The 70346-nt window shown below is 41.6% G+C and overlaps 4 protein-coding genes, 1 long non-coding RNA gene and 1 pseudogene across 11 annotated transcripts; 2 read left to right on the top strand and 4 right to left on the bottom strand.

Moving 5' to 3' along the window:
* Positions 1-24378: 24378 nt before the first annotated feature.
* Positions 24379-25663, bottom strand: Rnf113a (ring finger protein 113A). Its single transcript, XM_004872171.3, has one exon. The coding sequence runs from the start codon at positions 25474-25476 to the stop codon at positions 24433-24435; it is 1044 nt and encodes a 347-aa protein (XP_004872228.1). The 5' UTR covers positions 25477-25663; the 3' UTR covers positions 24379-24432.
* Positions 25664-25678: 15 nt separating this feature from the next.
* On the top strand, positions 25679-29966 carry Ndufa1 (NADH:ubiquinone oxidoreductase subunit A1). Its single transcript, XM_087199892.1, has 3 exons — positions 25679-25883; positions 26939-27028; positions 29812-29966. The coding sequence occupies exons 1-3, from the start codon at positions 25782-25784 to the stop codon at positions 29830-29832; spliced, it is 213 nt and encodes a 70-aa protein (XP_087056018.1). The 5' UTR covers positions 25679-25781; the 3' UTR covers positions 29833-29966.
* Positions 29967-30149: 183 nt separating this feature from the next.
* Positions 30150-67701, top strand: Akap14 (A-kinase anchoring protein 14). 6 transcript variants are annotated; one of them, XM_087199891.1, is made up of 7 exons: positions 30150-34040; positions 38883-39087; positions 45954-46153; positions 46243-46334; positions 48795-48974; positions 51848-51900; positions 52701-52903. In XM_087199891.1, exons 3-7 carry the CDS (start codon positions 45979-45981, stop codon positions 52795-52797), a joined length of 597 nt encoding a protein of 198 aa, XP_087056017.1. In that variant the 5' UTR covers positions 30150-34040; positions 38883-39087; positions 45954-45978; the 3' UTR covers positions 52798-52903. The 6 variants fall into 6 exon arrangements, with proteins under 6 accessions (XP_087056017.1, XP_087056015.1, XP_087056013.1 ...); XM_087199889.1 differs by lacking the exon at positions 30150-34040 and having other exon boundaries at positions 35115-39087; XM_087199887.1 differs by lacking the exons at positions 30150-34040; positions 38883-39087; positions 52701-52903 and adding exons at positions 40981-41835; positions 67336-67701.
* LOC147821554 (dehydrodolichyl diphosphate synthase complex subunit NUS1 pseudogene) lies at positions 34035-34921 on the bottom strand (annotated as a pseudogene).
* Positions 34958-40920, bottom strand: LOC110347144 (uncharacterized). Its single transcript, XR_002391572.2, has 3 exons — positions 40521-40920; positions 36576-36654; positions 34958-35121 (listed from the first exon to the last, which is right to left on the bottom strand). It is a non-coding gene; the product is annotated as an uncharacterized LOC110347144 (long non-coding RNA).
* Positions 52862-68953, bottom strand: Nkap (NFKB activating protein). Of its 2 annotated transcripts, XM_087199884.1 has the most exons (9): positions 68371-68952; positions 65840-65920; positions 64045-64115; positions 63580-63714; positions 61331-61394; positions 60381-60490; positions 60200-60275; positions 59073-59222; positions 52862-56087 (listed from the first exon to the last, which is right to left on the bottom strand). In XM_087199884.1, the coding sequence occupies exons 1-9, from the start codon at positions 68751-68753 to the stop codon at positions 55913-55915; spliced, it is 1245 nt and encodes a 414-aa protein (XP_087056010.1). In that variant the 5' UTR covers positions 68754-68952; the 3' UTR covers positions 52862-55912. The 2 variants fall into 2 exon arrangements, with proteins under 2 accessions (XP_087056010.1, XP_087056011.1); XM_087199885.1 differs by lacking the exon at positions 65840-65920 and having other exon boundaries at positions 68371-68953.
* Positions 68954-70346: the final 1393 nt, after the last annotated feature.

Raw genomic sequence — 70346 nt, 5'->3', positions numbered from 1 at the left:
TGTTTATAGCAGCACAGTTTGTAATAACTAAATCTTGGAAACAGTCCAAATGCCCATCAACCGATGAGTGGATAAAAAAGATGTGGTTTCAGAGGCCAGGGGTTCTGCTACTTGCTGTGAAAGTGCAAGGTCCCAAGTTTGAACCCCGGTACCAAAAAAAGATGTTTTTTTTTTTTAAAACAATGGGGTACTACTCTGCCATAAAGAAGCATGAGCTTCAGACATTTATAGCTAAATGGATGGACCTTGAGACCATACTCCTAAGTGAAATAAATTGGAAACATATGTTTAAATACCGCATTGTTTCTCTGGTGTGAGAAACCAAAAGTGAAAATAAGGACTGAAACGTATAATGGATGTTGGGAAATGGGAAGAAAGTGTTTAAATGGGAAGGGGAACAAGGGAGGAGGGAGGGAGAAAGGAAGGAAGGGACAAGAAAAAAAATGAAAATAGAAGGAAAAAATGGAAACAAAGCTTCTGTACATAGGGAGGGGAGGGGGCTTGAGGGGGGAATGGGATAAAATAAAATAAAATTTATTGAAAAAAATAAGGGCCAGGGATTTAGCTCAGCGGTTCCGCTGCCTGCTTTTCAAGTGCAAGGTCCTGAGTTCAATCGCCGGTACCAAAAAATAAAAAAAAATTAAAAAGTCCTCTAGCTTCATTTGTTCCTAGTTAAACTTTTTTTTCAGAGGGGAGGAGGTTCAAGGCCTCATGATGTAGTCCAGGCTGGCCTTGAACTTGCAATCCTCCTGCCTTAGCTTCCAAAGTGCTGGCATTACAGGTGTGCATCATCACACTTGACTGGCTCTTAGTTAGGGTGCAATCACTACTGTTTAAGGCCATACAGCCAAGCAACACATTATTGGTTTCCTACTAGCTTTGCTATAGACAATGCCTCTGACATGTGGGTTGTGACAGCAGCTGCCTATGTTACTTCCGGGGAACATGGAGGCTGCATTTGCTGAAAACACAAACCCTTCACTTGAGCCGACAGAAATCTCATCAGTGACTAAAATGGGATAAAAGGCTTGGCATCTCTTTTCCTATTGTGTCTGTCCCCTTTGCTTTGTTTGTTTGTTTGTTTTTGGTACCAGGGATCGAACTCAGGTCCTTGCACTTTCGAGGCAGGTGGCGGAAACTCTGAGCTAAATCCCCGGCCCCCGCCCTTTGCATTCTTAGCCCTTGGGTCAGACTCTACTCAGCTCTGCACATAGACATATTGATCATTTAAAAAAAATTTTTTTTTTGTCCAAGACCCATAGCACAGGACTAACTTGACCTATCGCTCACTGGGGCTGGTGTTTTCTTTTTCTTTCTCTCTCCCCTCTTTTCTGCCCTCACCCTTGTGCTTCAGAAGCCACTAAAGCCCAAGCCCCCAAAGTCCTCTGCTGCTGTCATAGGGCCCAGACCCAAAGGCCAGGGTGTTTTGCACGGGTTATGGTGCGAGAGGCATGGAGACGCAACAACCTCCATGACAAGTTGACCATAATCACCTGCTGGTCCAAGTCCATCACAAGGGGAAATATATTTTGGAACCGTGCCACTGGCTACTGGGAATTTCCAGAGTCCCCCCCTACCTGTGACAGCAAATTAATAAAAACTGCCACTGTCTTCATTCAGGAAGCAGCAGCTTGGTCACTCTCTCCATCAAGTTCTCAATAATTCACCTCACCCCCACCCTCACTCCAATAAAGCTTTGCCCTGTGAAAATATGAACTTGCGATCTCACCCAGCCTACTCTCTGCTGTCTCTGGGTCAAGAGAACCTGTTGTCCAGTAGCATTACCACAAATTTAGTGGGTTTAAATGATACAAATTTAGGTTAAAAGTCCACCATGAGTCTCACTGGGCTAAAGTCGAGGTGAGGGCAGGAATGAGTTTCTTCCTGGAGGATTTAGGGGAGAATCTACTTCCTTGTCTTTTTTAGATTCTTGCTGTTGCTGGTACTCTCTGTTTCATGGTCCTTCGTCAGTCTTCAAAGCCTGCAGCATAGCATCTCTCTCTGACCCCGTTTCTGTCGTTTTCACCTTCTTTGCCTCTCCCTGTGCTTTTAAGGCCCTCTGTGATTACTTTGGATACATCTGTATAATCCGAGAGAATCTTCCTAAAGCTGGCTGATTAGCAACTTTTTTGCCGTATTAACCTAACCTAGCCACAGATTCTGGAGATTAGGATATGGACAAAATTGGTAGGACCATTATTCTGCCTACGGCACACTGGTACCGGGGATCAAATGCAGGACCTTGGGCTTTTGAGGCAGGCACTGTGCCACTGAGCTAAATCCCTGGCCCAACTTCCTTTGTTTTTTGAAAAACCCTTAATCCTCCTGCCTCAGCCTCTTGAGTAGCTGGGATTACAGGCAGGGACCACCCTGCTGGGCATAAACTTTCTTTTTAGTATTTTAAACTTTCTTTTTAATTCAAGTATAACACACATACAGATGAGATCACAGATGGCAAGCAAATAGCTTGCTAAATTTTCACAAAGCAAACACACTCATGTAACCAGCATGGAGATTAAGAAACAAAACATTGGACCAGGGATTTAGCTCAGTGGCACTGCACCTGCCTCACCAGGGCAAGGTCCTGAATTTGATCCCCAGTACCAAAAAACAAAAAAGAAAGAAAGAAAAAAGAAGGAGAAGATGTGGCCCCGTGGCAGAGCATTCGCTGAGAGTGTGAGGCCCTGGATTCTGTCCCCACAACACTGCCAGTGCTCCCTATGCTCCCTGCACCACCTTCCTAGTCTCCTTCCCCAGCAAGAGCATCCCCATCCTGAACTCGAGCAGCACCCTTAGTTAGTTTTGTCTGTTTGAAACTATAAGGGTATGCAATCGTATGTTATATATTCTTTTCATGTTTTACTCTGCATTCCTCTGGTGACTAATGAAGATGAGCATTCTTTCACCATATGCCTTTTAAGTCTTTTAGTTATTACACCATGTTATATTATTCATTTCAAAACTAAAGAAAAAAACAGGTAGGAGTAGTGTTATGGCTCCTTTTCACCAAGTAAGGAAAAGAGCAAATGTGTGTGTCTGTGTTTCAGAGCAGAGGGAGGGAAGTGTTTTCTTTTACCCAAATTTCATCTCACTGTTAGTACAGAGGGCTTGTTTTTCTTTTTGCAGTTACTGGGCATTGAACCCAGGGCCTTCAGACTGAGCTATATCCTCAGCCCTTTATTTGTTTATTTATTTATTTTGAGACAGGGTCTCACTAAGTCTCTAAATTTCCCAGGCTGGGCTTGAACTTGCCATCCTCCTGCCTCAGCCTCGCAGGGTACTGGGATAACAGGTGTGTGCCACCACGCCTGGCTGTCCAAAAGTTCTTCCCATCACTGATTTCACTGTTTCACCCTACACCACACTTTGAGGTCCTTCTTTCTCACTTGCTGAGATGACGGATATCATATTTGGGACTCCACCTTAGAAAAGCAGAAGGAAATACATATATATGTGCAGAGAACTTTTCAACTCTTTTCCCAGACTTTATTGAACAGGCTTTTCAAATAAAGTATATCGCTCATTTCATATTAACTCTTTTCACAAATAAAACTTCTTATAGGAATCATGTGGGACTCCCTGGTATTTAGTGTCATTTAGCTTATTGGGAAGTATAGAACTCAAATCCAATTTCAAGAAAAATTGATTTTCACTTAACTATTGTGTTCATTGTTGCCTTTAATTAATTGTTGATGCAGAACAGCTCTAAATTCACCCAAATTCTAAACAGGAAATTAGGAAGAGTTGGATAATTTGTACAGTACAAAACTTTTTTTCCAAGCTGGGCTTGGTGACACACGCCTGTAATCCCAACACTCAGGAGGCTGAGGCAGGAGGATCTCCATGAGTTTGAGGCCAGCCTGGGCTACATAGTGAGTTCAAGGCCAGCCTGAAGTAATAGCAAGACCCTGTCTCCAAACAAAAACATTTTTTTTCACATAAGTACCTGCTAATGCTATCTGTGAAAACATAATATGTTAGGGCTGGGGATTTAGCTCAGTGGTTCCGGTGCCTGCCTCGCAAGTTCAAGGACCCGAGTTCGATCCCCAGTACCAAAAAAAAAATAATAATAATAATAATATGTTATTTTATGGATTAAGCAACTTAAAGTTACACTTAAGAATTTTGGACTCTAATGTAAAAAAGAGATTTACATAGTATAATCATTTGATGTGCCTTCCCATTAATTAAAAATTATAGTAAATGCTATTAACCAACAATTTCCCATGCCTACTGATGACACAAAACAGAAGGGAATGGAAGATATGACAAAGAAATTCACTTACATGGGAACAAAGGTGAAATTCTCAATTGAAATAATTTTTTAGTTTACAGGCAGGGGTGGTGGCATGGGCCTGTAATCCCAGCATTTAGGAGGCTGAGTCAAGAGGATTGCTGTGAGTTTGAGACTAGCTACAGAGTAAGTTGAAGGCCAGCCAGTTAGATTCCATGTGAGGATGCCACAATTATGTAAATTTGTAAGTAAATACAATAATTTTTTTGAGACAGGGTCTCACTTTGCAGTTCAGGCTTGTCTTGAACTCACTACGTAGCCCAGGCTGGCCTCAAATTCACAGTGATCCTCCTGCCTCAGCCTCCCGAGTGCTTGGATTACAGGCATGCGTCACTACACCCACCCCCACATTTTTAAACAATCATTTATGTGATTTCATTTCTGCCTTTACTTATGCTTGATGCTGTCATGGACATCTGGGCCTCCCTAACCCACCATTTCATCTTGTGCTTCCTTATATAAATGACATTTTGTTTCTCCTGGCGTTAATTGCTTTGATTATTTTATGCTATAGTTTGGATTTTTTGGGGGGGAGGGTTTTACTAGGGATTGAGCCCAGGTCCTTCTCAGTGAGCTCCTTCCTCAGCCATTTTTTTTGAGACAGTGTCTTACTAAGTCTCTATGTGGCCCAGGATGGGCTCAAACTTGTGATCCGCCTGCCTCAGCCTCCTGGCATTCCAGGTATATGCCATCATACCCAGCCCTACAGTGTGCATATTTAATGTCCCGTAAAAGCCTATGTGTCCAAGGTTGGTTTCCACCCTGAGGTAATGATATAGGGCACCAAGTAATCCAAATAAACAAAAATGATCAAAATAAGGGAAATATAACTCCCAACCTGCTAGATATCTGAAATGTGAGTTCGTGTTCTTAAAATTGAAGAACAAATTCTAGGAACAATGGAGGTTAAGAGTAAGGAGTATTTATTGAGGGAGAGAAAGCTCCTGCCTGAGAGGGACAGGAGGGGACACCCCACTTCTCAAAGGTGTTTTATGGAACAAAACCATGTGGTGAGGGGAGTACAAAGTGGGACAAAACTATAAAATCCAATGGAAAATCACAAAGTGGGTAATGAGGTGGGACAAAACCATGATCAACCAATAAGATTACAAGTACAGTCACCCAGGTAATATTGATTAAATGGAGGTTAAATGGGGAAGCTAGTCATGAAGCAAGGTACAAGGATTTTCTGAAAGGAATGGACTAGCTAAGGATGGTTTGGTCCCCAATTAAGGTGAATGAGGTCAAATTTAGATTATCAATCACTGCTATTCATCCCTAAGGGAAGTATGTAGGTGTAGTAGTTGCTCTCTTTTTAATGTTAACCTTCAGTGAAAGTGTCTCAATTGTTTTCTATGCTGATAGCCCAGGCTTGTCTAACTGCCTTATAATTTCTAACTGCAATAGTACTACAAGAGGTGGTGGGAACTTTAGGAGGTGGAGTCTTGTGGGAGGAAGTTGGGTCCTTGCTGGGACATGCTCTTGAAGGGAATAATGGAACCTTAGCCCTTTTATGTTTGTCTTTTTCTATTTCCAGCCTCAATAAGGAAACCAACTTTACTCCAGCTTGGCTCCACCATGTACTTCCGACCATGCTGTGCTGCCTCACCACAGGCCCAGATGCAATGGACCCAAGGACCACGGACTGCAATTTCTGAAACCATGAACCAAAATGAACCTTTCCTTCTTATAAACTATTTATCTCAGGCATTTTGTCACAGTAACAGAAAGCTAACAGTTTATTCCTTTGATTGATATTTTTCCTTGTACCATTACTATTTTTTCCATCAAACTCCCTCACAGCTGTAAAACCATACTCTATAAAATAAAATATCAGATAATCTATTAATGTGTCTGTATGTGATACTGTGGACTGAACTCAGGATAGGCACCCTACCACTGAGCATCCCTAACCCTTTTTAATTTTTTTTTGAGACAAAGTCTTGCTATGTCCGCCAGGCTAGCCTTGAACTCACTATGTAGCCCAGACTGGCCTTGAACTCACAGAAATCCTCCTGCCTCAGCCTCCCAAGTGCTGGGATTATAGGTGTGTGCCACCATGCCTAATCAAAATTATTTTTGAGACAAGGTCTTACTAGGTTACCCAGGCTGGCCTCATTTTAGGGATCCTCCTGCCTTAGTAGCTGGGAGTATAGGCTTGACCTTCAGGTAACCTATTAATTTTCTATTTTGAGACATCCTTCCTGTTGTGATCTCTCCTCCTACTCTTATATGAGTTGTTTGAACTTTAGGCCTACTGTACAGATGTTACCCTGATATTTCACTTTGCTTTTCTTGGATTCCCCTGTTTACTGGGTGTCATTGTACTGTTTTTGGCTGTTTTGGTTGTTTCCAATTTGGGGTTATTGCATAATATTGCTATATACATTCTTACACATGTTTCTTAGCACATGCAGTACCAGGGATAGAACTCAGGACCTTGCACTTGCAAGGCAGGCGCAGTGACACTGAGCTAAATCCCCGGCTCTAGCACATGCAATTCTGTTGGGTATATACCTAAAGGTGGAATTGCTGGATCACAGGTTGTGAATATATCAAACCTGTGAGCTTGGATGGAAAAATTTACATCTCTATTTTTACTAACAATTAACTGAAATTTAGCATTACCTGCAATTATGAATGTAGGCAACAAACTACAGCAGAATTAACAGTACTTGTGTCTTGGTTACTTTTCTCTCATTGCTGACACAAAATACCTGACACCCAAAATTAAAGGAGGAAAGATTTATTTAGCTCACAGTTTGTAGAGGTTTCAGTCAGTAATTAGCTGGCTCCAAGGCAGAGTGGCAGATGGCAGAGGGTTTTCACAGAGGAGAAGCAGTTCATGGTGCCCACATGGTAGCAAAAGCAACAAGGGACCTAACAGTGTTTTTCTGCCCTTTTTATCTTATCCAGACTACCAGGATTAGGGGGGTGCCAAACCAATCAGTGAACTGATTTAGTAATTATGCATACTTTATCCTAGCATCATACACTTTATTTATTTTGGGGGAGGGTTGAGACAGGGTCTCACTTTGTAGTTCAGGCTGGCCCTGAACTCACTATTAGGCTAGGCTGCCCTCAAACTCTCAGCGATCCTCCTGCCTCAGCCTCCTGAGTGCTGGGATTACAGGTGTGTGCCATCATGCCTGGCTTGCATCAGACACTTTAGGTTCAGCCACCTCTGAAAAAACCACCTATGACTACATGAGGCCCTGAGGGGACATCTAGACACAAGCCATAACAACTTGTGATTCAGCCTGATAGAGAACATAGCTTTCTTCCTACCCCTTTAGAGTTGTTGCAGATGACATAAGATATTGATTGCACTGCTGCCACCTTCCTGAGTTGTTTTTGGGGATTCAGCATCACACATTGGCTTGTTCCCTGTCGCCTCCCCATCACCAGCCTCCATGCATGTGCTTAGGTCTCCTCATCCCTCCTCCATTCAGCTAAGCACATTTTCCAGCCTTGTGACTCATACCCTTTATAATTCTCTGTTATGCTACCACATTTCCAAGGTGCCTTCTATGGCTTTAGAGTTCTATTGAATCTGTAGTTATGTCTCTTTTTTCAATATTTTTATGTATATCTTTGATCTTTGAAAATAGATCAATCTTGATAGAAGTAAGGCTATTTTTTTTTTTAAAAAAGAAGAAGTCTTGTTATGTTACTCTGGTTGGTTCATAATACCTGGGCTCAAGTGACTCTCCTGCCTCAGCCTCCTGAGAAGCTGAAAATACAGGAACATACCACCATGCCCAGCTTATAGTATGTCTATTATATTAGCATTTTCAAGGAACCTGCTTTTGGGTTTGTTGATTGTCTTTATTTTTAAATTTTTTTTAATATATGGAGATTGACAGTAGCTTTATTGTAACAGTCAGAAATTGGGAACAATACAAATGTCCATGAACAACTGAATAGGTGAATAAACTGTGCTTTATCTGTAAAATGGACTAATACTCAGAAATGTAAAGAAATGAAATTTAAATATTGATTTTAAAAAATTATTCTGTACCGGGCATGGTGGCACATGGCTGCAATCCAGCACTTGGGAGGCTGAGGCAGGAGGATCACCAAGAGTTTCAGGCTAACCTGAGCTACATAGTGAGACCCTGTCTCAAAGCCCTCCCCCCAAATTATGCTGTGTCCAAGAAGCCAAACAAAATAGCATATATACAATATGGTTCCATTTGTTCATAACTCTAGAAAATGCAAAATAATATATAGTGATGGAAACCTGAGGATGGGGATAAAGATACAGAGGAACTGCTGTGTTTTTTAAGTTTTTGCTCTTCTCTCTATTGTTTTCTTCCCTGTACCTCCTCAGTTTATTCTGCTCTTTTCTAGCTTCACAAATTAAAGGATTTATGTAATAATTTGGAATTATTTTTTGGTGGTGGGTATTGAACCCAGAGCCTCATGCAGGCTTAGCAAGCAATCTCCCACTAAGTTACATTCCCAGCCTGGAATATTTTTTAAAAGTGTATTCACTCCTATATATTTTCTTTATGATTTCATTTTAATAGGATTATTTTTTGGTAGTGCTGGGCCTTGCACACACAAGGGGAGCCCTCTAACAGTGAGTTACACTCCTTGCCCTAATGACTACATTTTTTGCTTGCTTCTTTTTTGAGACAGTCTTGCTAAATTGCCCAGGTTGGCCTTGAACTTGCAATCCTCCTGCCTCAGCCTCCCAAGTGCTGGGATTACAGGTGTGCACACCATGCCTGGCTCAATGTCTCCTTTTTGTTTTGTTTTGTTTTTAGACAAGGTCTCTGCTGTTTAGTTCAGGATGGCCTTGAACTCACAATGTAGCTCAGGCTGTCCTTGAACTCTCCTGCCTAGGCCTCCTGAGTGGTGGGATTACAGGTGTGTGCCACTAAGCCCAGCTCTTACTTGTTTTTATCTACAGTCCACCTGTTAATAATATTGTTTATTTTCTCTAGTTGTCTACCAGAAGGTCAATTATATGAGGACAGGTATTTCTGTCCATTTCGTTTATCACTGGATCTTAAGAATTTAGAAAAATGCCTGGCACATTAGGTGCTGAGGTTTTTTTCTTAGTAGACTTTATTTTTAAAGCAGTTTTAGGTTCATGGCCAAATTGAGTAAAAGGTACAGAGATTTCCCTAATATCCCCCACCTCCACACCTGCGTAGCCTCCTTAGTCATCAATGCCCTCACCAGAGGGCGTGTGTTCCAGCTGATGAATCTGCATAGACTCATCGCTGTCCCCCAGTTCCAAGCTCACCCCGACTCAGTGGGTAGATTCTTGGTGAGCATGCAGCATCCTGTGCGTGCCTTGGTTAAAGCCCAGCCCACACAAGATTTGTCCGTGTATCTCCTCCAGTAGCCTGCAAGCTTCCTGAGGGCAGGCACCTGCCCACCCTTAAGTACTGTATTAGGTAAATGTTTGCTGTCTGAATGAACAAATGTGGGAGGAAGGAAGGTGAAGGTGGCAGAGTGGGGTTTATCTGTTTCTCTAAACCTAGGTACCCTCAGCGTGTGCAGGAAGCCCTCATTAGGGAAGTTCCTCTGTTAACAAGACTCACCCTAACACTAGCCCCTTCACTCAGCTTGCTAGAAACAGGTCCACACTTCTCAGCCAAAATGGCGTTAGTTTCAAAACTGCTAAATAATCACCCATGGTCTGACATGGGTGATTTTACTTCTGCAGCATGGTTATACAATGCCGGTCCTAGGAGAGGGTCTCAATTTACAGTAGCTGTTATATGCGTCAGAGAGGTTAAGTAAATAGGAAAAATGTAATTTAGAACTGGATCATAGGAAAAACTGTCATAATGGACTGGTGAATTTGTCAGGCTAGGTTAGGCTATGTGGCAACTACAGATGTTACCAGAAACCTCAGAGGCTTCACTTGAGTCTGTTTCTCCCTCACCTAGAGTCCACAACAAGTTCAGGCAACTCTCCAGAACAGCTTTCCTCCATGGGGTGAATGTTGCAGTTGAATATGCTTCCACCTTTTAGCTTTACCATCTCAATATGGGACATTCAGTTTCACTTCCGCAGTGGGAGAGAGAAACTGGAGGGTCGCTAGTGGCTTAGCGCAGGTATAGTTTCTGCTGTCATGTGAATGGTCAGATCTAGTCACGTGTGATGCAAGTCATGCATAACGCAAGGCTGTGGGGAAGTGTAGTCTCCTGTGTGCTCCAGAAGGAAGGAGAGCAGAGCATGAGTCACTGTTCATAGCGGCTTCCAGAAATAGTAAGGCCAAAAGAGTGTGAGCAAATTGTAAATGGATGGAAGGATCAACTTCCTGAGTAAAAGCATGAGGAGATCCATGACTCCTCTCTACCAGTGAGACTGGTGAAAATTACAAAACAACCACCATTACCATTTCCAGTGTCTGGAAGGGGCCCTAAGGACCTAGACCAAATGATGAAATAGCTATTCAAGAGCATCTACTAACATTCTGAAAGATGGGTAGTATTGGAACCAGGATCCCTCCTCCCTCCATCCCAGTTCAGTGAGATTCACTCTGCTCCAGTGCAGCCAAGAATGCAGGGCCCCTCAGTACCCAGCTCTCACAAGGAAGCAACTCTGAAAAAAGAGGGTAATTCCCAAAGGCTTGGCCACTACTAGAGTTTCAATATATGAATGCGTATAGAGGGGAGAATATTCAGCCAATAACATTGCTCAATAGTAAATTTGGTGGTTTTTAAAAAAAATTAATTTTATTGGTACATTAAGGTATACAATATAATGATGTTCATCATTGGAAATTTGCACCTTTAGATAATCCATCTTTGTTCTTATTTTTTCCCCATTCCCCTGCCCTCCCTTCAACCCCTCCATTCCTCCCTATCTACAAAGACTTTGTTTCCATTTTTTCTTTTTCTCATACTAATTCCATTCCCTTCTTTCTTTTCCCCTACCCCTCCCACTTTCCCCTCCCCTTTGCCCTTTTTCTTCCTATTTCACATTATCCATTATATCTTTTAGTCCTTATTTACATTTTCAGTTTCTCACAGTAGAGAAACTATTCGTATTTACACACGTGTGTCCTATTTATTTCACTTAAGAGTATCACCTCAATGTGCATCCATTTAGCTATAAATGTCTCTAGTTTCTCATTCTTTATGGCTGAGTAATACTCCATTTTATTAAAAAAAAACACATTTTCTTTATCCAGTCTCCAGTTGATGGGCAATTGGGCTGCTTCCAAGTTTTAACTATCATGAATCGTGCTGCTGTGAACATGGGTGCACATATATCGCTGTGGTATGATTCTTTTAATTCTTTGGGGAAGATCCCCAGCAGGGGAATAGCTGGGTCAAATGGGACTTCCAGTCCTAGTTCTTTGAGGTATCTCTATACTGATTTCCACAGTGGTTGCACCAGTCTACACTCCCACCAACAGTGGAGCAGGGTTCCTCTTTCACCACAGCCCCGCCAGCACTGGTTATTGGTTGATTTCATGACAGCAGCCATTCTTTCTGGGATGAGGTGGAATCTCAGTGTTGTTTTCATTTGCATCTCTCGAATGACCAGTGATATTGAACAGTTTTTCATATGTTTATTTGCTATTTCTACTTCTTTGTCTGAGAAATGTCTGTTCATTTCAGCTGCCCATTTTTGGATTGGGTCTTTAAATTTGGGAGATCTGGTTTTTTTAAAGTTCTTTATAGATTCGAGATAGTAGACATTTGTTTGAGGGGCAGCTGTGAAAATTTTTTCCCACATTTCACAATCCCCAACTTGAAACTATACTTACTACACAGCTACTGTGATAAAAACAGCATGGTACTGGCAAATAAACAGACCTGAGGACCAGTGGAACAGATTAGAAGATACAGAAACAATTCCAGACACACTGATCTTTGACAAAGGACCCAAACACCCTCACTGGAGGAAAGATAGCCTCTTTAATAAATGGTGCTGGAAAAATTGGGTTTCAACTTGCCAAAGCTTAAAAGTAGACCTATATATGTCACCATGCACTAAACTAAAATCAAAATGGATTAAAGATCTAAACATTAAAACAGAAACACTAAACTGGCTGGAAGAAAAGTTAGGTAGAACTCTTGAAGACATTGGTGTAGGAAAAGATTTTATGAACAAAACCTCAGTTGCTCATGAACTAACACACAGAATCAGTATACTATAAAGCTTCTGCACAGCAAGATAAACCACCAACAGTGTGAAGAGACAATCCACAATGTGTGTGGTTTTTGATTTTGTTTATTTGAGCCAGAGTCTTGATGTGTGGTTCAGGCTGGCTTTGAACTATGTAGCCCAGGCTGGCCTCGAACTCACGGCAATCCTCCTGCCTCAGCCTCCCAAGTACTGGGATTACAGGTGGGTGGCGAAGCCCAACCAACCTCCAATGCTGCTTGACAAAGTTCCAGCTGGGGGAAAGAAAGGGTGGAACACATCGTACCCTCATGTTTTATTTTTTCTTGCCATAATGTTTATAATTGTTACTCTGATCATAGGAGTCATTGTGTTTGTAACTAACAACAAACTCTCCATGAGGCAAATTGGTAATGATATGTTGAAATCTGATCTGGCTCACAAGTCCCAAATTCCAGTTTCTCTTAGTTCTATTGCCACATCCACTTCTAAAGAAACCTCTCCTAAAACCCCCTCTGTTTCCCCCACTACTATGACTCCCCCTCTTATTGCTGACATTCTTTTTACTAAAGTGGTCTTATGAAGAGATTGAAAGGACAGACTTTAGATGTAATAGTGGAAAATGGAAAAAAGAAAGAAAGTTAAGACAGGTAAATGCATTAAGGAGGCAAGTTACTCAATATTTCTCAAAGTGCTGTAAATATCTTCTGCTCATGGACTATGAACCTAAATGACATTTCGTTAAGATGAATAGAGGTATAGAAAAATAGAGAGCTAATAGCAAACTATACTAACCATTGTGCAGTTTCTCAAGGGCCAGCCAGTGACCACAAGTTTGACACTTAGTTGATTAAATCTTGCTTGTACCCCCGCTGATATAAAGATTTTGATTAAGTTACTTTCTGTTCTGTTTAGGTATGGGTAAATAAGGGGGGACAATTGTAATTTTTAAATATGTATTCGTGATGTTCAATGAAATGAAACAGCTTAGAGGAATTGTACTTTGTTTAGCAAAAAATAACTTTTACTTCAATAGAAATTGCTAAGGCAACCTAAAATGTAAACATGTTCCGCCCAATGCCTCCTAGCTATTGCTTAAAGATATAAAAATAAATCAGACCCTGAGACTTATCAGAGGGAACCTGAACATTGCTTGAGAAGGTTCTTTTCTCATCACCGGCCCAGGACATCTCCCCTTCCTACCCTACATCGACATCGACTGCAGCTGGTCTGCGGCAGGTGGGCACCACCACACCCAGCCCCCCCCCCCCGCTTTGAACACACTTATTCCATCATTCTTGCCACTTTTTTTTTATTATAATGATGACGTCCATTTTATTCCTGTGTATAATCTGGGCTTCTGATTCTGTTAAAACTTAAATTTACTAGGGCCGAGGATTTAGCTCAGTGGTTCTGTCGCTTGCCTTGCAAGTGCAAGGACACGAGTTCGATCCCTGGTACCAAAAAAAACCCCCCAAAAAACCCCTTAAATTTACTGTGTCAAAAGGCTAGAATCCAGGTTTAATTTCCTATTTATCTCAGCACTTTATATGAAAGACAACATTTGGAATCCAAAAGTAACTATCATCTCCAGGATAGAAGACATGAGTTATTTCTGTTATTTCTGTTTCTTATACATATACCCATATGCACATGGCCGCAACCCACCTTCAAGTCTTGGTGTTATAGGTAGGATCTCCCTCCAGCATTAAATAATGTTAAATATGTAAACTTCTGTTCACCAATAAGAGGAAGTGAACATTTTATCTTGAAGTTTTATGGTTAGTTTTTTAAGTTCAGTGGTGAAAGTTATCAGAAGAATATTCTCCTGAGAGTTATTTTTTCTTAGAAAAAAAAAAGAAAGGAAAATTAAAAGCCTCTCAGCACAGCCACAGATGCTGTGGGTGTGGAGCTCTCTGGAGATGGTGCATCAGTCCTCTGAGTCACTCCCTGGGCCAGCAGGGTTGTAGTCTGGGCCGTCCTCAACATCCTCCAGCTCCAAGTCATCCAGCTCCTGGAACAAAGACTCACCTCCTTCCACATTATTTCCAGCTTCCTCCGAGAACTGGATATCAGATGTGTCAAGATTATGATCGGTTTCAAACAGCTGTTTGCCACTTAATTTATTTTTTCCTGCTTGCTCTTCTTCTTTTATCCGTTTCTTTTTAATTTCCAAGAGTTCTGCATCAAACTTGGCTTTCCAACATAAGAAATTCTCAGTTGTAACAGGGGTGCCGTGGAATAATTGCTTCTCTGCTTCTTCTGCTTCTTTTTCTTTTAGTTTCTTTTCTTCCTCTCTTCTCGTTTTTATCTGATCTACTATTTCATTTAATTTTTCTTGCACTGCTGTCACTAAAGATCATGACCACACCAAGATTTTCCTCAGCCTGTAATGCTAATAATTTTGAAATGTCTATGACATCATTATCTTCTAGGTTTTCCTGGGAAAATATTTCATAAAGAGGAGCTTCATCTGGGTGTTTTTCACTGTATGTAAACTTGAGGGTAGTCTGGACAGATTCATCATTTTCTCCAGCCTCAGAGCCTCCAGTTGGTTTCGCTGCTCCTTGCTGTACTCTGTCATCGCAGCCCTGGCTGCTGCCCATGGGTCACGCTGACGCTCAGGCAGCGTGCCACAGCCGAGTCCCGAGGCCTCCGGCCAGGCCCGGCCTGCTGAGCCACAGCCCCGCGCCCCATTCTTGCCACTTTTTGAAGCAGTTCTAGAAGTCTTCTTTCATGAGTCTCTTCAGTTGTGATGTTGTGGCTGTCTCGATGTCCTGACTCCATTCAAAACATTTGCCTTTTATAGTCATTTTGATTTTAGGGAAGAGCCAGAAGTCACAAGGTGCCAGATCTAGTGAGTAAGGTGGATGGGGACACAGTGTAATATTTTTATGAGCCTGACTTTTCACTGGATGGCACTGAGCAGCAGCAGTCACCGTATTTTTTTTTTTAATCAAACATCATAAAGACACTCACAAAAGAGGACTTCCAGAACTGCTTTAGAAAGTGGCAAAAACAATGAGATAAGTGTGTTCTAAGTGAGGAGATGTATTCTGAGGGGGATTAATAGCAATGTCTTTTTTTTTTTTTTTGGTACTGGTGATTGAACTCGGGTCCTTGCGCTTGCAGGCTCCAGAACAACTGAGCTAAATCCCCGGCCCAAGGCAATGTTTTTTAATGTAATACAAATTTTAAAATATTAAAACATTCACCATATATTTGAGATTTTACAAATCAACAACCAAAAGACAACCCAATGGAAAAAAATATAAGTTTAGGGGTGTAGTTCAGTGGTAGAGCACCTGCTTAGCTTGTGCAAGACTGTCTGAGTTCCATCTCTAGCACTAAAAATAAGAAAAAAAAGAATAAAGTACTAGAAGAGATGTTTCTCCAAGGAGAACATGCAAATGGCCAACAGGTTCATGGAAAGATGCTTAATCCCATTAGTCGCTAGGGAAGTACAAATTCAAAACATAGCAAGATCACTTTACATCTACTAGGATGGGTATTTTTTTTCAAGGAAAATAAGTATTGGTGGGGATGTGGAGAAAGGGGAAACTTTGGCACACTGATGGCACGGGGCTAGAATGTGCAGCTGCTATGGAAAACAGTTTGGCAGCTCTTTAAAAAGTTATACATAGACTTAACATAAGACCCAGACACTGCACTCCTAGGTATATTCGCAAAAGAACTGAAAACAGGGACATAAACAAATACTTGAACACTCACGCACGTGCAAAGCCTAGTGTTGGAAATGCACAAATATTCCTCAACAGGTGAATGATAATAAGCAAATAGTGGTATTTACAGTAAGATATTCAGCCACAAAACAGAAGAAAAGACTGATGGATGCTACAAGGTGAATGAATCTTGAAAACATTATGCTAGGCAAAAGAAGCCAGACACTAAAGGTTACATTTTATGTTCCATTTATATGAAATGTCTAGAATAGTTAAATCCATATGGAGAGAATGCAAATAGGTGATTGCCAGAGGCTAGGGGAGATAAGAACAAGGAACATTTGCTTAATGGGTATGGGATTTTTTTCTACAGTGTTTAAAAAAATTTTTTTAGAAGTAGTAGTTTTACAACATAACATACAGACTTAATGCCACTGAATTGTTCACATTTTTTTTTGTTGTTTTTGAGACAGGGCCTCGCTATGAAATGCAGACTAGTCTTGAACTCACTATGGATCCCAGGCTGGCCTCAAACTTGCAGCAACCCTCCTGTCTCAGCCTCCCAAGTGCTGAGATAACAGATGTGTGTCACCATGCCCAGCTTGAATTGTCTGCTTTAAACTGGTTATATTTTTTTAACATGCTGGAACTTGAACTCTTGGCCTCATGCATGCTGGACAAGTGCTCTACTACTAGCTATAACCCCAATGCTTGTTGTTGTTGTTGTTGTTGTTGAGACAAGGTCTCACTAAATTGCTAGGGCTGGGCTCACATTTGTGATCCTTTTGTCTCGGCCTCCTGAGTAGCTGGGATTACAAAAGTGTGCCACTGAACCCCGCTAAACCAGTTAATTTTGTGATATGTGAATTTTGCCTCAGTTAAAAAAAGTGCTTAAAGAAAGGTTAAACATACTTTACCATATACATTTCTATTCCTAGGTGTCTCCCCAAGAGAAATGATATCCATACAAAAACACGTATGTTCATAGCTGAATTATTCATAATATTCAAAAAGTGTCCCCCTTCTGTCTCTCTTAGAAGAAGCTTTCTCTCAATAAATTTTCCTATTCTAAAAATAAAATAAAATAAAAAGTGGAAACAATCCAAATGCCATGAACTGATGAATGGCTAAAGAAAATGTAGTATCTCCTGGCATGGAGTATTATTTGGTCATATTAGGGAATGTATCCATACATGCTACAACATGGCTGAACCTTGAAAACATGCTAAGCAAAAGAAGGCAACCACAAAAGACCACATATTGTATGATTCCATTGATATGAAATGTCCAGGTCAGGCAAATATCATAGAGACAGAAGGGAAGTTAGTGGTTGTCTGTGCTGAGAGTGTGAGGGAGGGGAAATGGAGAATGAATGTTGATGGTATAGGATTCTTTGGGGGTGATGGAATGTTCTGGAAGTGGATGGTGGTGATGGCTGCACAACCTTGTAAGTATACTAGAAAACATTAAAGTATACAGTTTAAAATGGTGAATTATGATTGTTTCTCAGCCTTTTGGTTAAGATCAAGTGTAAAATGGTGAATTATGGGCCGCTTCCAAGATTTAGCTATTATGAGTTGTGCTGCTGTCAAATGGGGTGTGCATGTCTCATTGTAATATGATGTAAAGAAGAATACATTTGAGTTATTTGTAGGAAAATGGATGCACCTTGAGACCATATGTTAAATGAAACAAATCAGACACATAAGCTTAAATGTCACATAGTTTCTCTTATATGAGAAACTCAAAGTATAAATAAATTTAAGAGCTAATAAAAGACAGATAATAGCAAAAAAGGAGATAGATCTTTTGCAAATGAGAAGGGAACCAAAAGATGATGGGAGGGGGATGGGAAGAGAGGGCATGGGACATGAAAAGAATTAAGATGTGTTATGTACACGAACCAACTCCCCAGCATGAATGTAATCATTACATACCGAAAACATGTACTAATAAAAAATATATAAAATGGTGAATTATATGGGGTGGTGTCTTAGTTGGTGAGACAAAATACCTACACCTGCAACTAAAAGGAGCAGAGGTTTATTTGGCTCACATTTCGGGCCATAGACAGCTGACTCCAAGGGAAAAGAGCATGACACAGGGGAATGGTGGTCAGGAAGCAGAGAGGGAAGGGGGAAAGCCGAGGATGGAGAGCTGTGTGCTTCCAGGTCAGCCACCAATGAGCCACCTCTTCCCACAGGCCCCACCTCCCCACACTAAGCCCACTCTAGCGCCCCTGGAATCTGATCACTTTCCAAAAGCCCCCACCTCTGAGCGCTTGAGGCTTTGGGGGGAGATCCAGATAAACCATAACAGATGGGAATTCTATCTGAATAGAGCAGTTACAAAAGCTGAGGGGTGGTAGAACATGCCTATAATCGTAGCACTCTGGGAGGCCGAGGCAGGAGGATTGCAGGTTTGATCCCAGTCTGTCTGTGATTTAGCGAGACCCTGTTTCTTGGTAATAAAATGAAAAGGGCTGGAGATATAGCTCAGTGCAAAGGCCCTGAGTTAAATACCCAGTACTGCCAAAATACAAAAACAAAACCCCAATTACAAAGAGTAAATGGGAGATGAAAAAGGAAAGACATAAGGCGCATATTGTTCTTGGTTTGGTGAGAGAGAAAGAAACATAAATAGCTGAAGAGAAAACCTGGATCAAAGCAAGACAGTGATGCCACAAAATCAGGATAGTGACGAGGTTGTGGCAAGATCCCGAGGGTGTGTCTGAGGGGACCCGTGCCGGCTTCTTGAGTGCAGTTGTTGGTGGTTGCTGGCCACACAGGTGCTCCTACGTGATTAGCTGCCACATCGCAGAGTTCTGCTTTATGTACTGTTCTATAGTTACATCTTTCCACTTCAGTGAGTGGAACACACCTGCCATCTGGTTGCGCAAGAAAAAATCTTAGAGTCGCCTTGACTCTTGCATTTATCCTAAACTCTAGATCCAGCCCAGCAGCAAATCCTGTCAGGTGTGTGTGCGCGCGTGTGTGTGCGTGTGTGTGTGTGTGTGTGTGTGTGTGTGTATTTTCTGGTACTGGGGATTGAACCCAGGGGCTTCACACTGAGCTACAGCTCTGACCTTTTAAAATTTTTTAGTTTTAGACAGGGTCTCATTAAATCACAAGTTATCCAGGCTGGGCTCAAACTTGTGATCCTCCTGCCCCAGCCACCTAGATTTTAGGTGTGTGCCAGAATGCCTGGCTCTCTTGTCACTTTTACTTACAAAATATATTCAGGGCTGGGGTGTGTAGCTCAGTGGTAAAATACCTGCCTAGCCTAAAAAAGAAAAATAAACCAGGTGTGGTGGTGCATACCTGTAATCCCAGCACTCTTGGAAGAGCTTGGCCTGAACAACTCAGGGGCTTAATGAGAATGTATTTCAAAAGAAAAGAAAAAAAAAACCTAATAAAAATGGCTGTGAATATAGCCTAGTGTGAAGGCCCTCGGTTCAATTCCTAATGCCACACACACAAAGAAAGTATATGATATTTTGTTTTGTTTTGTTTTTGAGACAGGGTCTCACCACGTAGCCCAGGCTGTCCTTGAACTCACAGCAGCCACCCTGACTCAGCCTCTTGAGTGCTGGGATTAAGGGTGTGAGCCACCACGCCCCCCCAGGTGTTTTGAGCCACCATCTTCTTTTGCCTGAAGGACAGCAGTTGCTTTCTAATTGAGCTCTCTAGAGCAACTTGAGTTTTTTTCTTTTTTAAAAGCTATTTCTTAATGAGACATAATCACAAACAATAAAACACATAGATACAGGTTCCAATGGATTTGGCTAGATGTAGATACTCATGTAACAAACACCCCAATTAAGACATAAAACATTTCCACCGCCCCCAAAAGTTTGAGAAGTTTCCTTTTTTTTCCTCTTTTTTTCAAGTGCATGCTCTTTATTAAAGATAATTTGGGGGGGGAGGTGGTGGCACAGGGATTGAACCCAAGGATTTTGCTCCAAGATACACTCCCAGCCCTTTTTTATTTTATCTTGAGGCAGAATCTTGCTACATCACTAAGCTGCCTAGTCTAGGCTTGAACTTTTGATTCTCTTGCCTCAGCCTCCCAGAGTGCTGGGATCACAGGTGTGTGCCACCAACCCATCTAGAAAGATCCTTTTTAAAAGCCAGTGTGAGATTATGTCATTCCTTTGCGCAAAACCTACCAGTGGTTCTCTCCCTCCCTGAGAATAAAAGCCTGAGTCCTTCCAGTGGCTTCTAAGGCCCCCTTCCTTCATTGCTACGCTCACCTCATCTTAGAGTTCTTTCTTCTTGTTTGAGTCCACTCCACTTACATTTCTTCACCCCTCTTCCCAGCATGCGAGAGGCACTCTCCTGCACCAGGTGTTGCACTTGGTGCTCTTCTTGGAATACCCTTCTAACTATCTGCTTCATTTAGGTCTCTGCTCAATGTCACCGCATCTTAAGTGGCCCTCCCTGACCACCCTATGTAACATTCCTCTGCGTCCCTGGACTCTTTCCATCTCACTTGCACTATTGCCTTTTATATATGTGTGTGTGTTGTGTGTGTGTGTAAATCTGCCTGCTCATGTAAGTTCTACGAGAGCAGGAACTTGTGAGCATTTCCATGGCTGTATCTCTCGTGCTTAGATTAATGGCTTTCCTGTAGTGGGTGCTCAAGGCGTGTATACTAAATGGATGTCCACAGCCACCAGCCTCGCCCAGTCCACCAGCCTCTCCCCTGGACTACAGCATCACCCTCCCAGCTGAACTCCTTGCTTCCCGTCTCTTTCCCTTCAGGCCGTTCACCACACTGCAGGATTATCTGTCAGGAGTTCACATCAAATCATCTTACTTTCCTTCTTAAAATCCTTTGATGGCTGGGTGGCACACACCTGTAGTCCCAGCACCCTAGAGGCTGAGGCAGGAGGATTGTTATGAGTTCGATGCCAGCCTGAACTACATAGCGAGGGTACATACTACCCTGTCAAAAAAACAAAAACAAAAAACAAAAAACAAACCAAAACAAAAAATAACCCAAACTCTTTGATGGTGTCCATTTGCCCTTCAGATAAAGACCCCAAAACTGGACTGCTTTGAGTTCTTAGCTGAAGCCAGTCTCTTAGATCAGGTCCTTAGTAGATGCTTGTCCCTCCCCCTAGGATACTTTCTCCCACTCACCTTTCAGGTGTTAGTTCAAGGCTCCTTTCCTCTGACCAGGACAGCTCTTTTGGTGTCCAGCTGGTTTCATCTCTGCTGGCTGCTGGGCTGTTTGCCGCCCCCCCCCATATTTAGTATTTTTAATTTGTAAGAACGACTATTTCCTTTCCACTTATGAAATGAAGTTGCACCATTTAATTAAAGGTGGTAAAATATTTCTGACTTTTTAAAAAATGTAGTCATAGCTTATAAACATGAAAAACACTTTGAGTACATCACTGAGTGTCGTGTCCTCATGGAGTAATGGTGTCTATTAAGAATCTGCCCGAGTTTGATCCATGGTACCAAAAAAAAAAAAAAAAAAGAATCTGCTGATGGGCCGAGGATTTAGCTCAGTGGTTTTGCCGCCTGCTGTGCAAGCGCAAGGACACGAGTTTGATCCCCGGTACCAAAAAAAAAAAAGAATCTGCTGACTTCTTTGGATCCCAAGAATAATGCCCATCTGCAGGTGTTTTGCAGTCTTTCAAGATTCACAGCCTGGTATTTAAAAACATATGGTACAGGAAACAAATGTCACCTTTCTCCACTTTTTTCTCTCAGCCTTTTTTTTTTTTTGGTATGGGGGGGGTTGAACTCAGGACCTTGTGTGTGCAAGGCAGGCAGCAGAACCACTGAGCTAAATCCCCAGCCCACTCAGCTCTTTAAAATGAATTTGATTTATGCTTTTTGACTTTTTTGCATCCCTTCTCAGGTAGTCATCAACAGCATTCCTTCTCTTTCATCTTCTGTATTATTTCCTAGATCTTTTCTTTCATTTTTTTTGGGTACCGGGATCAAACTCGGGACCTTGCCCTTGTGAGGCAGGCATGGTGCCACTGAGCTAAATCCCTGGCCTTCCTAGATCTTTTCCTTCAGCTTTTATAGTTGGTGAGGATTCAAAGTGTATCTTTTCCCATAAAGCTTCATTCTACCTTTGAATAAATTTTAAAGTATACTCAGGGATAGTTTAAAAATGAGCATTTTTTGTGGTTCCTTTGCTACTCATTGCTGTATTTCTATGACCTTTTTCCTCTTTTGAGTCACATAGCAGTGTACTCACCTGCTGCTCCACCCACCTCTACAGTATCTACTTTCCTGTTTCCTATCCCGTTTCTTCCTCTCATTCTTTAAATGTTGTTTCTTAATTGATGCTTAAGTCCTTTTCCCAGCACATTTCTCATGTATCCCCACACTTTATACATTCTGTTATAGACTGTATCATATTTTATCAAAGTGAGCTCATCTCTGAACTCCAAGGCTGGGACTGGGTTAATCCTCAGGGATCAGCCCTGTGCACTCTTTTCTTGAACTCAGTGGACTTGTCATTGCTTAATGTCCAGCTTCTTGAGGCCAGGGTCTTGGTCTATCTGATTCTCTGCTATCCCCTGTGCCAAGCACAGTGCTTGAGATTAGCTGCTAAGAGTAACTTTAAATATTCACAAATGTGGTAAAAAAAAAACACCCTACTTTAACCCAGTTTATTCTTGCATTTCTTTCCTGGTATCAGCTCCAAGCCTTTTATTATTTATTTATTTATTATTATTTTTTGTACCGGGGATCGAACTCAGGACCTTTCGAGGCAAGCAGCAGCACCAGAGTTAAATCCCCGGCCCCGAGCATTTTATTTTTATTTTTGGTGGTGCTGGGTATGGAACCCAGGCCCACAGCATGTTAGGCAAGCACACTACCACTGAGCTACATCCCGAGGCCCCAAATTCTTATCAATAAATATTTACTAATTACTTGGCCTAACTATCCTCCCTACCTCATCTTTCATCTCCCCAAAACTTATCTCATAACTGCAACCTCAGTAATAGTAAAAAAGAACAAGTCTGATTGTGTTCCCCTGTCCAAACCTCTGCTATGTCTCCACTACCTGCAGAATACAGAGAAGCTCCTCAGCTTGGATTTGACGATTTGGCCCCAATCTCTGTTCTCTTTTTTCTTTTTTTTTTTTCAGTACCAGGAATTGAACTCAGGACCTTGTACTTGACAGGCAGTTGCGGTGCCACTGAGCTACATCCCTGGCCGGGTTTTGTTTTCTGAGACAGGGTCCAGACTTGCCTTGACCAATCTTTCTTCTTTGATTAGTATATGCTCGCAATACATAATAAATACGTTTATGTGGAGAACTGGTGCATGTATATATCACACCAATTTCCCTTCTGAAACCTCTGGTCTTATTTACTAAAAGCTTACTATTTGTCAAGCAATAGCATAATCATGGAATCCACAGACTAGGTGGGAAGACAAGCACATTGACTAACTTTAACAAGGTATGATCAGATCTATTAGAGGATCTGTGACAACATCATAGTTTTAGGCAATGGATTATAGAATACTAGGTTTTTGGCCAGGCATAGTGGCCCATGTCTGTAATCCCAGCACACTGGGAGGCTGAGGCAGGAGTGCAAGCTCAAGCCCAGTCTGGGCAAGTTAGCAACTGAGAAAAAACAAAACAAAACAGGAAAAGGGCTTGGGATGTGTCTCAGTGCAAAGGCCCGGGGTTCAATCCCCAGTACGGAAAGGAAAACAGCACCCCTCCCTAATCTACTAGGTTTTTCCCCTTTACCAGTTCACAAGTTCCATCTAAAACTGCAATGTCCAGTAGGGTGGCCACTAGCCACTTTCAAGTACTCAACAGCCACCTGAGGCAGCATATTGGACAGCACAGAGCATTTCCATCATCCATGGAAGCAGGGGTTTATAGGTACTTTTAAAGAGGCGAAGGAACACTTTACATAAATGCACACTGTGGTGCTGGCTACTAGCCTCCAGTTCAGTGCCCCACAACACTGTAGCGGGCATGTATTTGAAAGTGGTACTGGCTCCCAAGACAGATAATGCATCAAAGTACTTTGAAAACTATTAAGTGGTACAGAAATGAGATATAATAAATGGGTTCAGTTCTTGTTTTCATCACAGCTTTGGTCATTTCAAGTAAATTCTAGCTCTTTTCTTGCACTTTTCCCATTCCCATAATTTATGCCAGAAGGTCCTGAAAAGACACACAGGCGAAGTGTTTATCCCAGGGCTAAAAATCCAGATAACACGTACCTTGCAGCTTTTAACCCAGGACCCTACTTCACTATCTGCCTTCTCTGTCACTTTCCCTAAAATCAAAGGACAAGAATTCAGATTTTTCAAAAGAACAACAACATATTTATTTTGAGACTTCAGAATTATGGAAAACCTAAGTAATGGGAACTGGAGCCTCATCAGGGTGTTCTGGGGAATCGGAAGCACCACCCTCTGCAGCATCTCGATGCTTTCCCAGTTTAGCAATCAATTCTTTCGCTGGATTGAAGACGCCATTGGTCTGCTGGTTACAGACATAGCAGCGCGAGGTGGTGCGGAAATGCTGCAATGCACAGCTCTCACAGAAATAATGCCTGCACTTGGTGACAACTGGGTTTTGGAAGGTCTGGCGACAGATGAAGCACTTGAATGGTATTTCCTCATCATCACTTCCTACTTCGTAGTTTTCATCCTCATAGACACCATAGCGACCCTCATCAAGCTCACGTTCGATCTGCCACCCGTGCTTGTAATCTGAACGGTCATGGAGGAATTTGCAGCTGTCTCCGAAGCCGCAGAAGCCAGTCTCCTTGTAGTCCTTACAGATGTCAGGCTGGTAATCCCAGCGCACGGTGGAACGTAGATGCTCAGGCGCTCGAATGGGGCCCTTCCTCACCATCCCGGAAGAAGCGTTCCCCATAGACGTATCCTTGGGTTTCATGTATTTCTGATAATTATTGATTCCCCGATAGATCTTATCATCTTCCTTGCCCCTCAGCTCCTCCTGTATCTTCTGGCTGCGCTCAAAAATAGCTTGCGCGTCCCGTTCCTTCTCTGTGTCTAGCTCGTAGACAGCTGTCGCTCCCATATCCTCAGGCCCCACAGGTTTCGCCGAGCGGGTGGACTTGTAGACCACGCCGAGGCTCTCAGGCTCTTTCTCTTCCTCCTCCTCCTCCTCCTCGTCGCTGCTCAAATCGCCGTAGGCCGCCCTTTTATTAACGCTGCTTCGAGTCCTCTGTATCATTGGATTGTGGATTGCCCGCTTCTTCTCAGGTCGGACCACAGTGTTGCCTTCGTCACTGCTGCTGCCGCTTTCTCCGGGCTCTGGGTCGCACACTGGTCGCTTTCTGCGGCCTGCAGCCCCTTTCCGCCCAGGCTTTTTGAAGAGAAAGGTGCATACCTGGTCTGCATACTTTCCCGGAGAAAGCTCCTCTGCCATTTTGGAGTCCCGAGACCCGAAACTGCTGCGGTGTGGTGGATCGCGCCGGATCTCTTCACGTAATTGCACGTCGCGCGCTCTGCAGCGAGTCAGAGAAAAAGGAGCTGATGGAAGAAGTACACGAGAACGACTGCGAGAGCGCGAGCGCCAACCACTTTTGAGCCCTAGTGGACTCCGTCGCTTCCTCCGGAGACTTACGTGCTTCCGCCCTCTAGGGGGCTGCCGCAGAGCATACCGGGAAGGGAGCTGAAGCCGGTTCACCTTTGAGAGTAGCGGAGGATTTCGGTCTAGGTAACCGATCCGAGATGTGGTTCGAGATTCTCCCTGGACTTGCCATTATGGGCGTGTGCTTGGTTATTCCCGGAGTGTCCACTACATACATTCAAAGGTTCACTAACGGGGGCAAGGTAAGACGGCCGCCCCTGGCCTACTGCACGGACTGGCCTTCCCGAAATGGCGGTGGGTAGGGTGGTCGTTAGGATGCCGTTAGCCTCTCTGAGGCGGTAAATACAAAAATGGGCCCCTTCTTTCTTCGTGTTGCCTAAAAGCGGAGGCTTTCGGAGTTCACATTCTGCTCTAGGTAGAAACAGCTAGGTTCTGAGTGAAGAAGAGTGGGCCCTCGGGCAGAGTAGTTATTCGGGGGCTGGAAGAGTAAGTTAGAAGAGGTAGGTGCAGATTCCCAGACCTAGCGGAGAGGCGTTAGTCGTGATTTACTCCTTCTGTCAACGTCAAGTCACCTTGTCTATTTTGGTTTTAATTTCTTACATCCCCCTCTCTGTAGTTTCTTCTTTTTCCCTACCCTTAAGTAGCTTTTCCCCCATGATTTCTTTTCTTTTCCACTTTGTTTTCCAAGCCTTTAGGAAATCACATCAAGATTTCCATATAACCCTCTTTCTAGTCCTTCACATTTCTAGAGTACGGTCACAATGTAAGTTGATTTGCTTTTTGATTTTGTGTTTGTCCTTCACGTGTGAGCTACCTGTGTTGTTTCTTGGGTTCCCAAAAAGCAACAAGTAGACGTTTCTAGGGGAGAGGGAGAGAAAAAGAAACACTGATGATGTTAGGAGTCAGGGTTCCAACTAAATGTAATGGTCCGATTTTATATAGAAGATTCTGGTTTTATATTGTTAATTTGGCTTTTTTTGTGTACCGGGAATCGAATTCGGGGCCTTGCGCTTTGCGAGGCAGGCGGTGGAACCACTGAGCTAAATCCCCGGCCCTAATTTGGCTTTTATTTCAGTGATTATTGCATCTTTTCTTTCTTTCTTTTTTTTTTTTTTTTTTTTGGTACCGGGGATCGAACTCAGGTCCTTGGGCTTGCGAGGCAGGCGACGGAACCACTGAGCTAAATCCCCGGCCCTATTACATCTTTTCTAGCGCGTGTTTTCTTGCAAGTTGAAAGATCCATCTATTGAGTAATGCATCCGTATAAACTGCAATAATATTTGTTTTCTGTTTCAAGGAAAAAAGGGTTGTCCACTTTCCCTATCAATGGTATTTGATGGAAAGAGATAGGCGTGTCTCTGGAGTTAATCGTTACTATGTGTCGAAGGTGAGATGACAGTGATGCTAGCCATCTGGCAGAGTTGTGGGTTCTTAGTAATGCCTTGCCATAGGGCATACAGTGCTAATATAATTTGCATTTTCTTGTCTACCAGAAAGTCAAACAGCCTTTTATGTATTTAATGATCTTTTGTATTTCCTCTGTGACTTCTTTTGTCACAATTCTTCTGTCGTTTTCTTCTGTTTATAGCATTATTCTTTTGTGTTCCTAATATATTCTGGATTTTAAGTTTTAGAAAAGTTTATGTATGACAAATGCTTTTCCTGTCTACTTTTTTACTTTGCTATTTTTTATTAGATAGTAGTTTTTGTTTGGGTTTGGGTTTTTTTGTTGTTTTTGAGACAGGGTAGTGTTAAATTTTGATGTTCAGTTTATCATACATTACCATTCTGGATTCTGGGTTTTATGTATTCTTTACAAGGGCTTTTTAAAACCCAAGGTTATGAAACATTTATTATTCAAATATACTATTAGTAGCTACTTTTTAAAAAAAATTAGTTCTTTGGTATATCTACTAGTCTTTTTTTTTTTTTTTTTTTTTTTTTTGGTACCGGGGAATCTCGGGTCCTTGCGCCTGCGCAGCAGGGGGCAAAACCACTGAGCTAAATCCCCGGCCCTCTACTGGTCATTTTGAGGTATAATAGGAAAAGAGGATTTAACTACTTTTTTTCAGGAAGTAGCCTGTTGTAGTAATTGTCTATTTACAGAACATTTTTATTTGTAATACCATTCTAGTAAACTAAATTTCCATATATACTTGAGCCTGTTTCATGAATTTGCTCTTCTTTTTTTTTTTTGGTACCGGGGATCAAACTCGGGTCCTTGCACTTGAGAGGCAGGTGGTGGGACCACTGAGCTAGATCCCTGGCCCTGAATTTGCTCTTCTGTACTCCACTGGTCTGCCAGTTGTTGCACCAATACCTTATTTAAGGAATTAGTATAGGTTTATATTTGACTGAATCATGAAACTGCTGAATTTGTAGGTAAAAATGGACAAGTAGCATTTTCGGCTTGCTTGCTTGCTTGCTTGCTTGCTTGCTTTCTTTCTTTCTTTCTTTCTTTCTTTCTTTCTTTCTTTCTTTCTTTCTTTCTTTCTTTCTTTTTGAGACAGAATCTCGATGTTCAGGCTGGGCTTGAACTCACTATGTAGCCCAGGCTGGCCTCGAACTCATGGTGATCATCCTGCCTCAGCCTCCTGAGTGCTGGGATTACAGGTGTGTGCCTCCACACCTGGCTCAGGTAGCAGTTTCATGTGGCTCAACCTAATAGTATGGTTTTATACCTTGTGTTAGTAGTTTATCCTTATAACTGTTTTAAACATTTTTAGTTACTTTTTGATATTTGCTTTGTGCTCATTTATTCTTCACTGTGAACCTAGATAAATAATATTTTCATGTTATAGATGAGAAAACAGATGGTCAGAATGATTAAATACTATAAAAACTCAACCTAGGCGACCTGCCTCTCAGTATACAGCTATTTGAGAATCAAATTTAATGAACATGAACATAGATGTAATAGTTCTCCCCTTATCTGATTTCGCTTTCCACAGTTTGTTACCCACTCTCAACTGTGGTCTGAAAATATTACATGGAAAACTCCAGAAATAATTTTATTTTTGGGTACTGGGGATTGAACTCAGGATCTTGTGCTTGCCAGGCAGGTGCTGTGACACTGAGCTAAATCCCTGGCCAGAAATATATATATATATATTTTTTTGGTACCGGGGATCGAACTCGGGTCCTTGCGCTTGCGCAGCAGGCGCCGAAACCACTGGGCTAAATCCCCAGCCCCTAAGAAATAATTTTTAACCATTAAATAACTTGTATATTACCATTGTTATTTATTATTATTAACCTCTTACTGTGTCTAATTTATAAATTATACTTTATCATAGGAATATATATAGGAAAAAAAATAGTATATAAAGGGCTCAGTACTATTTGTGGTTTCAGGCATCTGCTGTGGGTTTGGGAACATATCTCTGGGTCTCCCTCACCTGGAGCCATGTTTCTCAAAATATAATCCCAGAATAACCATCAAAATCACCTGGCATGTGAAATAGAATTTGAATTTCTAAGAGGTAGTTCCTAGAAATAAAGTTTTAATCTCTTAAGGCAATTCTTCTTGAAGTAAAAAACAAAATACCTGAACTGTTTATTTTATTATCTAGAATAAATGTCATCACTGATTAATCTTTTAATTTATAGATACTGAGGTATTTGCATGTGAACTGAGTAAGATAAGGAGGCCTTTTGAAAAGATACCGTAGTGCTTACGGGGCACGAGTTCTTTAGTTGGAGTCCAGCTCTGCTACTTCTTACAGACTTAAGCCAGTGAGCCAGTGATTTGTAACCTGAGCATTTCCTCATTTAAAGACAAGTGGAATGAGGATAACAGTATGTACTGAATGTTGGCTGTTATTTTATGAGAGATCTTATTTTCTTGTCCTCTATCTCGGGGAGAGTCCATTGTATAAGGATCCAGGTAAATAGTTGTTTGACTTGAGTTCTGATAGGGATGGTGGAAGGGTCTTTTCATGCAAATTAGTACATTTGCTGCTGTCAGAAAATGAGAAGTAGAAATCATTACAAGTTTTTCTTTAGTGATTATAAAATGCAATCCAATTCATTTCTGTATTGTTGGAGTTAGAAATATGAGATGTGAAAACATTTGCTTTAATACTATTCTGTGACGCTGGGAATAAAGTACGTGGTACATCTTTGATGGGAACAGAATTCTTACATCCTCTTTTCTAAATTTCTTTTCAGGGTTTGGAGAACATTGATTAAGGAAGCATTTTCCTGATTGATAAAAAAATAACTCATTTGTGGTCATCTAACACTGCTGGAAGTTTAAGCGGTGTATTATGTAGCATGCAGTTCAGTGTGTTACGTAATAATAAAAACAAAGTGAAAAAGCAAAAGGCTTTTCTTTCTTTAAAATATACAACATCAGGCAATCTAACCAATATAGCTTTATTACTTAAAAAAACTAGAAGACAACCAAAACTTGGTAAAATTATAGGCAAAAAATATATACCAAGTGCCTATCTCCATGCCTGCCACTTCATAAACTATTATAATCACCATCGTAGGAAAAAGGATGGATCCTGAGGCTGTATGTTAAGTGAAATAAATCAGACACAGAAGGTTAAAAATTGCATGGTTTCTTTTATATGAGAAACCCAAAATATAAATAATTTAAATAGTAAACCAAAGGAAAGTTGATAGGAAACACTTGGAGATGGGGAAAGGGATCTGGTAAAGGGGGTAGAGGGGAGAATAGGGAGGGAAAGGAATAAAAATTGATCAAGATACCAATTCCCCAAAATGTATGTAATTATTATGTATCACAGAAATATAGTAATACAGTGAAAAGGGAAAAAAAGAGACTACCTAAAATTTCCTGAGAGGTTGCTAGGAAAATACAGGAAAAAAAGTGTTTTTCCCAGTTCCTTTTCTGGGTGGGTCTTACAGTATTTAAAATCCCAGCTAGGGTGCTGAGGGTGTACCTCAGTAGTAAAATATTGCCTAGCATATACAATATGTGTTCCGTTCCCCATATGCCAAAAACAGTTCCAGTTAGGACACTTTTAATATGGAGATTGCATTTTCAAGTTTCATGTATTCTGTGTGGTATCTAATACAGTACAGTATATGCTTAAGCATTGATTTAAAAAAATTTTTTTTTGGTACCAGGTACTGAACTCAGGACCTTGGGCTTGTGAGGCAGGCACAGTGCCACTTAGCTAAATCCCCAGCCCAAGCATTAATTTTTGCTTTAGGATAGAACAGCATGAGCAATCATTTGGTTTATTACAATGAGTGTACTGTCAGGTTCAGTAGCACATGCCTCCAATCCCACCTACTCAGGAGGGTGAGGCAGAAGGATTGAAAGTTTGAGGCCAGTTTGGGCCTATCTCAAAACAAAACGGCTGGGATGTAGCTCAGTGGTAGGGCAGCGCCCCGGGTTTAATCCCTAGTTTGCGAAGAAATGATCATTTGAAATAGAGTTATATGTTTAACATTAAAGGTAAGTAACGGAGATCTGAGGTCTACTGTGAAAATGCTGCTATCTTAGGGCTGGGGATATGACTCAAGCGGTAGAGCATCTGCTGCATGTAAGAGGCCGTGGGTTCAATCCCCAGTACCACCAAATTAAAAAAAAAAATATGCGGGCTGGAGATTTAGCTCAGTGGTTTCACCGCCTGCTGCGCAAGCACAAGGACCCGAGTTCAATCCCTGGTACCAAAAAAAAAAAAATGATGCTACTGTGTGTATACAGCAACACTATAGGTGACATCAGGAACCCAGGGTGAGAACACAAAATTGTATTTTTTCTCTTGGTCTAGGGCCCTTGCCCTTGCTAGGCAAGTGTTCTACCCCTGAGTTACATCCCTAGCCTGCTAAATTGTACATCTTGGTTCTTACTTTTTTCCCCATTCCCCTTGTACATTTTGACCTTTATCCATTCTAACGTGATCTAATGGTGATCTTAAACACCCCCACCCCCACGTGTGATTTCTACTAACCTCATTTTACAAGGCAGGGTTTATAGAAGAAGGAGGTAGCGTTCATATTTAGAGTAAATCTAGATTGTGCTACCCTGTGAAAGTGTGGCAGTGACGTTTTATTGAAGGAAAGCCCTCCTTGTGATTACAAATTTAATAGAACACTAGTCAGTGCCTCACAGAGCTGGTAGTACAGATAGGGAGTTGTGGATATAGACAACTGACAACATTACAAAATCTACCACTAAATTGTTCATTTTTAGGTTTGCTATTTCTCCACTTTAGTGGGGAATCCACTAAATTTATCATCTTAGGGGCAACAAAATGACAAGTGAAGGGTGGTCAGGTGGTCAGACTGAGTGTTCTGCTCTTTTTTTTATGGCAAAATATACATTTATTAAAATAAAGGGCTCTGTGACTCAAACCCATAAAAGATACTGCTGCAATAAATGTCCACGAACGGAAACAGTAGATACACAAGTACAAAGCCATGCTGACGGCACCTAACCCATGTTCTGATCTGTTCTGCTTTGCTCAGGCTTTCCTTCTCCAAGACTGGGAATTTTTCATGTCCTCTTAACAGTAACTTAAACTACTAGTATCAGTGAAAAGAAGTATTAACATATCAACAACAGATAATCCAAAGTTTGACATGGGATTATTTGTTTTTTGCAATACTCTGGAAATGAGTAATGCTAAAATTAATTTATAGTCCCTGAATCGTTCATTACAGGGTGGCAATAAATTAAAAAATTACCTGAAGGATATGGAACAAAACAATGTGGACAATACTTTTTCCAAACATTTTCACGGGCTGATGTAACTTTATATTCAGACAGAGAAACCAAACATAACACAAAACTCTCATATGCTAGCTTTTAGTTTTAAAAGAATTTCTTAAACCTGATACAGTGGGATACATTTTTAAAATAAAAGTACAAAAAAATTCTGGAAGGATTGTCAGCTAAAATGTAATCAATGAGGTTATATTCCTTTTTGCTTCTTTGAATCCTCTAACGTTTTTGTATAATTTTTTAAAAACCTTATGCAGAGCCGGGGATTCAGCTCAGTGGTTTCGCTGCCTGCTGCGCAAGCGCAAGGACCCAAGTTCGATCCCCAGTACCAAAAAAAACCCAAACAAACCTTATGCAAATTCTTTTTGTGTTCCTCTTTTCCACTAATTTTATCAGTATACAGCCAGTTATCTAGGGTCTTGGGCAACTGGTGACACTAATTTTATTTCCTGGGTTTTATTTCAAACTATCGTTAAACTTCTAAGTAATTTTGTTAAAGACATTTCCAAGAGTTAAAATATGACCTTTGACAAACTTTAGATGAAAACCATGCCCCCAAAACCAACTGTTTTACAAGTATGTCTTCAGGTTAGACAGTGAATATGCAGCATAAGACAAACTACAGCTCTTACCTTTCAATTTCCTACTTTGACAAGAACTATCAAATTCCTTTTTCTTTTTTTTTTTTTTGGTACTGGCGATCGAACTCAGGTCCTTCCGCTTGCTCAAAGTCCTTTTTTAAGGAGTACACATGCTTTTAATTTGGCAATTCCATATTCAGTGAAAATAACTCAGATTTTTAGTTACTGTGGAATTTTGAAAATCCTGGCAATTTTGAAGCTGAATTTTATTATCTAACAAAAGGCAAATAAAATCGTAAGATTTCAAATGTTTAAGCTGTTAAAAATGGGAATACATTTCAACCAAGAGCATATGATCTTAAAAAACTAGTACTGCTATCTAGTCATAGGAGTTTCTCATTACATTTCTGCAGTCCCTAAATGTTCAGAATAAATGTAACATTCACATAGTACAGACCACGAAAAGAATGTATTCTTTTATTGGTTTTTGTTCATTTTGTTTCAGCTTTCAATAATAAAACTTAATAAATTTGATTCCATAATCATAAAAATTTGCTGTACATATTATTTACATGTTGCCAAAGTCTACAGTCATACAAAACATCACAAGGATCGAACTGATTCTATGCATGGTTCCATCACACAGGAGGGAGCTGATTAATGTACATTCAAAGACCAAATTATTGATATGCACAGTGTATTTGGCACTGTTCATTAATATTAAACATCTGCTCAGAGACAGGCATTCTTCAGCCTTTGTCACAATAGACTATACCTCGCTATTCACATTAAAACCAGCCTTTTGACTTTACAGCACTAACCCATCAGCTTTAAGAAGCAAACCACAACTTGAATTGCAAATAGAATTCAAATCCTCCCTTCTTGCTCTGCTCCATCCATGCAGAGGGCTCGATTTGGTGATTTTTCCATTGTGGGGAAAGTCAAGAAGAAACAATTTAAAGACAACGCCTTCGATACACATAAAGACATACGCTTTTCTTTACAGTGATCAATTCTGACCTCTGACGACGGAGAGGTTTTGAGGATTTTGCCAAGAATTATAGAACAAGCAATGCTGTTCAAATCGTAGACTGCTCTAGCAGGCGCACCAGGTGAGAAAGTTCTGGAAAGGCTCTACGTGAACTTGTCTCGAGTCTCTTCTTAGACTACAGCAGATCGAGAAATGGACTACAGCTTAATTTTGACAAACATACAGTATAATCAATCTGTCCAACATGACCACATCCAGGTCCTCGGGCCTGTGCTGCTGCCGGGCCAGCAGCCAGCAGAAGTCCTGAGCAGCTTTCCCATCCTCTGGGGACAGCACCTTACCTGCCAAGTGGCAATTTAAAACTTGATCATCTTTGTCATTACTATTTGCAAACTTTGATGAGTATTTGGAACAATCCAGGCTCAGAAGTCCCTGCTGTTGTTTTAAAATTTCATCCATCAGTCTGGAATTATTTCTTTTGAAAATACCTCGGTGGTCGTACACGCTGATATACGAGATGCCCACCGCCATGGTCCACACCACCAAGCTCGCCACGTCCGGCAGGCTGCGCTTGTCCTCGGCCAGCACCAGCCCCACGTGCACCGGCAGCTTCCGCAGCGCGCGGCCATCAGAGCGCCAGCACAGCCGGGCCAGGCCGGCGGAGCCCGCGCGGGCCCTAGCGGGGTGGCGCCAGGGACTTGCGCCGCACGAAGCCGAGTGGCGCTAGGACCACGGCGGCGGTGGCGCGGCGGTGGCGCGGCAGCGGCGCCTCCAGGCCAAGGACCAGGCGCCAAAGCGGGCACGCTGCCCTGCGGACGGGACGGCGCGCGGTGCAGGCACAGCAGTGCGTGCAGCCGCCGCCAAGCCAGCTCGTTCGGGCCCGTCTAGCTCGCTCCGCACCGGGCGCCCGCTACCCCCCCTCTCGCCGCGGCGGGCCATCTTCACTCCGCGTCCGCCCGAGGCACTCCCGCCGCCAACCCGTTCTGCTCTTTTTTGAAGCATCTCCTGTGAAATCGACCTTTATTTGTATATTCTACTGTCAGGGAACAAACCAGATTAAAACATGTGGGAGGCTAGATGGTTAGATTTCACTTGATTCAAGTGCAATTAGGAACGTTTTCTTACAGCCATTTTGACAGCTGTGGTCTGAACAGTGACATGGGACCCATCTGTCACCTGCGCTTCCGGGGCCTGTTGAAATGCTGCATGAGAAATGATGCCATTAGATTGGTTTTATTAACCGTGCTTAGTTTTTAAAATAAATGCCATATTCACATAGCTCAAAACCCAACAACATAAGGGATGTGGTGAAAAGACATGTTTTTTTTGTTTGTTTGTTTGTTTCTGGTACGGGGAATCGAACTCAGGACTTAATCCTGTGCAGCACTCCCCACACTATGAAACAAAGGTTCGGGGATGGCAAGCAATCATTTAGTGACAAAATTGCAGCTAGATTTCTGGTGTTTTGGCTCACAAATGGGTGAACTTTTAACTGTTCTCTGAGGTTCACTTCAATAAACCCTGGCTTAGGGCTGGGGATTTAGCTCAGTGGTGCCGCACCTGCCTGCCAAGCACAAGGTCCTGAGTTCGATCCCTGGTTCCACAAAAAATATAAATAAATAAATAAACAAACAAACAAACCTTGGCTCAAAGCCAAGCATAATCCTGAAAGCCACCTGTAATCCTGACACTCTAGGAGGCTGAGGCAGGAGGATCACAAAGTCAAGCCCAGTCTGGGCAACTTAGTGACTTAGCGAGATCTTGTCTCAAAAGAATCTTTAAAAAGGCTGGGGATGTAGCTCAGTGCAAAGGCCAGCTTTAATTCCCGGTACCACTGCTTGAGTAAATGCTACAGGCCAGGCATTGTGGCTCAGATTTGAATGACACAACCCTGCTCTCTAGGAGATCACAGTCAGGGGAGTAACTGCCATGGAGCCACAGAGGTGGGGCTTGGCCTAGCCTTGGGATGAGGGGACAGGAAAGGCTTAGGGTAAGCTTCAGGTGACATCTACACTAAGCTAAGTTTTGGTGGCTGGATGAGGTTTAGAAGACAACTGGAGGAGGACATTCCTAGCTTAGGGAAGAGCATGAAGGTGGGAACAGCAACTACCATGGCTGCAGAACTAGAGCAAAGAGTACAAAGCAGGGAGAAAAGAACTGGGAGGTTGGCAGGGCCGGCAACAGGAAGGGCCTGGCCTTCCTCTGCACAGTAGTATGCAGGGCAGTGGTGTGGTGATTTGCACATCTACCTGGCTGCTCAGCACAGGGGAGATTTGAAGCAGTGCTTCTCAACAGGACCATTTTGCCCCTCAGGGCTCAAAAAGCATTCTTCTGCCTTGTCACAACGGGAGGGGTTGCTGACTTTAATGGGTGCAAGCCAGAGGCCATGCTTCTAAACATCCTACAATGATCACCTGCCCCTCTTGCCCCCATGACAAAGTTTCCAATAGCTCCCTTCCCCCAGATGTGGAGCCACAGCTCTGTGAAGAGCTTCATGTCAGGAGGGCCCAGCACCTGTGCCTTGTGTGACCTTCAGCAGGTCATGCCACTGATCTGAGCATGAATTTATGCATGTGATGAAGAGGGAGGGGACCATTGATGGTGTGCACTCCCATAACCGTTCCCCAGCCCACCCAAGTCCCCTGAAGGCACTTACATAAATGTGATGTTCACAGGTCCCCAAGGCCTGGTCTCTGGTTCCCTGTTAGCGTGGACACAGCTAGGGAATCTCAGTGCTGCAAAGAAAATAGACAGTAGGAACTTCAATGGAGAGACTATTCTGAAGGCATTTTCTGAAAGCAGAATTTGTTTTAAATGTGGTTTAAGCTGGGCATGCTGGTGCACACCTGTAATCCCAGCACTCGGGAGATTGAAGCTGGAGGACCACTGGAAATTCTAGGCCAGCTTGGGCTACATAGTGAGATCTTGTCTTAAGATAAAACAAAACAACACACACACACACACACAAACACACACACACACACACAATATACTTTAATGCCATTGGTTTTAATGCCTGGTTTTCCTTCTTAGCTCTTGCTACTTGCTCTGTTCTAAGGGAAAAAGCAGTGAGGATGGGTTTGAAACCAGCCATCCTCACCAGAAGCTTTTAGATGAGGGTAAGGGGTAGAGGTGAGAGTGAAACATCACTTGGTTTTTGAGACTCCAAATCACTCAGATATTTTGGGGAACTAAGAAATCAAATTATTCTACTGTACTTTTATAGAAAGAAGACTCATGGAACAATTATAGGCCTTTGTCTATACCAAGTAGGTAGAAGCAAATTGTGGATAACCAATGAGAAGGACATCAGCGTATTGGTCTGGGTCGTGTGTGTCTATGTGAGGCTACCTCACCCCCGTACACCCTCTTGACCAATTTCATCTCTGATGTTTACATACTATGGAATATTCTTTTGGGGTATGCTCTTCCTTTGCTTTCCAAGGGAAGCTGGAGCAGACCTTTGTGACCCACAGCACACTGGGAATGAAAATATTCTTATAAATTTCACATTTTGATGATTTTTGTTGTTGGTGGTGGTTTTTTATTTATTTATTTTTTTCAGTGCTGGGGATGGGGACATGCAGAGCCTCATATGTGCTAGGGAGGTGTTACATCCCAGCCCTTTACATTTTTTAAAAAATTTTGAGACAAGGTCTTACTGAGTTACCCAGGATGGCCTCAAACTTGTGGACCCCCCTCCCCCCGCCTCAGCCTCCTGAGTTGTAGGGAACAGAGAAAGGAGACGTTACTAGATCCTCTGCAGTAAGTCCTAGTCTCCTGTGAGCCAGGGCAGCACAAGGCGAATTAATTAATATGTAGACAGAAAAGATAGGAGAAATGAGACTTAGAGAAGAAGCTAAGCTTTGGGCCTAATGAGTGCTGCTCTGGGCGGCAAAGACCAAAGCCCCTGAGCTTGCCACACCTTTATTCCGTACATCAGGAGAAACAAATGTAACCGATGACTCAGGGCAGAGAGTTCAGTACTTTGGGAGAGTAACAAATGTAAAAGGTGAGTCAAAGGGCAGCAGCAGCAGCCCAGCAAAAATCCTAGAACAATGAGGAACTATGAGGATGAAGATTTTGTTCCTCCCAGGATGTCTTCAGCTGGTGTAATCATGTCCTGGAGCATCACAGCGTCACTGGATCATTGAGGTTTTAGGTGTGACCAGAGGTGAAGATGGAGTTATGTCTCCACATGCTGACATGCTGTAGCTGGCCTCTCGGCAGGAAAACTAGGCCCTAATCATGATTTAATTGTGAAATGATTTTCCCCCAAATTATGTAGAATTGCTCCCGACACCGAGTAGCTGGGATTATAGCTGTGTGCCATCACACTGAGTTGTGAGGCATTTTTGATAAAAGGGCGAAGGAAATTACTGTAAAGAATAGATCCTACGCTATGTTTGCATCTTTGTTTTTTCTTTTTGCGGTAGTTGAGATGGAACTCATGACTTGTACATCCTAGGCAAGCACTCTACCACTGAGGAACACCCCTAACTCTGCATGACCTTTAATGGTTAAGGGTTTCTTTGACATATGTGTGTATCCTCCGTGTCTCATGCTGTTGGCTGTAATATACCTTCCTTCACCCCAAAGACTCTTCTGTAATGAAGATCCAAATAATTGCTTTTGGAATTTTTATAAAACTTGATTCAAGATTAGAGACATATTGTCAGGCCTGGTGGTGCATGCCTGTAATCCCAGCAGTCGGGAGGCTGAGGCAGGAGAATCACTGCAAGTTTAAGGCCAGCCTGGGCTATATAGTGAGTTCAAGAACAGCCTGAACTGCATAGCAAGACCCTGTCTCAAAAAAAAAAAAAAAAAGATTAGAGACATACTTGTTCTTTTGAGAGCATCATTATGAAAATGGGCCAGCAGTTGTAACTTGCATAAAAATATGTAAGTGTTTCTTTATTAGTCTGAACCATTTTGTACCATCTTTTGATTTGTTTCTTATTAGATACTTTCCACATTCCAGAAAACTGAAGAGACCAATTATATCTGGGCTAGTGAGTGACCAAGTAATAAAATTTACAAACAAGTATGCAGTTTTGATTATGACCCCAAAGAAATATAATCCCAAAGACCACAGAAAAACGGTAAAGAAGACGTTGGAAACAGTGAACATCACTGCCCCCAAGAAAACACAAGCATTTTCCAAGTGTGTAAGTTTCTTTGGTATACTGTGCCTTCCCCCCCGTGTGCCACCTGCCTTCGGCTGGAGACCGGCTTTCACCTCCAAGAACTTAATATGTGGGGTGGAGTTGGTAAGGTCTGGGGTGGGGTGGGGGACTTAGGAGTTCCCGTCCCACACGTACAAGAGGAAGGGCGATGTCATAATAACACACACACACACACACACACACACACACACACACACACACACCCCGCCCACACTAGGGACTGAACTCACAGACGGTGCACTGAGCTGTATCCCTGACCCTTTTTAAAACATTTTTTTATTTTCACACAGGGTCTCACTAAGTCTCTAAATTGCCTAGGAGGGGCTTGAACTTGTGATCCCCTGCCTCAGCCTCCCAGAATGCTGGGAATACGGGTTTGCACCACCTGGCCAGCTTGCCACAGCACTTTTGTTCTGAGCAAGGGCCTGTGCAGTGAGACACTCATGCTCCAGCATGGCTGGAATGTTCCCAGAGGTCTCTGTGGTGTTGTGACTCTCGGGGATCCACCCAACTGGGCCTGGCCAGCACAGTATCTGGTCTGTGGGCTTCACTGTTGCAGGATGAACATGTGCTTGGGAAAGGCCCTGGGCTCCTTCCTCCTCCCCTCCCTTCCCAGGGTAGTCTGGTGACCTTAGACTTGAAGCAACATCACTCAGATTCACTTGTTTAGGTCCTACCCAAATCCAACATGCATTGTGTTTTGAGTCAGGAAGCATTTCACTGTACCCTCCTTAGCTTGCTAGTTATCTTTTCATGTGTGCACACTTTCTCTGTGAGTCACACAGAGTGGAAACTGTGACTTAGTCAGCTTTGAAGCTCCATCATCCCTGTCGCTGCACACTTTACAGGTACGTACTGTGTACATACTGGCTGGTGGGGCTCCCTGGACCAGAAGGCCAGTGAGCCTAACTGAAGCCAGGCATCCTCATTAGTACCCGTTGCCCTGGGGCTTGTGCGCTTGCTGAGGACAATGTCCCTGTGAATCCTCCTGGCCTGACTGCTGGGCACTGACCCTAAGGAAAGCTCAGGACACATGCTTCCAGCCTCAGGCAGTGGCAGGCTCCTCTGATGTTTGATTCTGTGGTCTCCTCCTCCTCATGATCGAGGTAATCAGTGTTTGTTAAGCATGTACAATATGCCTATCCTGTTCTGAGTGCTCCATATGAATCGCCTCATCTTGTCTCCTTATTAACACCATGAATTAAGATCACCACTGTAAAAAAAAAAAAAATCCCCGTTGAACACAGGGGCTCGGAGGTGGAGGGCTCTGCTTGAATTCTCAGGGCCAGCATGTGGCAGAGCTGGGATTTAAATCCCTCTGCCTGTGGAGCCTGCATTGCCTGTGTTCACAGTCTGTGTTCTTCCTGTGGAGCTACACAGTCTCCCACACTGTCCCCTTGCCACCCCTCACTCACCAGCCTGAAGGCCGCATCTTAGCTGCGCCAGTTCTATACATGGTGTCAGGTGTCTTCCAGGCAGCGAGCTCCACAGTTCTTGTGGAGAGAGAGGGCACTTGGAAACTTCTGTTCCTTTGCTGGGGTTGAGATCAATTGTCTCACAGTAAGCCACCACTCCATACACACAGCATGGTTCAGGGCAGGGGTTCTTAAGACTTGGGAATCTCATGGACTAATAAAATGGTCCTGACCTACAGTGATCAACTTTTCATTTCACTGGTTAAAACCATTGATGGGCCGGGAATTTAGCTCAGTGGCACTGTGCCTGCCTTGCAAGTGCAAGGTCCTGAGTTCAATCCCTGGTACCAAAAAAATAATAAATATTTAAAATAAAAATAAATAAAACCATTGAAAAATAATACCATTGACTTTAATAATAATAATACCAAGAATAATATTTAACCATTATACAGAGAGTTCAGGCATTGTTCTGAGTCTTCACATGAATTATATGACTTGATCCTCATTTAAAAAAAAAAAAAACAAAAAAAAACCTATTCTACGCTGAGCGTAACCCCAGAACTCTGGGAGGCTGAGGGAAGCAGATCACAAGTTTGAGCCCAGACTGGGAAATTTAGTGACATAGAAAGATCCTGTCTCAAAAAAAAAAAAAAGGCTGGGGATGTAGCTCAGTGTGAAAGTCTTGGGTTCAATCCCCACTACCACAAAAAGAAACAAATAAAAAACATCCTATTCTAGGACTGAGGGCAAAGCTCATAGCTCAGTGGTAGAGCACTTGCCTAGGATGTGTGAGGCCCTGGTTCAAGCCACAGTGCGTCAACAAAAAACAAACCCCAAAGCTCTATACTTTAAGATTTATCATTAACCCCATTTTATAGATGAGAAAACTGAAAAAGAAGTGTTAAGCAAAAATTTCCCAAGTCTGTGCTGATAACCACTACAGTATATGCACTGTCATCCTTGATTCACAAAAGACATCTCTGAAAACAGTCAAGCACACAAGAAGGGTCCTGCTTCAGAACTTGGAAATGAAAAGTAAAAGCTAAGTCAACAAAGTCAGACAGCTATGGGTTTGAGTTTGAGGCAACTTACTTAACATTCTCTGTGCCTTAGTTTGTTCGACTGTAATATGAGAGTGGTGATACCTACCTCACAGTGCTATTGTGAAGAGTAAATGGCTTAACACAGTGACTGGCACAGCATCGTAATGCCCAATGCACACCAGCATGCTAGTCCTCCTGGCACAGGCCCGCAAACCCATCTGCTGTGAAGAAGCTGGGTATGGCTCCCACCGCTTAGTCCTGTTACTGAGGTCAGATGGTTACTGTGACTAGCCTTCCCCCTTCCCCCTGCCCTCCCCTGCCCTCCCCTGCCCCTCTCTCTCTCTCCTCTCTCTCTCTGGAATCGAACTTGGGACCTTGCACTTGCGAGGCAGGCTACGGAACCACTGAGCTAAATCCCTGAGACTTTGACTCTTTTATTAACAGAAGCAGTTAAGAACATGTGGGCTTTGTTTCCCATTGGTTGAAACTGCTGTTGTCCTGGCAATATTTGTAAACATTCTGTCTGGCAATCTTGGAAAAAGGCTGCTGAGTGACTCCAAGGCTTTGTCAGCTACCGCGGCTAGTATTTCAAACAAGAATCTCTTCACTCAGGTATCAGGGTTCCTTAAGGGTCGGGGAGTCCACAAAAGGGACCTGCAGTGGTTCTCCTTTTTCATCACCCCGACCCCAAAACTGACCATACCCCCTTCTCTTCCCATCCATTCTACCCATTTTATTCCCTTCTCCCCAGGGATCAAACTCAGGACCTTGTGCTTGCCAGGCAGGCATGGCACCACTGAGCTACCTCCCCGGCCCTCTTATTCTGCCTCTTATAGGAAAGGAAGGGAAGAAAAGGAACTAGAAGAGACCGGTGGGAGGGACGTTCCAGAATGATGTGTCTGCAGGCATGTGAGGAGAAAATCTGGGCTTCTTCCCAGGCCCTGCCCCGCCCTGCCCTCCCCTCGGCCCCTCCCGTTGGAGCGCAGAGCTCCCTGGGGAAGGTCTGAAGGCGATCCTTTCATATGTAAAGCCCCTACCTCTTTTGCTTGGGGTTGGAGGTTACAGGTTTGGCTTCTAGTCAATTGCTGAAAGCAAAGCCACCAAATGACCAAGTCACCAATTGGGCAGCTCACTGAAGGAGCACTGAATGAGTATGACTAACTCACTGAAGCCTACCAAACTGAACAATTTACACAACCTCCTGTGTGGTTGCCTTTAATTGCAGAGTTCATAGCAAATAGCTGTGGCTAAAATGACATGGCCAGTTTGCTAATGTTAAGGGCCTTCAGTTCCCTTCACCTCCCACCTTTTTTAGCTTCTTTCTGCCCTAGAATGGGCAGCCTGGAAAGACTCCATTTCCCTCAGCAGATACTCCTGACTATCCACTAGCTGTGGCAAGAGGGAAATGAGGCAGAGGTAGACTGACCTTAAATAATATTAGGGCCAAGTTGGGGATGTAGCTCAGTGTCGCCACATCTGCCTGGCAAGCACAAGGTCCTGAGTTAGATTCCCAGTACAAATATATATATATATATATATATATATATATATATATATATATATATATATCAGGACCTAAGTGAATGGTGGTCAATATTATTAGAGGACTGTTTAAAGCTGTTCCAATTATTCTTGGATCCATGGCCTATGGGAACTGGGTTTCCTTGTGCAGTAACCACCAGCCCCAGGGCCCGATGATGATGTTGAGAAGGGGAGAAAACGTTGCCTTTCATGAAAAAGGCTCACAGAAATGGAGTGAGTGTTTTCCAGACTCCTGATGAAAGTGTGAGAACAGAGCCCATTACCCTTTTTGACTCTTGGAAAGACCAGCATTGTAGTTATGAGCACGGGCTGTGGGCCAGACAATCTGGGTGTGTAGCTTGGTCTCCTTATTTTCACGTAGTAACAAGAGTCCCTCTGTTCATGACTCCAGGTCCCCACATGAAACTGTTGGTAGGATAGTTGTAGGATAGTTGGTAAAGGGAATATGTACAGAGGTGTGGCCAGAGTACAGGGAAGCAAAGCAGAGTTCAGCCTCCTGGCATTAGTTACAGTGCAGCCAGTGAGGGTCAAAGGGCAAGAATGCTTGCTCCTACCAGACTGAGATGTTGTGGGAGACAAGGGCATGGAGGGAAGCTGGAGCCTTCTCTAGACAGCCAGCCACAGGTGACCATGTGGGGGGAAAGCACCCAGTTCTCCTTCTCTCAGCCTGATCACCCTACTGCATGTAACCTCCTGGAAGCCAGAGGGCACTAGAGAGCCCGTTTGTGTGGTTTAGCAAGGCCAGCTTTCCAGGGCAGGGACAGGGAGAGATGAAGGGAGGGGTCTGGAAGGGCAAATGGAAGGTGCCCAGTGGCAGTCTCATAGAGCTGTGGTAATAGTTAAATGAAATGCAGCACAGTAAGCACCCCCAAATGGGGAGCTGTTATTTATAGAAAAATAAGAAATAGCTCCCTTTGGAGAGACATCTGCTATCGTGCAACACTCCCATGAAAGGACTGTCTGTAAACAATTTACAAGTGTGCTGGAAGTGAAGAATTTCTCAAAAGTGAAAAGACTTAAGAAGTAGCAGGGAAAGAAATGGAATCCAAGACTCAAGGGAAAAGATGTAAAACAGACTGAAAATGTGCAAAGACTCTTAGTTCTGTGATGGACATGTGTTCACCCCAGGGTTCATATTCCCAATAGATGCTGAAGGCATTTGGAAAATTTTAGCTATAATTTATGATAAAAAAACCTTGCTAGAACTAGAGAATTCAAATATTTTCTTTCTTTCTTTCTTTCTTTCTTTCTTTGTTTTTTAGACAGTGTCTCACTATGTAGTCCAGGCTGGCCTTGAATCCTCCTGCCTCAGCCTCCTGAGTGCTGGGATTACAGGCATTCACCACCATGCCTGGTTTCCACTGTTTTCTTGATGTGATAAACCTCAAACCCTAAACAAGCATCATCCTTATTGGTGTAAAGCAGAAAGCATGCCCACCAAGGTCAGATGTGAAGGAAGGATACTTATTATTTAGCTTCTAGTTAGCATTTTTCTAGAAATGTTACCAAAGCTAATACTCATAAGAGATATATATTTCAGGACAAGAGATAGTAAAAAATGATAGTTTTCCTCCCTCCCTTGTCCTTCCCTTTCTATTTTTCTTTCCCTCTCTCCCTCTCCTTCCTTCCTTCCTGTACTGGGGATTAAACCCAGTGCCTCTGCACTGAGCTGTATCCCCAGCCTTTTTTTTTTTTTTTTTGAGACAGGTCTTGCTAAATTGCTAACTTGTCCAGGCTAGGCTTGAACTTAAAAAAAATTACTAGCCATTTTAATTTAAATTAATACTATTTCTGGAGGACAAACACAATTGATAGAAAATATAAAAACTTTCACTGTACAAATTTTACCTAACATTTAAAAAAGCAAAATGTGTGCCTTATAGCTACAGAAGGAACTAGGTATGCACATGCTAGACTCGAACTTGTAATCTTCCTGCTTCAGCCTCCCAGAGTGCTGGGATTACAGGCATGCACCACCATTCTTGGCTAAAAATGATAGAATCTTACCTTGAAAACTCAAGAGGAAAAAACTGAAATACTGCTATATATTTTTATTTAAAAACATTCTTTTGATGCTGGGGATTGATCCCAGGGCCTCCTACATGCTAGGCAACTGTTTTGCTTCTTAATTCACTATTATTTTCTTCAGTTCTGGGGCTAGAATTCAGGGCCTCCTGCATTCTAGGCAAGTGCTGTACCACCGAGCCACACCTCCAGTCCCTTAATTCAGTACCTCTATATGTTTATTTATTTGTTTGCTTATTCATATATATATTTGTAGCACTGGGGGCTGAACTCAGGGAATGCTGAGCTACATCTTGAGCCCTTTTTAGTTTTCATTTAGAGACAGGGTTTCACTAAGTTGTCCAGATTGGCCTCAAACTTGTGATCCTTCTTCCTCAGCCTCCCTAGTAGCTGGAATTACAGGTGTGGGCCACCATACCTGGCGAGAATTCGCTATCTTTAAAGACCTTACCCAGAAATCAATATTTGGAATTCTAGTTGGAACTTCAAAGAAGTTAGAAATCATTCTATTACATTTTGTTTTAAACCTGCATGGGGGGGGGGGTCCTGGGGATCGAACTCGGGTCCTTATGCTTTTGGGGCAGGAAGCGGAACCACTGGGCTAAATCCCCGGCCCCCTGCATGGTTTTGAGTATGTAAAAAGCCTTGGTTTTCTAGCAAAGTAAATCTGAGCAGCCAAGTACAGAGCCTGCAGTGAGGTCTTACTTCTACCCCCAGCCTCCATGGCCTGTGTCTGACTTTGGGAGACAGTCTGAACCTGAGTACATCCACATGCACGTAAGCACACACGCAGAGTAACTTCTCAAGTTTCTTTATCCAGGCCAAAGAAAATCAATGAGACTAAAATGTCCAAAGGTCGAAGGGCAGTGATTATTGATGAGAATTCTCCGAGCAAGGTGACAACAAAGGATACAGAAGACAACAGGAATGTGACAGACATAGAAGACAATGGGACCATGACTGCAGTAGCTCTGACTATAGCTGAAGATGTTATTGATGTTGCTACTCTGTCTGTGGGAGGTAGTAACCCTATTTGCTTGCCTAAAGAATTGTCTCAGTATGTGACACCATACTACCAGTCAATTAACAAATTCACACCTTGTTTGTAGAAACTAAACACTGTGCCAGAAAAATCCAGTGGATCACTCATGGTGAATTCACAGCAGAAAAAGGCCGGAGACAAATTCAGGAGCTCATTTCGGTAAGTTAGCTGACCACTCCAGTTTGTTACATGAGAATGAGAAACAATGAAAAGGTTGTTTGGCCAAAAGTTTGAGGTAGCCAGATATGGTGGTGCACAGCTGTAATTCCAGCTTCTTGGGAGGCTGAGGCAGGAGGATCCCAAGTTGGAGACTAGCCTGGGGAACTTAGTGAGACTCTGTCTCAAAAATAAAAATTAAAAAGGGCTGGGGATGTAGCTTAGTGGTAGAGCACTTGCCTGACATGTGTGAGACCCTCGTATACTACAAAAAAAAAAGTTTGAGGTTCAAAGGTGACTTGAATAAAGAAACATTGTCTCTATCTAGGTTCCAAAATCAAGGTGGGATAATCTTTGCAGGCGAAAAGCATAATTGTGTTGCTCTGTGTTTGTATCACCTTACCCTTACATTTCCCTAGGAAAAAGGAATATTTCCAGTTAAGCAATTTGCTATGCTGATGAATTCAGTGTGGGCCTAGTGGCCTAAAGAGGAAGATGCTTCTCCAAAAGAGGAGTTCTTCACCAACTTGAGTATGCTTATGTTAGCAGAGGGGATGTGGATGGACCAAGTGTCTTTTTGTGTGTGTGGTGCTGGGGATAGAGCCCAGGTCCTTGATCATGCTAAGCATGTGCTCTACTACTAAGCATGGGCTCTACTACATCCCCATCCCCAGGATCAAGGTTCTGTTATCACTGAGACAGGGTCTCTCTTTGTTACCCCGGCTGGGCTATAACTTGCGATCCTCCTGCCTCACTCTCCCAAGTGGCTGGGGTTACAGGTGTGTGCCACTGCACATAGATTCGAGTGCCTTTTTTATTTAGCTTGAGAATGCCCAGTGGGAGGATGTATATACCCATCAACTATGTTTTCCCCCAATCTGTGTCGCACTGACCTCTCTGCGTGGCCTTTCCTGCCAGATTTGGGGAGAAGGCCCTGGGTTGCTTTGCAAAACTGGCAGGTGGATTGAAGAAGAATGGCTGAAATGAGTTGAATTTGATGGAGGAAAACTCTTCCACTCCTAGGACTCCTAGGACAAATAATAGTTTTATTATCAGTGAAAATCATAAAAATGCAAATTCAAAAGGCTGAAAGGTCTTGCTCTATGAATAAGAATGTTTAAACCTGGTATGAGAAAGCTTGTGTATTTGTGGGACAGGAATAGGTCCAATTATGTATTGCCAATAGGCACAATTATTGTTCATTCTCTTTCAGAACGTAATCTGACAATAAGAATATACAAGTGGGCTCTTGATAAGAGAAAAAGTAGGGCATTTCCATTGTCTAATACATAGTTAAATCATTTTTATAATAGGAATAAGGCACACCATTATAAAAAAGCCAGTGAGCCTAAAGAAAAAAGTAGAAAAGGACAGTTCTCCCTCCACACCACAATATCCAGTTCTATTCTTCCCAGGTCACTTACCATGAAGGGCAGTTTCGTGCATGTACGTCCAGGTGCCCGTGGATTCGGAGCATCCAGTAATTGTAATAGGTTAAGCCATCGATTGTAGAGTAGCACAGAGTTGCAGTTTCCTAGCAGCAAGTTTATGAAGTGATGTTATATAAAAATTATAAAACTCAAGGATAATATACACTCACTGGAGCTACCTAAAAATCTGCTGTGTGTATATTGAATAGAAATGGGAAGAGATGGGCCTGATCAAGATAGTTGAATTTAATGTCATATCTAAGGCTGCCTTAGTTCACAAAAGGCAAAAAATACACCAAGAACCAAGCTGAGAGGCAAAAACTCTTAGCAGAGAGGTATGGGGTGGGATGGAGAAAACAGAGGTGGTTGCTCAGAAGTCCTAGGTACCAGTCCAGGTATGATGTTAGATTGTCTCTACCCACTTCAAGGCCCAAGAAGCCTCATCTGAAAAGTGAGGGGCTTTGTTAGATGATCTCTAGGGACCATCCTAGGGGTACAAAGTACCAAGTAGACTTGAGAGGGAGAGATTGCCCAAGAAATGCTATTACCCTGATCCAAAGCATAGTGCAAGCTAGGTACAGTGGTGTATGCTTTCTTCTCTGCAATGCGCCTCTGCCATGCCACGCTGCCTTGGAGCCAGCTGACTATGGACTGAAACCGCTACAAATTGAGCTTAAATAAACCTTTCTTCCTTTAACTTGTAAGTATTGGGTATTGTGCCTCAGGAATGAGAAAAGTAACCAAGACACCTTCCAAGTAAGGTTGTGGAGCAGAGTGTGTGTGTATGTGGCTGGTGTGGATGTTCACATACACTTCTAAGGGTGCACCCCTGCAGCCCTAAGTCTGATCTGAAGGGATGTTTGCATTTGCTACTTATTTCATTTCAGCCCCACATTTTCTCACCTCTGTTGTGGAGGTAATTGGGAATTGACTGTAGTTCGAATCCCAGTAAAAACGTAGGACTTTAGAACAGGGCTGTAGCCCTCCTTTTCTTGCTTGCTCTGTAAGCTTTCTCTTTTTTCCTATGAAACAGACTTGCAAGTATCATATTGGCTGGGCATACAGCACAGAGTTTATGAAGAAGGAAGACGTAATTCATTCTTTCCACTATATCTACCGTGTGAGCTGGAGCCTCTCAACTGCTCAGTTACCCCTGGCGAGAGTCTATGCCATTGCCTACTTCACTATCAAGATAAGAAAAAACAAACCTTGGGTAAGTTCTTCCTTTTGGGCCCTGTTCCCTTCAGTGAGGCTTCAATGAGAATAGAGGCTTCTTGCAAAATTGAAGAGTCATACGGTGGACCCTTGACTTACGAACTTGACTGGTACCCGAGGGCTGGTTGTAACTCAAGTTGGTTGTAAGTCAATACACCTGAGATCTGGATGTTTACCTGGGTACATACTATAGGAAACAAGAGGCAGGTGAATTTTCCATTAACCGGATTAACCCAAGTTGTTCGTATGTTAGGCCGGTTGTAACTTGAGGGTCCACTGTATTTCTGTCCTCATCTTACTTGGCCCAACTGCAGCAAGCCATAATTGATTACTCTCTCCTCCGTGACACTTTCCATTAGGCTTCCAGAACAACATACTCTCCCGGTCTTCCTCCTGTCTCACCTCCCATCCCTCCTCAGTCTCTACTGGCACCTCTGCCTCATGCCAGTCCCTTCATGTTGAAATGTCCCCAAACTCGGGCTGTGGGCCTCTTCTCTGTACTCACTTCCATGATTATCTTGTCTAGTCTCATGGCTTTAAATGTCACCTATAGCCTGTGGTTCCCAAATTTATACCTCCAGCCCAGACCTCTCTCATCTGGAGGCTCAATGAACAATTCACTCGTATCTAAAAGTGAACTCTTGATTTTCCCTTTCAAATCTGACCTACTGCACTCTTTTTCATCTCAGCTGATAGCCAAATCCTTGACGTCATCCTCGACTGTCATTTTTTAAAATATCCTTTATCCAATCCATGAAGAAATCCAGTTAGGCAGGAGGATTGTGAGTTCAAGTCCCACCTGGGCATCTTAGCAAAACCCTGCTTCAAATAAAAATACATTTTAAAAAGGGCAGAGGATGCAGCTCAGTGGTAAAATGACCCTGGTTTGATCTCCAGTACTGAAAAAATATCTAGTCGTCTCTACCCTCAAAAATATGCCCCCACATCTTCATACCACTCCATTTCTACGACCCCAGTCCAAGGGACCATCCTCTCACCAAGATTATTACAGTAGCTGCCTAACCAATCTCTCTGCTTCCATCCTTGTACTCATATCTCTTTCTAATATAGCAGCCAGCCAGAGTGAGGCTTATAAAATGAAAGTTTTCTGTTTAAAACTTTCCAGAAGTGCTTTTCAAACTTGAAAGTACATACAGAAGATGTGGGGTTTTGTTAAAATGAAGATTCTAGGGCCAGGGATTTAGCTCAGTGGTCCTGCCTCCTGCCTTGGAAGCACAAGGTCCTGAGTTCAATCCCCGGTACCAAAAAAAAGGAAGATTCTGATTCAGCAGGCCTAGGGGAGGGCCTAGGATTCTGCATTTCTAATAAGCTGCCAGTCAATGCTGACAGCACAGGTCCAGACACTCACATTTTGGGTAGCAAAGATCTACAAGGCCTGTGTGATCTAATCCTTTGTTATTCTGCTTTCCCACTGTCCCTTCCCTTCACTCTGCTCCAGCCACTTTGATCTTGTTGCTCCTCAAATAGGCCAGGTAGAGTCCTGCCTCAGGGCCTTTGCACTTGCTATTCCTTCTGACCAGAACACTCTCCCCTAGGTATGTGCATTATCTGCTCCCTATCCTATCCCCTCTGTTTTTCGCCATAACACTTTACTACTTTCTAATATTCTATATAATTTATTATTTTGCTATTATCTGCTCTCACACCAGAATATAATCTCCATAAAGGTAGGGATTTTTGTCTTGCTTTAAAACAAGGTCTGGGAAATAGTAGGTATTTAATAAAATTTGAAGGAATGACTACTTGTAGCCACTAAGTAGACTGTGAATAAGAAATATGTTGACTTACTGGCTAGTGTCAAAGGAATCAAAATAATATATCCATGAAGTCAGGGTCCTCAGAGAAGCAGGGATGGTACCAACCATAATGCTTAGAATACCAGACATAAAAGCATCTCCCTCTCTCCCTCTCCCCCCACCCTCTTTCGTACCGGGGATCGAACTCAAGACCTTGTGCAGGTGCAATGCCACTGAGCTACATCCCTGGCCCTCATTATTTTCCATTTGCCTTTCTATCCTTTCACAAAAATTATTTGAGGTTTGGTCTTCCTCTAAGGCTTTACATGGGAACCACAAAGTCAGTGAGGCAACCATTCTCTACTTTTCCTATCCTAGAACAAACTATTGAGTTTGGAACCTGGGATCATCTAAAGAGGTACAATAGGTGGAGAGTTCATTCTCCTGGTCATATGTGCTTCCACCAGCTGTCTTGCTGACTGCCAAGGCCCGAGGCTGTGCAGTGAGACTGCTGCTGGTGAGCAAGAGTACCAGAGACCATATACAGTACAGAGGTTTCGAAGAATGGCTCTTGCTCCATAATTTTGGAGCCAAGAAAGGGTAGGGACCACTGAGACAGTATGATAGCCTATTTTTTTATGCTGTCATAAAAATGTTTTTAAGCCTGTTCATCTGTATAATTTCCTTCTGGTTCCATTCCCGAAGAGGTAGAGATTATTAGCTGAGTAAACCGGAGTGTGTAAAGAAGGTCAATGACAGGGAGCCAGGGATTTAGCTCAGTGGTGCCACACCTGCTTCACAAGCACAAGGTCCCAAGTTCGATCCCTGGTACTCCCCCTCCTAAAAGGTCAATGATTCACTTGTGCTATTAATGAGAAGCACGAACCTCTGCCGTGCCCCGTTTTGTGGTGATCCTCAAGGTATTTGCTGTTAAAGAGCTCTTTCACAGAACAGTTCTGAAGTGAAAAAGAACTACAACCTATAGACTCCCAATTCACAAGGAAGATGCATTCTGGAAATTCAAGAGTGTATATATATATATATGGATAAGTATAGGGAGGGAATTAAGAGTTGGCATGACTTGTCTAGGCTGATGGTTGTTCTTTTCTCTTAGGATGCACCCATTGATATCTCTTACGTATTTGAAGACCAGACATTAGTTCAAAGGTAATAAATATTTGGAGCCTTATTTTATTATTATTTTGTTTTTGAGAAAGGATCTTGCTATGTAGTTTAGGCTGGTTTTGAATTTACTATGTACTCCACGCTAGCCTCAAGCTCAGTGATCCTCCTGCCTCAGCCTTCTGTGTGCTGGGATTACAGGTGTGCACCATCATGTCTGGCTCTTGGGAGATTTATTTTAAAAGGGTAGGGGAGTCAGGAGCCTTAAGCACAAGGTCCTGAGTTTGATCCCTGGTTCAAACAAATAAATAAAACTGTGGGGGAAAGGTCATCATATTCCGGGAATCCAGCAGGTCCACAGCCACATATAATTCATACAACGGTCATTTACCTTCTTTGGACCACCTGCCCCATTAGAATGGGCTGAAAGTATGATTCTGCCATTATTCTAGAAAGTTTTTTTTTTCTTAGTGTCTGTTTCTCTGATAATTATAAACCTGAGAATGAATTGTGGGGGTAGAGTAGGGGCAAAGTGGGTCATGTTTGTTGTTTCAGGATGAAACTTCAAAATCATGGGAACGAAACCATGTATAATGATTTTGTACACTTATTTGTATATCATCTTAGAGATTCTTTACATGTGAGCTCATTAATCCTTTGTTGATTGGGCCTAAGGCACAATAAAGAATAGCTAGACCCCTTGCCAACTCCTCTCTCTTAACACTTTCTCCACTACCTTTCCTGCTCACTAGGAATGCAGCAGAGTAAGGAAGGAATGAATCCCTGACTCAAGTTTTGTATGATTTTCAGAAGCTTTTGGTGTGTTTGTGTTTCTTCCTCTCTAGACCAGAATCGATCTGCTTTCAAGAAGGATTGCTGATGAACATTATTGAAGCCAAACATGTTTTAATAAATTCAGTCAAAGACTATTTAAGTGGCTGATATCTGCAGGATATTTTAGGGTTGTTTTTCTAATAAGAGTATATTAAAAATAAAATATAGCACATCAAACCACGGAATATTTATTGAATAAACTTGTGGCATACAATCAAGCTGTATTTTTTGCATTCATTCATTTCCCATTCTGCAACTTCCATCACATGAGCAGAGTAACCAGAAAGTTGTTTTCTATTTTCTACAAGATTTTTCCCATCATTATGCATCATTTTTGAGTCTTACAAGTACAGAGCTGAGTTTAGAGAGTTGCTACAATTCACCTGTCAGACCAAACCATGGCTGGTACTTGGCTGCTTAATCCCCGATCTGTGCCTAAGTCTCCAATCCAGACACACCCTTATGGTCCCAACTGGGGAACAAAAAAATGGCGAAGGTTCTACAGCTCCTAGTATAACCAGTCTGAAGGGTGGCCCTCCTCATAGATCACTTTATTTACTGTGAGTTGGCCTTACTGCTGAACAGTACACTTAATACTCTGACACCTGGCATGCTGCCTTCCACAACGCACCATCACACTGGTGATGGCAGCAGGGTGGCTTGAAGACGGGGGTGGGTGGGGGCAATGCAACAGAAATGGGTTCAATCAGTACCCTTTCTTATTTCCGGTCTGCCCATCCTCATATCAGATCATCTCTTGTTTCCACCTTTTCTGAGAAGCTCCCTTACCAGGCTGCAAAATTTTAAAACACCAAAGACAAATTTACATTACACTCAGTGATTACTCACAAGTACATCAGAATACATACTCACTTAGACAAACACTGGAAAAGAACACAGAACACTAGCGATTGAGATGGTAGGACTGTAATTTTTCTTCCTTCTTTTTTTTGGGTACCAGGGATCGAACTCAGGACCTTGTGCATGTGAGGCAGGCGGTGGAAACACTGAGCTAAATCCCCAGCCCCCCCTTTTTAAAAACCATATTTGTGCAATAAATTAAAAGGAAGGGAAAATCCTATCAGAGTGACAGGTGAGGAGGTGTCTCCTTGAAGAACAGAAAAATATCTTTGAAACACAATAGCCCTACATGGTTTAGGTGAACATAGTTTGAAACACTAAGCCTCATAAGCTGAAAATAAAATACTTTAAGCCCTTTTATTCTTCCTTCCTCTTTCCTAAAGAATATGCTATTGAAGCTACTGTTTCATAGATATTTCCCCAAAAAACCCTGATGAAAAAAGTGGTAAGGTTCTCAAATCATTTAATATCTTTTCTTTTGTTTACTCAAATGAAAATTCACAGTATTCATATATGTATTGCAAAATTGCTGCATTTACACTAGCTTGCCTACTAAAAATAAAAGAAGATACCATTTCAGTCTCTAAGAACCAGTAACAAAAATGTCCTTAGAGAATAAAATTTTGTAAAGTGGGAATTATAAACTTTAGGTTTTATTATACAAGGAAGTGGATGGATTAAGACTCACAAGTTTGGGACCTAGTTTCCTTTTAACTTTTGGAATTTAGGCTAGGTAGCATAAATCACCTCAAGTTCAGGGGTCACAGATATTGCTATATGCTGACTGCTGTTTAGTTCAGCAGTTGTGGATTAAAGGTAGACATTTCCCAAGAATACATGTTAAATAGAAAAATTTGTGCTCTATACTTGAAATATGAGTGCCTTATTTAAAAACTGAACAAAAACCACTTTAAATTATTATAAGAAGGGCATTTTATAATGGCATAGTCAAAATTTTCCTGTCACCCAGCAATCTAAATTTATCCTATGTATATAATACTGGAAATCAAAACAACCTTCCAAGCTTAACAAAAACAGTGAAAACTTCAACTGTCCCCTCCCCAAAGTGACCTAATTAAATTGAACAAAATAAGGGAAGGAAAAAGATTATGATCTCACAGTCCCACCATTTGCACTTTCCAAAAAAGTGATAATGTGAGGGGGTTTTATACAAAGTTAACGATTAAACTGAATGATATAAAAAGTAAACTGAAAGATTTAACGTTTATAACTAGATCTTCTTCTTACATAAAGGACAAAGTTTAAAAATGTTTAATATCAAGGCTGAGACAAGAGGATCACAAGTTCAAGCCCAGCCTGAGCAACTTTGTGACTAAGACCCTGTCTCAAAAAAATAAATAAGAATAGAAAGGGCTGGGGATGTAGCTCAGTGCAAAGCTCCAGGATTTAATCACTAGCACTGCAAAAAGTTGAATATCATTTTAGCTTCATCTTATGAAACAACTGACTCATTATATTTTTTCCCACCAGCACTCTTGACTATAGTTGACTCTCATTCTTTCCAGATGTTATCCTATCACTGAAGTATAGATTAAATAGAAATAAGGTGCTTACACTGGCACAGCAATAGACTTCCCAAGATTTTATATTTGAAAGTATTTTTTTTCTTTTGCAGTGCTGAGAATCGAACCCAGGGTCTTAGGTATGCTAAGCATGCACTGTACCACTGAGCTATATCCCCAGCCCCTGAAAGAGCCATCTTTAAGTGGATTATTAAGAATTTAAAACACCATATGTTTATATTTTCAATTCAAAAAATCCATGGGTTAGTTTGCTTTTTGGCTTGTTGGCTCATTTTAGAGTACAGGTAGGTACTGAAAGCAAAATAACTATTCCAGGGCAGATTATACATCTTACAAGTCAGTTTTCAAATTCCAGACTTGCTCTTTTTTTTCAGCAAAGCTTTCATTTTCTTAACAAAAGTAGCCTCCTATGTAGTTTCTATCAAGTCCACTTATAACACGTTCAACACAGAGGAATGATAATTTCCCCTAAGAACACGTAGGGTCGGCATTGTGTAGAGCCAATCGGAGCACTGAGCCTTAGCGTGAGATTAAGTTTCTCATCTTACTGACACTTTCTCTCCATGCCACCTCCCCTAATACAGTAGGATTTCATTCATAATTTGGATTTTTAAACCAAAACGTTAAGGTCAATCCCAAATAATTTACTACAGTTATTATCAATAAGCAGCTTTTTAATTGAAGGACTGAAGGAATTAAATAGAAGGCACAGTAGCACTGTAAAGCTTTTTCAGAGCATAATAATCTTTTTGTGTATGTGGAGAACACAGACTTTCTTTTTTGCTGTGAAAAATGCCTGCTGAACAATTAGAAAATCTTTATTTGTCATCCTTCCCTTTGGTCTTTCTGTATACCATCTCTCGAAAACTGGCCAGGATCTTGTTCTCTCTCTTTCGTCTCTCTTCTTGGTTAAAAGACGCAAGGGCTCTCTTCTCATCAGCACTATAGATCTGGTTCTCTTTTCGCAGTCGCACGGCCTCCATTCGGCGATGCCTGGAGATAATTTATTTTTGGCTTAATTTTTCAGTAATCATTCTCACAGATTGTCCTCACCGATCCCTTCTTAATACAGAACGGTCAATTTGAAAGCTGACACATAGAAGCCTTTTGAAATGAGTTAAATTATCAAAAGATCATTTATGTCATTTGATTCAAATTGTGATCTCTTAAATTCTGTCAACATACTGAATGTTATTATTAATTTCAAATGCCAAGGGTGTAAGTCCAGTTTAATTGTTCCCAGTAAAACAGTCAGAAGGCAAATTATTACATTTCCTAGGTATATGTCCATTTGCCTTAGTAGAATTGATAGCAGGACAGATGAGAGATTTAACTTCTTTAAGGTTCTACTTTACCAACACAACTAGAAGAACCAAGTCTTAATCTATAACTGAAGAGGGGTCTGTGGGTACGTTTAACTTCTTTTTTTTTTTTTTTTTGGTATCGGGGATCGAACTCGGGTCCTTGCGCTTGTGGGGCAGGCAGTGGAACCACTGAGCTAAATCCCCAGCCCAGGTTTAACTTCTTTAGAATCCACTAGGGCATCAAAGAAAAGAAAGAAGGGATTACTCACAAGGGTCAAATTACTAAAGGATAAGAGTAGAGGCAGAGCGAAACTATGACGTCATATTCAAAAGGTCTCTTTATTTAGAGGGCAACCTGCCTTTCTTGCATATATGTACCAAATCCTACAGAATCATTCAAGAAACTTGAGCTATTTATGGAAAAACAGATCTGGGTAAGGAGAAGAGGGGAGAATCAATTTAAATTAGTGTGAAGGCAGGGGAGTGGCAAGATGGGAGAGATGAAGAAATGACAACATATGGGCTGGGGGTGTAGCTCAGTGGCGCTGTGGCTGTCTGGCAAGTGCAAGGTCCTGAGTTCGATCCCTCGAACCATTAAAAAAAAAAAAAAGACAATATATTTACGTTGCTCAGGGAAAGTGAGCAGTTTACCTGGCACAGAAAGTGCCACATGAATCTACAGCCATAGAACCCTGACCATGCCCAGTCTCACCCAATCTCAGAAGCTAACCAGGGTTGGACCTGGTTAGTACTTGGGAGAAAGTGCTACGTGAAGGATGCTATAACGAACTTCCATGTATGTGACTCATAGCACGTGGGCAAGGTTTTTCTCTTGGGTACCCTGGTGTGGAGCTGCTGGATTATTGTTTCCCAAAGTGTACCAATGTATACCATCACTAGCAGTATTTAAGAGAATAGCAGCATTAAAGTAGAACTTGAAAGAAGTGCCACTTGATTGATGGAAAACTAAATCTCTCATCTGTCCTGCGATCAAATCCACAACCTTTCAAATGCTTGGCACTGTTAGAACTCTGAACTTTTTTTTTCTATCAAATGGGTGTAAAGTGGTATCTCACTAAGTTTTTGATTTCTATTTCTAATAATAAAGAATATCTTTTTATGTATGTATAAGCCATATGTATTCCTTCTGAAAAATGCCTGTTTGGTCATTTTTCCATTTTTTTTTGGGTTGCTCATAGGTATGCTTTAAATATTCTTAGTACTCCTTATCAGTTGTGTGTACTCCAAGATCTTATCCCATCATGGAACCTGTCTCTTTTTTTTTTTTTTTTGTACTGGGGATTGAATTCAGGACCTTGCACTTGCCAGGCAGGCGCAGCGCCACCAAGCTACACCCCCTGCCCTTGATGTGTCTTTTGATGAACATGAGTTTTTAGTTTTAGCCTAGGTAAACTTCTCAATACTTTATTTTATGGTTAGTGCATTTTTTGTTTTCTTTAGAAAATATTTTATTCCAAGGTCTAAAAGATATCTGCTCTTAAAAAGTTCAAAATTTAGCTCCACAGCCTTTTATATATGGTAAGTTTGGGTCCTACTTTCATCTTTTTCTACTGGATAACCATTTCCCCCTTTACTCAATAGCTCCTTCTTTCTCCACTGATCTGACATCCCATCTCTTTGATTCTTTTTTTTTTTTTGGTACCAGGGATCGAACTTGGGTCCCTGTGCTTGCGAGGCAGGCGGTGGAACCACTGAGCTAAATCCCCGGCCCATCCCATCTCTTTCACACAACTGAAGTTTCATAAAGGTGCGGCTGTTCTTGGCCTCAAACTCAACTATATGCTTTCTTAACAACCAAAATGCCACATTCCTCATGGGACTATGATAAATAGTCTTTCAGTGGATAAAATATTTGTGCCAAAATATGAACAGGAAAATACATAGAAGTATTTTACTTCATTGAATAATTTGGTTGTTTCTGAGGTGCTATAAGCTTTGTAAGTTCTCACCTGTGGTAAGACAAGTCTCTCCTTCCTTATCTTCTTCAGAAATGACCTGGCTAAGCCGGGCATGGTGACAACTATAATCCTAGCACTCTTGGAGGCTGGGCTGGAGGACCAGTTCGAGCCTAGCCTGGGCAACTTAGTGAGATCCTGTCTCAAAATTTAAAAAAAGACTTAGGGATTTAGCTCAGTGCAAAGACCCTGAGTTCAATCCCCATGACTGCAAATCAATCAATCAAACAAAACCTGACTATCCTTGTCCTTTTAGTCTAGCAAATACATTATAGAACCAGCTTATTAAGTTTTATGAAAAACTGTTGATTGGAATTTTATTGAATCTATAGATCAATCTGGAAAGAACTGACAACTTTACAGTATTGCCTTCCTTCCATGAACATGTTATTTCTCTACTTAATTAGGTCTTCTTTACTGTCTCTCAATAATGTTTTATAGTTTTCCCTACAGGAAAGTACAAAGAAAGACTGATTCCTTGAAGTTGGGAATATAATTGATTTTGAAGCTAAATTTTATATATACTTGAGATTTTAGCTAAGTATGTTTATATCAAAAAACCAATACTAAACTAGTATTTATGTTCTACTTTTCATTATGAATAGTGACTTAATGAAAATCAATCACCAAAATATAACTCTGATAGTAAGAAGGAAAAGATCTAATCATAGAAACTGAGTTCAGTGCCAAGAACATACCTGCTACCACTCATTACGTAACCCGAACACTCAAATGATGCAATTTCTTCACTTGTCAACCCAATTTCACCTCTTCGTGGAATACGTTTTCCAGCTTTTACATATTCAGCCATAGCTGCACCTTCACCAGGTAATAGAGCATGGCCATAGCTACAAAGTAATTCAGAATTCAGAAAAGGTCCATTAAACCACAATACAGAAAGCTCATCATCTAAAGAGTGCACAAAGGATTTTCTTTCTGTTAACAATAGGAATACCAGTGCTAAGCAGTAGTGTGGTACTGTAGGAAGTCCAATGTGAATCACTTTAATTAGCAAACATTTCACTACAACTTACGTTACTAACCCAGAAATGCAAAAATACTTTGGAAGAACTGATGTTAGTGTGTGTCAATGTACAGCTTATACCGGATGGTTAATTTAGCCCTATAGGTAGGTATTGCCATTACTGCTTCTGTCTCCAGTTCATTCCCTTTCTCCTTTTCTCTTAAAAAAACCTAAAGTAAAGAAATAATGTATCTCCATTTGACATATCTTTTACTAATAACCAATAATAATGCTATACATTAACAATTATCTATTACTCTTGATTCAAAGCGACTTTAAAAGCTATTATCCCTTTATTCAATTCAATGAATGTTTTTTGCATACCTATTAAACTCAGAGTTTGTAATACAAAAATAATCTCTGCTCTTGTGGAGTTTTTTAGTAATAAGACATAACTGCAATACAAGGTAGAACATATAATACATTGCACAGAATCAATACACAGTGCTGTGAGGATTAAAGAGGGGTGGAAATCACAACTACTTGTGGAGGGGTAATACTGGGAATCAGTGTATCTCCCTCCTTTTGAAAATGGCTTTGAGAGCTAGTTAAGGATTTTAACAGGAAAAAACTGAGGGTAGGGAAGAATATTGGGCAGGGAAAAGAAGGGAAAGCATATTGGGGGAAGAAGCTGAACAAGAAAGAAAAATGGGAAAGTGTACAGCAAGCACTTTTAGTAGTCCAGTTCAGTTGGAAGCTAGAGTACAAATAAGGAAGTACAGGGAGATAAGTTTGGCAAGATTAAGTCAGGGCCATAGTTTTGGAAGGTACTTTAGATATTACAAATACACTGCTACTTACTTCAAAGGTTTATCATCTTGAGAGGCAAGTGTTTTTGGAGCTTCTGGGCCAATTAAATCTGAGGGTTCTTCAGCCTCTGCAAAAAAAAAAAAAAAGATGTTTAGAAATGCATTCACACTTGACTCTTCAGTTACTTTAAAGTTTTGTCTGTTCTGAGTTAAAGGCTATCAGGAGAACTTACTTGATCGATCCTTCCAGAGATTCTCCAGAAATTCTTCTTGGGAATCTTTAGAACTTGAATCACTGGACTCTTTTCTGCTCTTCTTAGACTTCTTTTTCTTATATTTCTTCCTGTAAGGATTATAAATTGATACAAGTTCACTTAATATTCCCATGTTAAGGAGTATCTTAATTTTTTAAGGCAATGAAAATGATCTGAATTCCCACTGTAGTCAAACTTGCTAAAGAAGAATTTTAACTAAAAAATCTAACATTTAACAAAATCAAGCTTCACTATTAAAAAAAAATCACTAAAAGAACAACAAAATACCTTTCTTATGGGGTAGAATGACAACAGAAATAAAAAGGCTTAAAAAACAGCTCTTACCAAATTAAGCATTAATAATTTTGAGTAGGGGCCGGGGATTTAGCTCAGCGGTTCCAGTGCCTGCCTCGCAAGTGCAAGGTCCCATGTTCGATCCCCAGTACCAATAAAAAAAAAAAAAATTTGAGTGTAAGGGTGTAAAATACATCAAATGTTTAAATCCTTGAGATAATACTAAAAAAATAAATTCATTATTTTGCAAATGCATAAAACTGAAAAATTAAGCAATTATTCATTTTTGGCTCTTCCTTTTCATAGACTTTTAAATTTAATTTTAGTATTACATTTTTTTGGGCAGTGCTGGGGATCAAACCCAGGGCCTCACACATACTAGGTCAACACTCTAGTACAGGTATGAGAGTAGTATTATGGTTATTTTTTGGTTTGTTTTTAAAGAATGCCTATCAGAGAAAGGTGCTAAATTGCTTACGGATGGAATGACATCTGGAATTGGTTTCAAAATAACTGGGAGGGCACTATCTAGGAGTTGGTAATTACTCAAAGTGGGTGACGGGTACATGAGGGATTATACTATTTAATGTAATTTTATACACATTTTAACTTTTCCATAAAATGAAAAAACTCACGATCTGTGTTTCTTCTTTTTTTCCTTTTTCTTAACTTTCTTCGCTCTCCTTTTTGTATCTTCATCTGCAATTAAAGCACATTATAATTGAAAAATAATTTAAAATTCTAAAACACCAATATGTTTGAATAGATATATATCCTATCGCTATCCCATTTGTTGTCACAGAAAAATTCAACCATTCTAACATTTATTGCAACTTGGCAGAAACTGCATTAGGCACTTGGGGAGATATAAATTAAAGTCATGTAGGTTTTTAGGTGATATAGAATATTACTAATTTCATTGCATGGGATAATAATATTGTCTTTAAGTAGGAATATGTCTATTTTTTAAAGATACAAACAGAAATATTTAGGATCAAAGTATATTTATAATTTACTTTGAATATCTCAGCAAAAAACCTATACTTGAAACAAATATGTCAAAAATACTGTTAAATCTGAATGACAAGTATATGATATTAAGTACAATAACTATATTATTTTTGTTACTTTGATGAATGTTTGAACACCTTCATAAAAAGGGGGGGATATGTGTTGAGGTACAGGGGAGAATGCTTTCCAGGAGGTGGGTGTGGCCCAGGACAGAGATGGGTAAAGAGATACATACAATCCAGAGGGACAGAGGGAAGCCTGGAGCTCTGTGGGCAAACACGGGAGTCTCAAAACCAGGCTGATGGCGGAGGGGTGGGGTGGGGGTGGGGTGCTGGCTGGGGAATGGCTGATGAGGAAAAGGTGACACCTAAGCTAGTTCTGTTTAGTCACTTGATTACAAAAGCAATGCGTGCCCACTGCAATGCATAAGCCAAGCTGGAAGGGGGAGAGGCTGGCACTGTGGGCAGGGCCCCTCTGTACCAGAGGACAGAGTCAAGGGAAAGAACATGGAATACTGAGGAGAAGAGAGTAGTAGAGGACGGAGCAAGAGAGAGAGAGAGAGAGAGAGAGAGAGAGAGAGAGAGAGAGAGAGAGAGAGAGCGGCAGGGAGCGTGTGTCTAGAGAGGGGTCATTCTGTTGCAGAGATCTCGGAAAGAAATACACAGAGACACAGAATTCGGAAGAAATAATAAAATTTCTTCTCCCGAGCGGACGGGGAATGCTAGAAACCAGTCTGGTCAATATCCACACACCCTTTGTTCAGCATTTCCCTTTTTATATCCTTTTTAGCCATTATCTCATCCCTAGTGGTCTTTGATATGTAAATACAATTCCAGTTCCTATTTACAAGTCACAGACAGAAGATAGGCCATATACATTGTAAATTCACCCTGGCATGGTAACTTTGTTAGGTTAATGAAGTTACTGGTTAGAGTCAGATAATCCTCACCTTAAACGAGGAGTTATAGGAAAAGCAAATCTTAAAAGAACACATTACTTATTTTGCTTCTACAACTACCTTAATATTCAATCTATTAAGTTATCTAAAACTTTTCCGTATCAATTCGGGGCCTGAACTTTACCCTGAAGACCATGGAGGCCGATTGAAGGATTTAAAGGAGGGGACTGACACCCTCACATTTGTGCTTTAAGAGAGTTCAGCCTTTCACCAATCAGGAAGAACAGAGACAGTGGGGACCAGGAAACCTGGGTGACATCAGAGGAGGAGGCGCCTTTGTGTACTGTTTCAACTGCAGAGGAGGCACCCTCTGGTCAGTCATCAGTCAGGAGGGCACAAAATGTGGCTTTGATAAGCATAACTGCAGAAACAGAAAAATAATAATATAAGAAGAAAAATGAGTATGTTGGATAAATACTTTTTAAAAACACATGGCTTACTGGGATGCACCTTCCCAAATCAGGTGCCCATGTCAGTGAGCGGTCAGCCTGAAGGGGGCCCTTTATGGCGCCTCTGAAAGCGCGACACAGAGGCGCCCGCTGGGCATGAGAAGTGCACGAAGGAGCCCGGCCTCGGGCTGCAGCGCCCTGGAAAGCTTGCTTCGCACCGCGTCCCCCAGCCCAGCCCTGAGCAGATCTGGTGCCAGGCTCCTCCTGCAACTATACACAACCAGGACCTTGGGTGTGGCACTTATCACCTGCTCTGTTCCTCCATTTCCTCATCCGTGAGATGTTACTGTGTGCATGGAAGAGCGATAATGAACACGCAGCACTTAGCAGGGTGCCTGGCACAAGGTCAACAAGTGTTGGGAAACTTTGGGCCACTACTGTTTTAAGAACCCTTTTTGTATAACAGCTTTTAAGGAGTAAAACTGGAGTTGAGGCGAGGCTTGCAGAATGATGTCGGCTGTCTTACCACTGGAGTCTGTTTCAGAATCAGAGTCACTGTCACTATCTTCAGAATATTTCTTGTGTTTTCTTTTAGATGATTTCTTCTTTCTCTTTTTCTTGGACCTTTCTTTTGAACGGGTAGACCTTTTCTTCTTTTCATCTGTAAAAAAACGAATAAAAAGCTAACTTCTAAAGAAGTATTTGTGAACATTAACGATTGTATTTGAAATATGGAAAAAGAACAGATGATTGAGAACTTAAGTAAAAGCAAAGTTTAATGTTCAACTATTTATAAACTTACTTTTTTTTGGCGGGGGGAAGAGTTGAGACAGGGTCTCACTATGTAGTTCAGGCTGGCCTTGAACTCACTATGTAGCCCAGGCTGGCCTCCAACTCATGGTGATCCTCCTGCCTCAGCCTTCCGAGTGCTGGGAATATAAACTTACTTTTAAAACTCATCAATTAGAAAGTTCTGTATTTAAAAATATACCTTCTGAACTGGATGCTGAAGTAGTGCTTTTCTTTGGTTCTTCATCCTCTACTGGTGTATGTTCATCAGAGCTGAATTTAAAGAAAACAGTTGTAAGAATTAAAAAAGTGATCAAATATGGATCACTGAATATGGACATGGCCTTATAGTTTTTCAGTAACAGTCCTGATTGTCCAAGAACAGAGCAAGCACTGAACCAGTTTTCTAAGAGTATATATCAAGGGTCTGTATCTTCATAATAAAACAACTTACATTTGCATAATGCTCTAGACAAAGTGTTATTCAAACAAAGCAGCATGGAAGATTTATATTTTCATAAGAAACCACAAGGCAAAAGTAGACAAACAAGAATAGTAAAGGAAGATGAAAGAAACTAAAAGGCAAAGAAACTGGAAGACTTCATGATATTATTTTTTTTTTCAGCAATGGGGTTCAAACTCAGTGCCTTGTCCCTGCTAGCAAGCCCTCTACCACTGATTTACACCCCCAGCCCCATGATTTTAAGTATGTAAAAGACTAATGGTAGATCAGCAACTGTTCAGTCTCTCCAGAATATGAAGAACCTAACAAACTACAGTCTAAATAGATTTCATTCTTTTCCAGAGTATTCTGAAACTGGATTTTATTTCTATAATAGTTCAGAAAGGGAGTTAGCATATAATTATTTCCTCTGAAACTCACAGCTGGAATAATTTAGGTATTGTCAAGAAAATTCATTTTAGGGTTTTTTCCAACTCTAATTCTATGTGTTCATGTTTTTCAAGACTTTTCCAAAGGTACCTTTAAGAACAAGTTTTGGATGATAACCTTTTATCACCCTGCCACAAATTATAGTCATATCTGTTAAGCACATTGTCTCAACTTAAAGTAGATACAGAAATTCAGGGAAGGGAAGCAGAAATTTAGGAGCAGCACGAAAGACAACAAAATAAGGAGCTGGTAGTGTGGCTCTGTGGTACAGCACTTGCCTAGCAGGTATGAAACCCTGAGTTGGATCCTCAGCACTGCAAAAACCATACCAAACCAAACCAAACCAAGAAAAAAAAAATCGAAAGAAGGAAACAAAAGCCCTATACTTCAGATAGTATTGAATACAGGAAATGAACTAAACCAAACCATACTAGTATACTCATTTCCAAAAGTCTCTTTGTAATAGTAACATTTAGCATGCAATCTGCTCCTGAGTTGAGAAAAAAAATCAAAATAATATAAACACATTACTTAGTTTAACATTGGACATTTATATGAATAGGAAATTAGCACCCCATGAGCTACAGTTTAAAGAGAATAATTAGTGTGCTAAAATCCACTAACAACATGTTTATTTATTCATTTTTAATTAATTTAAAATTTTTTATTAGTATATGTTTGGAGTACATAATGATTACAATCATCATGGGGAGTTGGTGCATGTACATAATATATCTCCATTCTTTTTAGTTCCCCTTCCAGCAACATGTTTAATCCTTAGCTATATTTCAGGTTTTTTAAAATTTAAGGATTAGAATAGCATAAATCACATGAAAGAAGAAAAAAAATCTGAGATGTAAAGTTCCTCATGTAACAAAAATTTCACAGTAAACTCAGGATTTAAATTATTGCTGTAACATACGTTTTTGAGACAGGGTCTTGCTATATATTTCAGGCTGTCCTTGAACTCACTAATGTAGCCAGGCTGGGCTCAAACTTGCAATGATTCTCCTGCCTCCATGTCTATGGAGTGCTGGCATCACAGGTGTCCACCACTATGCCTGGCTTGTAACATATTTTAATAAGGTATTTTTAAACCACTTACTCTGGTTCAGGATTCTTTGGAGAAAGTCCCCATACTTCAGGAGCTCCCAATTCTCCAATCCTTTCTCTCTCACTTAATCTTCTAGAAGATACAAACATTTAAATTATAACTCAATTGAATATTTCCTAAATATTACATATAATCAAATTCAACAGGATTCCAGTTAAGTCCTATTTTTCATATAGGTTTCATTTCTTTCTTTTTTTTTGAGATGAGTTTTTGCTGTTTTTCAGGCTGCCCTCAAACTCTTAGGCTGAAGAGATCCTTCTGCCTCAGCCTCCTGGCTTTCCCTGTATATTTTAAAAGTTAACAAAAAGTTGCTTTAAATTGAAACTCATTGCTTAGGATTTGATGCTCTGAAAATACCATTAAATGGTACAAACTGTACATGGCCTCAATGGCGAGGTCAGAAAGGACAGCCTAGGGCCGGGGATTTAGCTCAGTGGTTCCGCGACCTGCCTTGCAAGCAGAAGGACCTGAGTTCGATAACTGGTACCAAAAAAAAAAAAAAGAAAGGACAGTCTGGGAGATTGTCAAGGGCATCCCTTGTGCCAAGTGCATGAGACAGCTTCTAACTGCTCATTTCATTGCCTGCAATATGTGACGGAAAAGTTTAACATTTAGAAATAACTTCATTTGTTTACACATGATTATAAAAGTAAAGAGAAGTCTCTTTTGATTTGGTCAAACCTTCAGTTTTTAGAAATCCAGGAAATAATAAAATAGAAGTCCAGCATTAGAAGTAGAAAACAGAGTTCTAAAAACAAAAGAAAAAATTCATTTGACAAAAACTGTACTCAGATATGAGGTTTATTCTCTCTTTTTAGTTCCTTTTTGGAAAAGGAGTACATTCTTACACTTTGGAGGCTATTAAAATTTTTTTCTTTTACAATGTTTGTAGTTTCTTGTTTTAAATTTTGCTATCATTCATAAAGTAAAACAGGACAAACCCCAAATCTCTAAGGCTTAGGTCATTAACATTTGGCTGCTTGTGACTCCATTGGTCTTTAAAAATCCTTACAAAATAAATACAATTGGCTTGAGTTTTTTTATTTTACTCAGGAGAAATTTCCCACTTGGAAGAAACAGATAATCTAAACGGGACATAATTATAGCTGTATTTATTCCAAAATAAATGCATATGGGAGAAGAATGCCTACTGAACTGTACAAATCATGAAGCTTTACCACCTGGCTTTATCTGTAAAGTTAAACTATCTTCTGAATTAAAACTGCAAATTTCACCCAAGCAATTCTGACATTTTTTGGTGAGGATTCTGTAGGAAGAAGCCATTGGCTTTTTGATGACCATACCGTGAATGTCTTTCTGAATTTAACTCGGAAAGACAGGTTTTTAATCTAACTGGTTTGTTACTGTTTCTGCTCTTATTCATGAACCATTAACAGCTAAAACTTATGGAATATTTATATTGTAGGCACTAAATTATTACAATTTTAAAAGCCTTGGTAGTAATTTTATCCCTCCCTTTTTTGCAGGGCTGGGGATGGAACCCGGGGCTTTGAGTGTTAGAGGAGCACTGGACCACTGAGCTACATCCCCGGTTTCTATTTCCTTTTCTATGGTGAAGAAATGAAGCTCAGAGAGGTTAAGTAACTTGCCCCAGGCTACAGTGCAAATAAAGTGGCAAAGTCTTCAAACTCAGTCTGTTTCTGGGACCTGCCATTCTTATCACCATAATTTATATTCCCACCTCTGGAAGAAAAAGAGTCATGAAGGCATCTTTGGATTGTTGGAACTTTAACCTGTCCCTCAATGCCTATAATACTGTATAACATTTCTCGTTTTTCAAACACATAGTGCATGGCTTAGTACAATGCCTAACACAATAAAATTAGATATTATGACTCACGTAGTTGTAATTACAAGCCTCTTCCTTTCTCCTTAAACTATGCACGTTCCCACTACGATATTCACCCTCATTAGAGAAGATCTGATCTCACCCTGGCATCATTTTTCATGGTCGAGATTGAGACCACTTAACTGGACCTTTCTCAGGAAACTTCATCTACAGCTTAGCTGGTCACTTTTCCCACATTCATCTAATCATCTTGTGAGAGGGGAAGGTTTCCCTCCTCTCCAATTTAAACCTTTAATTTCAACCCTTCCCAATTTCCTACAATAGGCACTGCTAATTCTGTGATCAATACTATAGGGCTCTCCTTCTCAGTTCAGCTTAGTGAGGAATAAAAACATGCACACGAATGATGACGACCAACCAGGTAATGTACACGCTATAATTCCCGTCCACCTGGGCTCTGGCCGGTATCTGCTAGCCAGGAGGGGAAAGGGGGTGTCGGAAAGCCAGGGCACGTAGGAAGAGCCCTGAGGATAAATGAAAATGTAAGGGAAGAAAAGGACGAATGAAAGGCTGTCGTGGGTGGACTGAAGAGAGGCATGAAAATGGGCCGAAGGCAGGAAGAGTGAGCGAAATGCCAATAGAGTCGTCAGAAACAGAAGGAACCATAAAACGGACGGGTGGGCTCGGAGGAAGGCGTGGCGATCTCACTCACTTCTGCCGCAGGCTCTCCTCCCTCTCCTTGTCCAGAAGGCTGGGCCATGGCTTGTCGCCGCCGCCGAAGGGGCGAGAGTAGGCGCCATAATATGCGGACGAGCAGGCAGGCGCAAAGGGGGTGCTCCACAGCGCGGAGGGTCGCTCTAGAGAGCGCGAGCGGGAGCGGTGCAGCTGGTTTCGGGAGCTTTGGCTGAGGCCACTCAGCGGATGGCTGAGGCCATTCCGATCACCGGACCGAGAACAAGAGCGCGAGCGAGATCGGCGGCCCCGCGGGGAGCGGGAGGATTTGCTGGGCTTGGGGCTCTTCGACAAACTGCGACGTTTTCCCCTGGAGCCCGAGGCCTCGCCCTCGGGGCTGCGCGACCGGGACACCGGAGCCATCGCTACAGGTGTGTCCCGGAAGCGGCGGGACAAGGGGGCGCTCTGGCGACCCTGGGAAGATCTCCGTTGCCTTGGCTCCCAGAGCTTGCCGGCGCAAAACCTCCCAAACCCGTAGAAACCTTGGAAACAGTTCCGGTAAGGCGTCAAATCCTTTCCCCGGACCGAGGGGCTCCTCCTGCTGATGGGGCGGGCGGTGTGCGTCGGTGTAAATTAGCCGGTCAGAAAACTAGATAGGCGCATCTCTTAGGTTCCGAGGGAGGTCCCTGACTTCCAAGCCTGGCAAGAGAACAAGTTATTTCTCAGCCTCAATCGAACTTGGAATAATACCTCAAGGGAAAGATGACGCGATGCAGGATATATATTTCACTCAGTAGCCTTATGACTAATACAGCCGATTCTGCACGTGTTTTGAATGCTTTCGATGTGTAATTATATATGTGTGTATATGTATGTAGGTATGAATGTGTGCATGTATTATATACGATTTTTCTTTTCTTTAAACTCCCATGCAAATAAGGAGGGGTTTTCGCAGCTATGGTGTCTAAGCGCCCAGTATTTCAGTTAGCTTAAAAGGCACAAATTTTCTTAATGACTTGAGCCTAATGCACTCCAGTGAAATTCGCAACCCAGAGAAATACTTAATACTTACGCCCCGCCTCTCATTACCCGTCTCCACCAGTTTGCACCAGGAAAAGGCATTTGGAATCTCCTCATCGTCCAGTCCCTTAAATTAGTCCATCTTATACTAGCCCAGCAATATATGGTTAATGATCAGTGTGTATATTAATTTTATACTGTATTTAAGGAGCATTCTAATACTAATTTTATCGATTGGTATTTTTGAAGGTATGTAGGTTTGTGGCTCTGGGATTTTCCTAAGAAATAATTCATCAGACTGTGAAGACTCATTTTTTTTAAATTTAAGGAAAGATATGTGAAATAATGCTAAATGGAAAAAGTGGACCACACGTTTATATTTTATGTAAATCCAATGGTCGTGGGGCAAGGTCCAACAACTAAACTGAGTCAGAAAAATTACATGAGTTAGGATGAGAATTTGGGAAATTTTCTAATGAGAAAGTTTTCAATGGGAAACCTACTGCCCATAATTCCATCTGCTTGGAAGGCTGAGGCAGGAGGACCACTTGTTTGAAAAAAGAAAGGGAGCAAGGAAGGAAGGGACAGAGGGAGGGAGGGAGGGAAAGAGAGAACTTTTGCATTAGTCACATTTAAAATGTCAACTTTGCAACCCATGGCTGGTGGTCCTGTGCTTTAGGCCTATAAGCCCAGCACTCAGGAAGCTGAGGCAGGAGGATTATAAGTTTGAGTCCAGTGTGTGCAACTTAGTGACTTGGTGAGACTGTCTCAAAAGGGAAGAAAAAGTATATGAGAAAAAAAGGAAAAAAAACGGAAACAAAGTCTTTATACATAAGGAGGAGTAGAGGGGTTGATAGGAGGGCAGGGGAATGTGGAAAAAATAGGCAAGATATGTCACGTGTAGGTACAAAGTCCCAATGATGAATGTCATGATGTATACTGAAAATCTACCAATAAACTTAATAAATTAAAAAAAAGAAATGATGAGGCCTAGTG

This window comes from Heterocephalus glaber, unplaced genomic scaffold, assembly GCF_053883595.1.
Source record: "Heterocephalus glaber isolate CG9 unplaced genomic scaffold, H.glaber_assembly_v1.0 deba00001730, whole genome shotgun sequence".
NCBI lineage: Eukaryota > Metazoa > Chordata > Mammalia > Rodentia > Bathyergidae > Heterocephalus > Heterocephalus glaber.
The sequence above is the reverse complement of the archived record's forward strand: the minus strand, read 5'-3'. Positions and strand labels throughout refer to the sequence as shown.

Coding starts and splice junctions, on each gene's coding strand:
- Rnf113a (XM_004872171.3), bottom strand. CDS start 25,476: ATGGCAGAGGAGCTTTCTCCGGGAAAGTATGCAGACCAGGTATGCACC.
- Akap14 (XM_087199886.1), top strand. CDS start 41,738: ATGCACACCAGCATGCTAGTCCTCCTGGCACAGGCCCGCAAACCCATC. Junction 46,154..46,242: donor TGCTACTCTGTCTGTGGGAG/GTAGTAACCCTA, acceptor CCTTGTTTGTAG/AAACTAAACACTGTGCCAGA. Junction 51,901..52,700: donor GACCAGACATTAGTTCAAAG/GTAATAAATATT, acceptor CTTCCTCTCTAG/ACCAGAATCGATCTGCTTTC.
- Ndufa1 (XM_087199892.1), top strand. CDS start 25,782: ATGTGGTTCGAGATTCTCCCTGGACTTGCCATTATGGGCGTGTGCTTG. Junction 25,884..26,938: donor GGTTCACTAACGGGGGCAAG/GTAAGACGGCCG, acceptor TTCTGTTTCAAG/GAAAAAAGGGTTGTCCACTT. Junction 27,029..29,811: donor ATCGTTACTATGTGTCGAAG/GTGAGATGACAG, acceptor ATTTCTTTTCAG/GGTTTGGAGAACATTGATTA.
- Nkap (XM_087199884.1), bottom strand. CDS start 68,753: ATGGCTCCGGTGTCCCGGTCGCGCAGCCCCGAGGGCGAGGCCTCGGGC. Junction 61,395..63,579: donor TTCTGAAACAGACTCCAGTG/GTAAGACAGCCG, acceptor CTTTAATTGCAG/ATGAAGATACAAAAAGGAGA. Junction 60,276..60,380: donor TCTCTGGAAGGATCGATCAA/GTAAGTTCTCCT, acceptor TTTTTTTTGCAG/AGGCTGAAGAACCCTCAGAT.